Source organism: Apodemus sylvaticus, chromosome 2 (assembly GCF_947179515.1).
Source record: "Apodemus sylvaticus chromosome 2, mApoSyl1.1, whole genome shotgun sequence".
Lineage (NCBI taxonomy): Eukaryota > Metazoa > Chordata > Mammalia > Rodentia > Muridae > Apodemus > Apodemus sylvaticus.
This window is the reverse complement of record NC_067473.1, coordinates 93,939,516-94,011,604: the sequence shown is the minus strand read 5'-3', so window position 1 is coordinate 94,011,604 and position 72,089 is coordinate 93,939,516. Positions and strand designations below refer to the sequence as shown.

Here is a 72,089-nt window from a genome sequence, read left to right as displayed (position 1 = left end):
ATCTTCTAAGGTACCTTCTACACCTGAGATTCTCTCTACTTTCCCTTGTATTTATTATGTTGTTGATGCTTGCATCTGTAGATCCTGACCCCTTTCCTAGGTTTTCCATTCCCAGGATTGCCTCCATTTGTGTTTCTTTATTGTTTCTACTTCCATTTTTAAATCTTGGACTACTTTGTGCAGTTCCTTCACCTGTTTGCTTGCTATCCTGTGTTTCTTTAAGGTATTTATTTGTTTTCTCTTTTAGGGCTTCTACCTATTTACCTGTGTTTCTGTATTTCTTTCAGTGAGTTATTTATATCCTCCTTAAAGACCTCTATTGTCTTCATGAGATGGAATTTTAGGTCAGCATACTCTTTTTCAGGTGTGTTTGGATATCTATGGCTTATTTTGGTAGGAGAACTAGGTTCTGATGATGCCAAAGTATATTGTCATTTGTTGCTTATGGACTTGTGCTTGCCTATCTCCATTTGGTTATCTCTGGTGTTATCTGACCTGGGTGTCTCTGTCTGGAGCCTGCCTCCTATGTCCCTCGGTTGCAGCAGGTCTCCTGGGAGACCTGTGGCCCTGAGTAGAGCAGGTTTCCTGGGAGGCTTTCAGACTGTGGGGTCTTGAGAGAGGCATACATGGAGATGATCCATTGCCCTGGCTTCAATGGATCTTCTGGGAGGCCTTCAGACTGTGGGGCCTGTTGTCCTGGTTGGAGCAGAACTTCTGGCAGGACTTCAAACTGTGGAAGTCTTCAGAGGGGCAAACATGCTGCCTTGTTGTGCTAGGTACAGTAGATCTCCTGGCAGGCCTTCACATTGTGGGATCTGTTGTCCTGGATGCAGCAGATCTCCTGGGAGGCCTTAGACTATTGGGTCTTCAGAGAAGCAGCCAAGCTGATGATCTGTCTCTGGAGAAAGCACAGACTCAAAGGGAGGTTCAGTTCAAGCAGAAGGGATGGGTCTCTACTCCACTGGGCTCCTAGTGGAGTAGACCTCCTAAGGAGGTCCCAGATGCTGAAGTTATTTGGAAGGGCTCTTTACCTGTTGAGCTGGATGCAGCAGATATCCTGGATGGCCTTTAGATTGTGGGGTCTTCAGGGAGGTAGAAAAGTTGATGATCTGCCCTGATTGAATACGCAGGCCAAATGAGCAGGACGTATTTCTTAACTTAGAAAAATATACTTCCTGTCTCCTGCTTGGGACCATCTTCTGCCACAGCACGCCATATCCAAGTGGCACAGGAAGGTAGGTAACCACCAGCAGTGCAGAGAGGCCAATCAGCACAGGTGAGACCTGCCTTGCAGCTCAGAGGATCACATCCAGAAACTTCTGTTGGAAGCCCTCTGGTTTCTGTCTCCAACTTGTGACCATCCTCTGCCACAACTGTCATACCCAAGTAGCATAGGGACATAGCTAAGCACCCAGGAGTGGAGAGAGGCCTAACCACACAGAGGATCACAACTGGAAACTGCTGGCAGACACCCTCTGGTTTCTCTCTCCAGCTTGGGACTAACCTCTGCCATAGCCTGTCATACCCAAGTAGTGCACGAAGGTAGCTAAGCACTCTGGAGTGTAGAGAGGATAGTCATCAGAAGTGGGACCACCCCTACTGCTCAAAGGAAGCAGCAGGAAACCCTAAAGACACAAGAGCCTAAGAACAGTCTGGGACAGGAGTCTTCTGATTACTGCCCTCACCCAGAACTGATTGGGGAAACAGAACTACATACCCAAAAACAACCACAAGAGAGCAGGTCTCCAAGGAGTACTTACATACATGTGAACACAGAGAGAATGGGTCTCCCAGAAGTACAGATACAGAGGCTTGAGAGACAAGCCACCATCACAGATCACAACAACAGCTAACACCAGAGATAACCAGATGGAAAAAGGCAAATACAAGAACAATACCAACAGAAAATAAGGCAACATGGCACAATCTGAACCAAATTCTCCTACAACGGCAAGTCCTGGATACCCCCCCCCCCCAACCTACCAGAAAAACAAGATCTGGATTTAAAATCACATTTCATGATGCTGATAGAGAATTTCAAGAAGGACATTGTCCCTTCCTCCACAGCATTGAGCTGGCTGGCAGCCCCCACTTTTCCGCTGGTGTGTTATCTCCAGCCCTTGTTCCACCTTGACGACCAAGGCTGCCTCAGGGCACAGTCTCACCTGGAGACCAGCAGAGACCCACTAGACTTGAAGCAGGCAACCCGCTGAGAAGTGGAGCCAAGGAGTTCTTGGCCTGCTCGGTGGGGGGTGGGGGGGCAGGGTTGTTTTCTAAAGACTATATATTTTGGCTAAATAATAGTAAAATCAGTCTCTATCGGCAACTGTCGTCTTGACTCAATTCTCTTTCGTCCCCTTCCTGTTTATCCCCAGAATTCTCTTTCAGGTATCCAGTTCACATGTGGCTGCTGGCGGTTACAGGACATAAGTAGCTCCCTTAAAGAAATAAAGGATAACATAAGTCAAAAGATAGAAGCCCTTAAAAAAACGAAACACAAATATCTTTTAAAGAAATACAGGAGTAGCCGGACAATAGTGGCACATGCCCTAAATCCCAGCACATGGGAAGCAGAGGCAGGTGGATTTCTGAGTTTGTGGCCAGCCTGGTCTACAAAATGAGTTCCAGGACAGCCAGGGCTACACAGAGAAACCCTGTCCCAAAAACAAACAAACAAACAAAAAATACAGGAGAACATGGGTCAACAAGCAGAAGCCCTTAAAGAGGAAACACAAAAATCCCTTAAAGTATTACAAGAAAACACAAACAATCAAGTGAAGAAACTTAACAAAACCATCCACGATCTAAAAACAGAATTAGAAACAACTAAGAAATCACAATGGGAGACAACATTGGAGATAGAAACACTTGGAAAGAAATCAGGAGTCAAGGATTCAAATATCAACAACAGAATACAAGAGATACAAGAAAAAGATCTCAGGTGCTAAAGATACTATAGAAAGCATTGACTCAACAGTCAAAGAAAATGCAAAATTCAAAAAGCTTGAAACCCAAAATATCCAGGATATCCAGGACACAAATAGAAGGCCAAACCTAAAGATTATGGGTGTAGAAGAGAGCAAAGATTTACAATTTAAAGGGACAGTAAGTATCTTCAACAAAATTTTAGAAGAAATCTTCCTTAGCCTAAAGAAAGAGATGCCCATGAACATACAAGAAGCCTACAGAACTCCAAACAGACTGGACCAGAACAGAAATTCCTCCTATCACATAATAATCAGAACACCAAATGTACTAAGCAAAGAAAGTATATTAAAAGCAGTAAGGAAAAAAAGGCAAAGTAACATATAAAGGAAGACCTATCAGAATTACACCAGGCTTCTCACAAACCAAATCTACACAATATGTTTCCCCAAATCCATCTATAAAGGATAATAGACAGAAAACACCAATATAAGGAAGGCAAATACACCCTAGAAAAGCAAGATAATAATCTTCTTTCAACAAACCCAAAAGAAGATAACTACACAAACATAAAAGTGACATCAAAAATAACAGGAAGCAATAATCACTATTCCTTAATATCTCTTAACATCAATGGACTCAATCCCCCCCCCAAAAAAAAACACATAGACTAACAGACTGGATGCATAAACAGAACCCAGCATCTTGCTGCATACAAGAAATGCACCCCAGTGTCAAAGACGAATACTACCTCAGAGTAAAAGGCTGGAAAAAATTTTCCAAGCAAATGGTGGCAGGACACAAGCTGGAGTAGCCATTGTAATAACGGATAAAATTGACTTTCAACGAAAACTAATTCAAAAAAGACACAGAAGGACACTCCATACTCATCAAAGGAAAAATATACAAGAAGAACTCTCAATTCTGAAAATCTATGCTCAAAATGTAAGGGCACCCTCATTCATAATAGAAACTTTATTAAAGTTCAAAGCACACATAGTACCTAACACAATAATTGTGGGTGACCTCAACACCTCACGATCATCAATGGACAGATCAGGGAAGAACAAACTAAACAGAGACACAGTCAAACTAGCAGAAATTTTGGACAAAATGGATTTAACAGATATCTATAGAATAGTTCATCCTAAATCAAAAGAATATACCTTCTTCCCAGCGCCTCATGGTACCTTCTCCAAAATTGACCATACAATTGGTCACAAAACAGACCTCAGCAGATATAAGAAGACTGAAATAATCCCATGCCTCCTATCAAATCACTTGGAGTAAATGGTCTTCAATAGGAACTAAAACAACAGAAAGCTCTCTTAAACGTGGAACAACAGAAATTGAGGAAATTCAAAAAATCATCAGATCCTATGACAAAAGCTTCTACTCAACACAACTAGAAAATCTGGACAATATGAACAATATTCTGGACAGATACCAAAGTCCAAAGTTAAATCAGCATCTGATAGACCATCTAACCAGTTCCATAACCCCTAAAGAAATCAAAGCAGTCATTGAAAGTCTCCCAACCAAAAAAAGCACAGGACCAGATGGTTTTAGTGCAGAATTCTATCAGACCTTCAAAGAAGACCTAATACCAATACTCTTCAAACTATTCCACAAAATAGGAACAGAAGGAACACTACCCAACTTGTTCTATGAAGCCACAATTTCACTGATACCAAAATCACACAAAGATCCAACAAAGAACGAGAACTTCAGACCAATTTCCTTTATTATCCATGCAAAAATACTCAATAAAATTCTTGTCACCCATATACATCAAAATGATCATTCATCACAAACAAGTAGGCTTCATCCCAGGGATTCAGGAATGGTCCAATATAAAGAAATTCATTGGCCATTTACACCAGGTGGAACTCCACAGTCAACTGTGCTTAGCCTGCCAGGAGAGAGAGATCTCACAGCAGTGCTTTCACTTCTAGGCACAGAGGTGAAATCTCCACCTTCTCTCGGAGGGTATCAGCTAGGAGCACACAGGACATAAGATCAGGGGAGCAGCTGGGATGGAATTCTCCCTGCCACCATTGGTGTTAGGAAGCCGGGGGACTCTGGGGCAGCTGGAAAGGACGTCGTCCCACCGCCATTTGCACCAGGGAGCAAGGAGACTCCCCAGCCTTCTGTACATAGCACACAATGAGAGAGTGGTCTCCCAGCAGTGCCTTCACTCCTGAGTGCAGAGGTGAGATCTCTACCTTCTCTCTAGAGGGGACCAGCTAGGAGCACAAACGACATAAGATCAGTGGATCAGTGGAGCAGCTGAGATGGAAGACATCCTGCTGCCATTTGCACGAGGGAGCCAGGAAACTCCACAGCCTTCTGTGCATAACCTGCCAGGAGAGAGAGAGATCTCCCAGCAGTGCTTCCACTTTTGAGTTCAGAGGAGTAGGGACACAGGATTACAGGCCCACAGGAGAAACAAACTCCAGCCAGAGACAACAATACCAACTAGCACCAGAGACAAGCAGATGGCAAAAGGCAAGCACAAGAACCCTAACAACAGAAACCAAAGCCACATGGCAACATCAGAACCCAGTTCTCCCACCACAGCAAGTCCCAGATACCCCAACACACGCAAAAGCAAGAATCGGATTTAAAATCATATCTCATGAAGCTGATAGAGGGCTTCAAGAAAAACTTAAATAACTCCCTTAAAGAAATACAGGAGAATATCAGGCAACAGGTAAAAGTCCTTAAAGAAGAAACACAAAAATCCCTTAAAGAAATACAGGAGATGATCTTCACTGTCTGATGGAGCAGAAAGCCAGCACCAGGTACTGAGATATCCCGAGTTTAAGATCTCTGGAGGTGCAAACCACCAGGGGTCTGCCTGCACCCAGGACCTGGGCAGATAGGTGGTTTGTCTGTGTGTCAGCCTATTGTGGGGCCTGTACCCTACGTGGAGATCAGCACAGGGAGTGTCCCCCCGCCACCATCTTCGCTGCCTGACAGAGTAGAAAGGCAGCGCCAGGTACTGAGATATCCCGAGTTTAAGATCTCTGGGGGCACAAACCACCAGGGGTCTGCCTACACCCAAGACATGGGCAGATAGGCGGATTGTCTGTGTGCCAGCCAGGGAGTGACTCCCTACCACCATCTTTGCTCCATGACAGAGCAGTCAGGGAGCTCTAGGTTCACTGAGACAACCCAAGTATAACATTGCTTGGGGCAAGACACAAGAGGGCTCCAATGGCACACAAGAAGAGGGCAACACATCAGCAATCTGTGCCAGGGGAAACCCAGTCATCCAGTGTTGCGGAAATAGCCTTACAAGATCACAGGAGGTTGAAACACCAGTTAGTGACAAGACCAACTAACACCGGTGAGAACTAGATGGCAAAAGGCAAGCGTAGGAAGGTTACTAACAGAAATCAAGGCAATATGGCAGCATCTGAACCGAATTCTCCAACAACAGCAAGACCTAGATACCCCAACACACCAGAAAGACAAGATTTGAATTTAAAATCACTGGTCATGATTCTGATAGAGGAACACTTGAAGGACATAAATAAATCTGTTAAAGAAATTCAGGAGAAAAGGTTTCAAAAGTTAGAAGCCGTTACAAGGGAAACACAAAAATCATTAAAAGAAATTCAGGAGAGTATGTCTCAAAAGATAGAAGCCACTAAGGAGGAAACACAAAAATCACTTGAAGAAATGCAGGAGAACTTTGGTCAACAGGCAGAAGTAATGAAAGAGGAAACACAAAAATCCCTTAAAGAATTACAAGAAAACACAAACAAGCAAGTGAAAGAGCTGAGCAAAACCATCCAGGATCTAAAAACAAAAGTAGAAACAACTAAGAAATCGCAAAGGGAGACAACTTTGGAGATAGAAAACCTTGGGAAGAAATCAGGAGCCATAGATACAAATATCAACAACAGAATAAAAGGGATAGAAGAAAGAATCTCAGATGCCAAAGATACCATAGAAACCAAGGACTCAAAAGTCCATGCAAAATGCAAAAAGCTTGTAACCCAAAACATCCAAGAAATTCAGGACACAATGAGAAGACCAAACCTAAGGATTATAGGTATAGATGAGAGTGAACATTTACAACTTAAAGGGACAACAAACATCTTCAACAAAATTATGGAAGAAAACTTCCCTAACCAAAAGAGAGAAATGCCCACAAATATACAAGAAGCCTACAGAACTCCAAACAGACTGGACCAGAGCAGAAATACCTCCGTCACATAATAATCAAAACCCCAAATGTACTAAATGAAAAAAGAATATTAAAGGCAGTAAGAGAAAAAGGCCAAGTAACATATAAAGGAAGACCTATCATAATTACACCAAACTTCTCACCAGAGACCATGAAACCTAGAAGATCCTGGCCAGATCTCATGCAGACTCTAAGAGAACACAAATGCCAGCCAAGACTACTATACCAAGCAAAACTCTCAATCACAATAGATGGAGAAACCAAGATATTCCATGACAAAAGCAAATTTACACAATATCTTTCTACAAACCCAGCTCTACAAAGAATAATGGGGGGAAAACTCCAATACAAGGAGGGAAACGACACCCTGGAAAAAGCAAAATAGTAACCTTCATTCATCAAACCCAAAAGTACATAACCACTCAAATATAAAAATAACATCAAAAATGACAGGAAGCGATAATCACTATTTCTTAATATCTCTTAACATCAATGGACTCAATTCCCCAAAAAACGACATAGACAAAAAGACTGGATAAGTAAACAGGATCCTACATTTTGCTGCATACAGGAAGCACAACTCAGTGTCAAAGACAAACACTACCTCAAAGTAAAAAGCTGGAAAACAAGTTTACAAGCATATGGTCTTAGGGGAAAAAAAATCAAGTAGCCATTCTAATATCAGATAAAATTGACTTTCATCCTAAAGTGATCAAAAGAGACACAGAAAGACACTTCTTGCTGGTCAAAGGAAAAATCCACCAAGAAGAACTCTCAATTATGAACATCTATGTTCCAAATGCAAGGGCACCCTCATTCATAAAAGAAACTTTACTAAAGCTCAAAGCACACATTGCACCTAACACAATAATTGTGGGTGACTTCAACACCCCACTATCCTCCAATGAACTGATCAGGAAAACAGAAACTAAACAGGGACACAGTGAAACTAATTGAAGCTTTGGACCAATTAGATTTAACAGATAAATATACAACATTTCATCCTAAAGCAAAAGAATATACCTTTTTCTCAGCACCTCATGGTACCTTCTCCAAAATCAATCATATAATTGGTCACAAGACAGCCTCAACAATTATAAGAAGATGGAAATAATCCCATGCCTCCTATCAGATCACTATGGAGTAAAAGTGGTCTTCAATAGAAACAAAAACACCAGAAAGCCCACATACACATGGAAACTGAACAATACTCTACTCAATGATACCTTGGTCAAGGAAAAAATAAAGAAAGAAATCAAAGACTTTTTAGAATTTAATGAAAATGAAGGCACAACATACCCAAATTTATGGGACGCAATGAAAGCAGTGCTAAGAGGAAAACTCATAGCCCTGAGTGCCTCCAAAAAATAAAAATGTAGAGAGTATACACTAGAAGCTTAACGGCACAACTGAAAGTCCTGGAACACAAAGAAGCTAATTCACCCAGGAACCAGGAGAAGAAGACAGGAAATCATCAAGGCTGATGGCTAAAAACTCAGGACTGAAATCAATCAAGTAGAAACAAAGAGAACCATGCAAAGAATCAACAAAACCAGGAGCTGTTTCTTTAAAAAAAAAAATCAACAAGATAGATTAGCCAGACTAACCAAAAGGCACAGAGACAGTATCCAAATCAACAAAAATAGAAATGAAAAGGGAGAAATAACAACAGAAACTGGGGAAATTCAAAAAATTAACAGATCCTACTACAAAAGACTGTACTCAACACAACTGGAGAATCTGGAGGAAATGGACAATTTCCTAGACAGATACAAAATACCAAAATTAAATCAGGACCAAATATATCATCTAAATAGTCCCATAACCCCTAAAGAAATAGTAAGGGTCATAGAGAGCCTTCCAACCAAAAAAAGCACTGGACCAGATGATTTTAGAGGAGAATTCTATCAGACCTTCAATGAAGACTTAACACCAATACTCTTCAAACTTTTCCACAAAATAGAAACAGAAGGAACACTCCCCAACTTGTTCTATGAAACCACAATTACACTGATACCAAAACCACACAAAGATCGAACAAAGAAAGAGAATTTCAGGCCAGTTTCCCTTATGAATATCGATGCAAAAATACTAAATAAATTCTTGCCAACCAAATCCAACAACACATCGAAAGGATCATCCACCATGATCAAGTAGGCTTCATCCCAGGGATGCAGGGATGGTTCAATATAAGGAAATCCATCAATGCTATCCACTACATAAACAAACTCAAAGAAAAAAAACCACATAATCATTTCATTAGATGCTGAAAAAGCATTTGACAAAATTCAGCATCCTTTCATGCTAAAAGTCTTGGAAAGAACAGGAATTCAAGGCCCATACCTAAACATAGTAAAAGCAATAAACAGCAAACTAAATGGAGAGAAACTTGAAGCAATCCCACTAAAATCAGGGACTAGACAGGGCTGCCCCCTTTCTCCTTATCTTTTCAATATTGTACTTGAGATACTACCTCGGGCAATTCGACAACATAAGGAGGTCAAAGGGATACAATTGGAAAGGAAGAAGTCAAACTATCACTATTTCCAGATCATATGATAGTACACTCAAGCAACCCAAAAAACTCTACCAGAGAATTCCTACAGCTGATAACTTCACCAATGTGACTGGTTACAAAATCAACTCAAGCAAATCAGTAACCTTTCTATACTCAAAGGATAAGCAGACTGAGAAAGAAATTAGGGAAATGCCACCCTTCACAATAGCCACAAACATCATAAAGTATCTTGGTGTGACTCTAATCAAACAAGTGAAAGATCTTCATGAAAGAACTTCAGGTCTCTGAAGAAGGAAATCCAAGAAGACCTCAGAAAATGGAAAAATCTTGCATGCTCGTGGATTGGCAGGATTAATATAGTTAAAATGGCCATCTTGCCAAAAGCAATCTATAGATCCACCGCAATCCCCCATCAAAATCCCAACTCAGTTCTTCATAGAGTTAGAGAGAGCAATTCTCAAATTCATCTGGAATAACAAAAAACCCAGGATAGCTAAAACTATTCTCAACAGTAAAAGAACTTCTGGAGGAATCAGTATTCCAGATATCAAATATTACTACAGAGCAACAGTGATAAAAACTGCATGGCATTGGTACAATGACAGGCAAGTGGATCAATAGACTAAGACTGAAGACCCAGAAAAGAACGCACACACCTAGGGTCACTTGATTTTCGACAAAGGAGCTGAAAACATCCAGTGGAGAAATGATAGCCTTTTCAACAAATGGTGCTGGTTCAATTGGAGGTCAGCATGCACAAGAATTCGAATTGATCAGTTTTTTTTTTCAAGTTCAAGTTTTATTAGTGAGTCAGTTTCTTTTTTTAATTTTTTTTATTCGATATAATTTATTTACATTTCAAATGATTTCCCCTTTTCTAGCCCCCCATGCCCCGAAAGTCCCGTAAGCCCCCTTCTCTTCCTCTGTCCTCCCACCCACCCCTTCCCACTTTCCCGTTCTGGTTTTGCCGAATACTGTTTCACTGAGTGTATCCAGAACCAGGGGCCACTCCTCCTTTCTTCTTGTACCTCATTTGATGTGTGGATTATGTTTTGGGTATTCCAGTTTTCTAGGTTAATAACCACTAATTAGTGAGTGCATACCATGATTCACCTTTTGAGTCTGGGTTACCTCACTTAATATGATGTTCTCTAGCTCCATCCATTTGCCTAAGAATTTCATGAATTCATTGTTTCTAATGGCTGAATAGTACTCCATTGTGTAAATATACCACATTTTTTGCATCCACTCTTCTATTGAGGGATACCTGGGTTCTTTCCAGCATCTGGCAATTATAAATAGGGCTGCTATGAACATAGTAGAGCATGTATCCTTATTACATGGTGGGGAATCCTCTGGGTATATGCCCAAGAGTGGTATAGCAGGATCTTCTGGAAGTGAGGTGCCCAGTTCTCGGAGGAACCGCCAGACTGATTTCCAGAGTGGTTGTACCAATTTGCAACCCCACCAGCAGTGGAGGAGTATTCCTCTTTCTCCACACCCTCTCCAACACCTGCTGTCTCCTGAATTTTTAATCTTAGCCATTCTGACTGGTATAAGATGAAATCTTAGGGTTGTTTTGATTTGCATTTCCCTAATGACTAATGAAGTTGAGCATTTTTTAAGATGCTTCTCCTCCATCCGAAGTTCTTCAGGTGAGAATTCTTTGTTTAACTCTGTACCCCATTTTTTAATAGGGTTGTTTGGTTTTCTGGACTCTAACTTCTTGAGTTCTTTATATATATTGGATATTAGCCCTCTATCTGATGTAGGATTGGTGAAGATCTTTTCCCAATTTGTTGGTTGCCTATTGTCCTCTTGATGGTATCCTTTGCCTTACAGAAACTTTGTAATTTTATGAGGTCCCATTTGTCAATTCTTGCTCTTAGAGCATACGCTATTGGTGTTCTGTTCAGAAACTTTCTCCCTGTACTGATGTCCTCAAGGGCCTTCCCCAGTTTCTTTTCTATTAGCTTCAGAGTGTCTGGCTTTTTTTTTTATTTGATATAATTTATTTACATTTCAAATGATTTCCCCTTTTCTAGCCCCCCACTCCCCGAAAGTCCCGTAAGCCCCCTTCTCTTCCCCTGTCTTCCCACCCACCCCTTCCCACTTCCCCGTTCTGGTTTTGCTGAATACTGTTTCACTGAGTCTTTCCAGAACCAGGGGCCACTCCTCCTTTCTTCTTGTACCTCATTTGATGTGTGGATTATGTTTTGGGTATTCCAGTTTTCTAGGTTAATATCCACTTATTAGTGAGTGCATACCATGATTCACCTTTTGAGTCTGGGTTACCTCACTTAGTATGATGTTCTCTAGCTCCATCCATTTGCCTAAGAATTTCATGAATTCATTGTTTCTAATGGCTGAATAGTACTCCATTGTGTAGATATACCACATTTTTTGCATCCACTCTTCTGTTGAGGGATACCTGGGTTCTTTCCAGCATCTGGCAATTATAAATAGGGCTGCTATGAACATAGTAGAACATGTATCCTTATTCATGGTGGGGAATCCTCTGGGTATATGCCCAAGAGTGGTATAGCAGGATCTTCTGGAAGTGAGGTGCCCAGTTCTCGGAGGAACCGCCAGACTGATTTCCAGAGTGGTTGTACCAATTTCCAACCCCACCAGCAGTGGAGGAGTGTTCCTCTTTCTCCACACCCTCTCCAACACCTGCTGTCTCCTGAATTTTTAATCTTAGCCATTCTGACTGGTGTAAGATGAAATCTTAGGGTTGTTCTGATTTGCATTTCCCTAATGACTAATGAAGTTGAGCATTTTTTAAGATGCTTCTCTGCCATCCGAAGTTCTTCAGGTGAGAATTCTTTGTTTAACTCTGTACCCCATTTTTTAATAGGGTTGTTTGGTTTTCTGGACTCTAACTTCTTGAGTTCTTTATATATATTGGATATTAGCCCTCTATCTGATGTAGGATTGGTGAAGATCTTTTCCCAATTTGTTGGTTGCCTATTGTCCTCTTGATGGTGTCCTTTGCCTTACAGAAACTTTGTAATTTTATGAGGTCCCATTTGTCAATTCTTGCTCTTAGAGCATACGCTATTGGTGTTCTGTTCAGAAACTTTCTCCCTGTACCGATGTCCTCAAGAGTCTTCCCCAGTTTCTTTTCTATTAGCTTCAGAGTGTCTGGCTTTATGTGGAGGTCCTTGATCCATCTGGATTTAAGCTTAGCACAAGGAGACAAGGATGGATCGAATTGGTCAGTTTTTATCTCCTTGAACTAAGCTCAACTCCAAGTGGATCAAGGACCTCCACATAAAACCTGAAACACTGAAACTAATAGAAAAGAAACTGGGGAAGACCCTTGATAACATGGGCACAGGGGAAAAGTTCCTGAACAGAACACCAATAGCTTATGCTCTAAGATCAAGAATTGACAAATGGTACCTCATAAAATTACAAAGTTTCTGTAAGGCAAAGGACACTGTCAAAAGGACAAAACAGCAACCAACAGATTGGGAAAGTATCTTCAGCAACCTTAAATCTAGCAGAGGGCTAATATCCAATATATACAAAGAACTCAAGAAATTAGACACCAAGAACCAAATAATCCTATTAAAAAATGGGGTACAGAGCTAAACAAAGAATTTTCATTTGAAGAACTTTTGATGGCTGAGAAGCACCTTAAGAAATATTCAACATCATTAATCATTAGGGAAATGCAAATCAAAACAACCCTGAGATTTCACCTCACACCAGTCAGAATGGATAAGATCAAAAACTGAGGTGATAGCAGATGCTGGCAAGGATGTGGAGAAAGAGGAATACTCCTCCACTGCTGGTGGAATTGCAAACAGTACAACCACTTTGGAAATCAGTCTGGTGGTTCTCAGAAAACTGGACATGACACTTCCAGAGAAACCTGCTATACCTCTCCTAGGCATATACCCAGAGGATTCCCCGGCATGCAATAAGGACACATGCTCCACTATATTCATAGCAGCCTTATTTATAATAGCCAGATGCTGCAAAGAACCCAGATATCCCTCAATGGAGGAATGGATACAGAAAATGTGTTATATTTACACAATGGAATATTACTCAGCAATTAAAAACAATGAATTCATGAAATACTTAGGCAAAAGGTTGGAACTGGAAAATATCATCCAAAGTGAGGTAACCCAATCACAAAAGAATACACATGGATTGCAATCACTGATATGTTGATATTAATTAGCCCAGAAGCTCTAAATTCTCAAGACACAATGAGCATAACAATTGATACCCAAGAAGCAGGAAAGAGAAGGCCCTGGTTCTGAAAAGAGTTTATCCAGCATTGTAGGGGAGTACCAGAACAGGGAAATGGGAGGGGGTGATTGGGAAATGGGAGGAGGGAACAGGGCTTTTGAGACTGATGGGGATGGGGGAACTGGGAAAGGGGAAAGCATTCGGAATGTAAACAAAGGATATAGAAAATAAAAGAAAAAAAAAAGAAAAGAAATACAGGAGATCATGGGTCAACAAGCAGAAGCCATTAAAGAAACACAAAAAACCCTTAAAGGATCACAGGAAAACACAAACAATCAAGTGAAGGAACTGAACAAAACCATCCAGGATCTAAAAGTGGAAGCAGAAGCAATAAAGAAATCAGAAAGTGAGACATCTCTGGTGATAGAAGACCTTGGAAAGAATACAGGAGTCATAGATAGAAGGTGCTGAAAATACCATAGAAAACATTGACTCAACATTCAAAGAAAATACAAAATGCACAAAGCTGGTAACCTAAAACATCCAGGAACTCCAGGACACAATGAGAAGACCAAACCTAAGGATTATAGGTATAGAAGAGAGCAAGGATTTGCATCTTAAAGGCCCAGTAAATATCTTCAACAAAATTGTACAAGAAAACTTCCCTAACCTAGAGAAAGAGATACCCATGAACATAAAAGAAACCTTCAGAACTCCAAACAGACTGGACCAGAACAGAAAGACCTGCTGGCACATAATAATCAAAATACCAATTTCACTAAACAAAGAAAGAACATTAAAAGCAATAAGGGGAAAAGGGCAAGTAACTTATAAAGGCAGACCTATCAGAACTACAGCAGACTTCTCACCAGAGATGATGAAAGCTAGAAGATACTGGGAAGACCTCATACAGACCCTAAGAGAACACAAATGCCAGCCTAGGCTACTATAGTCAGCAAAACTCTCAATCATCATAGATGGAGAAACCAAGATATTCCATGATAAAACCAAATTTATATGGTATCTGTCTGCAAATCCAGCCCTACAAAGGATAATTGATGTAAAATGCCAACACAAGGAGGGAAACTACACCCTAGAAAAAGCAGGAAAGTAATCTTTATCCAACAAACTCAAAAGAAGATACCCACACAAACATAAAAATAACATCAAAAATAACAGGAAGCAACAATCACTATTCTTTTTTTTAACAATCACTATTTTTAAAAATCTCTTAGTAACAATGGACTCAATTCCCCAATAAAAGGACATAGACTGACAAAATATTTCTCATGTAAATCTTCAATTTTATCAGAAAATGTTTCTAACTCCCTTTTTAATTAATTTAGTAATATTTTTATGTCTGCCATTTTATCTGCATTTGTGTCATGATAATCTTCAATTTTAACATATCTTTCTATATATTTCCTCTATTTTATCAGAAATGTTTTCTATGTATATCTTTGATTTTATCACAAATGTTTCTAATTCCACCTTTAATTAATTTAGAGAGAGCTTTTATACCTACCATTTTATATGTAAAATTTTCCATGAAATAGTCAACTTTTAACGTGTTTGTCTATATATTTCTTGAATTTTACCAGAAATATTTTCCATGTAAATCTTCAATTTTACCTGAAAATGTTTATAATGCCACCTTCAATCAACTTAGAATTATCTTTATGGCTATGATTTTATCTGTATAATTTCCATGATAATCTTTAATTTTAACATGTTTTTCTATATATTTCTTCAATTTTATCAGAAATATTTCCATGTAAATTTTCAAGTTTATCAGAAAATGTTTATAATTCCACTTTCAATCACCTTAGGAATATTTTTATGCCTACCATTATTATATCTATATAAAATTTTCCACATTAATCTTCAATTCTAACAAGTTTTTCTACATTTTTCTACAATTTTATCAGAAATATTCCCCATGTAAATCTTCAATTCTATCATAAAATGTTTCTATTCTATATTTCAATTAATTTAGCAATGTTTTACATGTCTACCACTTTACTCTTTAATTTTCCATGAAAATTTTCAATTTTAATGTGTTTATCTGAAATATTTACCATGTAAATCTTTAATTTTATCATAAAGTGTTTTGCTTTCCTTTTCAATAAAAAAGGAAATAATAATAAAAATTTTTAAAAAGGAAATAATAAGAAATCCATCAATGTAATCCACTATATAAACAAACTCAAAGAAAAAAAAACACATGGTTATTTCATTAGATGCTGAAAAGGCATTTGACAAAATTCAACATCCTTTCACACAAATGGTCATAGGAAGATCAGAAATTCAAGGTCCAAACCTAAACATAGTAAAAGCAATATACAGCAAACTAGTAGCCAACTTTAAACTAAATGGAGAAAAATTTGAAGCAATCCCACTAAAATTGGGGATTACACAAGCTGTCCTCTCTCTCCATATTTATTCAATTTAGTACTTGAAGTTCTACCTAGAGCAATTAGACAAGAAAAGGAGGTGAAAGCGATACAAATTGGAAAGGAAGAAGTCAAACTATTTCTATTTCCAGATCATATGATAATATAGTTAAGCTACCCAAAATACCTCTCCAGAAAACTCCTACAGCTGATAAACAACTTCAGCAAAGTGGCCAGATATAAAATTAACTCAAGCAAATCAGTAACCTTCCTATACTCAAAGGATAAACAGGATGAGAATAAAATTAGGGAAACAACACCCTTTACAATAGACACAAACACTATAAAGTATCTTGGTGTGACTCTAATCAAACAAGTGAAAGATCTGTATGACAAGAACTTCAAGTCTCTGAAGAAAAGAAATCAAGGAAGACTTCAGAAGATGGAAAGATCTTCCATGCTCCTGGATTGGCAAGATTAATATAGTAAAAATGGCCATCTTGACAAAAGCAATCTACAGATTCAATGCAATACTCAATCAAAATCCAAACTCAGTTCTTCATAGAGTTAGAAAGAGCAATTCTCAAATTCATCTGGAATAACAAAAAACCCAGGATAGTGAAAACTATTACCAAGAGTAAAAGGTCTTCTGGGGGAGTAAGTATCCCAGACCTCATGCAGCATTACAGAGCAATAGTGTAAAATACTACATGGTATTGGTACAGTGACAGGCAGGTAGATCAATGGAATAGAATTGAAGACCCAGAAATGAACCCGCACACCTATGGTCGCTTGATCTTTGACAAAGGAGCTAAATGCATCCAGTGGGAAAAGATAGCCTTTTCAACAAATGTTGCTGGTTCAACTGGTCTCTAGCATGCAGAAGAATGCAAATCGATCCATTCTTATCTCCTTGTACTAAGCTCAAATCCAAATTGATCAAGGACCTCCAGATAAAGACACACTGTACCTAATAGAAAAGAAACTGGGGAAGAGCTTTGAACACATGGACACAGGGGAAATTTTCTTGAACAACACACAATACCTTATGTCCTAAGATCAAGAACTGACAAATGGGACCTCATAAAATTAAAAAGTTTCTTTAAGGCAAAGGACACAGTCAATAGAACAGAGTGGCAACCAACATATTGGGAAAACATCTTACCAATCCTACATCCAATAGTGGGCTAATATGCAATATGTACAAAGAACTCAAGAAGTTAGACTCCACAGAACCAAATAACCCTATTAAAAATGGGGTACACCACTAAAAAAAAGAATTTTCAATTGAAGAATATCAAATGGTTGAGAAGCACCTAAAGAAATGTTCAACATCCTTAGTTATCAGGGAAATGCAAATCAAAACAACCCTGAGATTGCACCTCACACCAGGCAGAATGGCTAAAAAACTCAGGAGATAGCAGGTGCTGACAAGGATGTGGAGAATGAGGAACACTCCTCCACTGCTGGTGGGATTGCAAGCTGGTACAACCACTCTGGAAATCAGTCTGGAAATTCCTCAGAAAACTGGGCATAATACTACTGGAGGACCCTGATATACGATTCCTGGGCATATATTCAAAGGATTCTCCAGCATGTAATAAGAACACATACTCCACTATGTTCATAGCAGCCCTATTTATAATAGTCAGAAGCTGGGAGCTGGAGGGATGGCTCAGTGGTTAAGAGCACTGGCCGTTCTTCCGAAGGTTCTGAGTTCAAATCCCAGCAACCACATGGTGGCTCACAACTATCCGTAATGAGACCTGACACCCTCTTCTAGAGTGTCTGAAGACAGCTACAGTGTACTTACATATAATAAATAAATAAATCTTTTAAAAAATAGTCAGAAGCTGGAAAGAACCCAGATGTCCCTCAGTGGAGGAATGGATACAGAAAATGTGGTATATGTACACAATGGGATACTATTCAGCCATTAAAAACAATGAATTCATAAAATTTTTAGACAAATGGATGGAACTAGAAAATATCATCCTCTTTGAGGTAACCAAATCACAAAAAAACACACATGGTATGCACTCACTGATAAGTCAATATTAGCCCAGAAGCTTGGAATACCCAAGACACAATTCACATATCAAATCATGCCCAAGAAGAGGAAGAACAAAGTAATGATACTTGGGTCCTTTGTAGAAAGGGGAACAAAATACCCACAGAAGGAGATACAGAGACAAAGGGTGGAGCAGAGTCTGAGGGAAAGACTCCAGAGACTACCCTATCCAGGGATCCATCCCATATTCAGTTACAAAACCCAGACACTATTATGGATGACCACAAGTTCTTGCTGACTGGAGCCAGATATAGCTGTCATTTTGGAGGCTTTGCTGGTACATGGGAAATACAGAGGGGTACACTCTCAGCCAGCCATTGAACTGAACACAGGGTCCCCAATGGAAGAGCTAGAAAAAGGACCCAAGGAACTGCAGAGGTTTGCAGCGCCACAGGAGGAACAACAATATGATTCACCTAGCACTCCCAGAACTCCCAGGGACAAAACCATCAACCAAAGAGAACACATGGAGCTACCCATGGCTCCAGACACATAGACAGCAGACGATGGTCTTCTTAGACACCAAAGGGAAGAGAGGTCCTTGGTCCTGGAAAGACTTGATGCCATAGTATAGAGGAATACCAGGACAGGGAAGTGGAGGGGGGTTGACTGGGGAAGGGGAGATGGCTTATCAGATTTTGGGGGGAGGGGGAACCAGGAAATGGGACAACATTTGAAATGTAAATAAAGAATATATCTAAGCTGGGCATGGTAATCCCAGTACTTGGGAGGCAAAGGCAGGCGGATTTCTGAGTTCAAGGCCAGCCTGGTCTACAGAGTGAATTCCAGGACAGACAGTACTACACAGAGAAACCATGACTCAAAAAACAAAACAAAACAAAACGATATATTTAATTTTAAAAAAAGACTAAAAGAAAAATTAAAAAAAAAAAGAAAGAGGAAGAGGAATTTGCAAATTCATTTGAAATAACAAAAACACCAGGACAGTAAAAACTATTCTCAACAATAAAAGAATTTCTGGGGAATAATTTTCCCTGACGTCAACCTGTATTACAGAGCAATAGTGGAAATAAAAACTGTATGGTGTTGGTACAGGGACAGACAGGAAGATCAATGGAATAGAATTGAAGACCCAGAAAAGAACCTATACACCTATGGTCACTTGATATTTGACAAAGGAGCTAAAACCATCCAGTGGGGAAAAACACAGCATTTTCAACAAATGGTGCTGGTTCATGTGGAGGTCAGAATGTAAAAAATGCAAATCAAACCATTCTTATCTCCTTGTACAAAGCTCAAGTCCAAGTGGATCAAGGACCTCCACATAAAACCAGATACACAGAAATTAATGGAAGAGAAAGTGGGGAAGAGCTTTGAGCACATGGGCCCAGGGGAAATTTTCCTGAACAGAACAGCAATGGCTTATGCTCTAAGATCAAGACTCAACAAATAAGACCTCAAGACCAAGAATCAACAAATGGAACCTCATAAAAGTTCAAAGCTTCCTTAAGGTAAAGGATACTGTCAACAGGACAAAACTGCAACCAACAGATGGGGAAAAAAATCTTTACCAATCCTACATCCAATAGAGGGCTAATATCCATTGTATACAAAGAACACGAGAAGTTAGACTCCAGAGAAAATAATAACCCTATTTTTAAAAAAATGGGGGAAATAACTACACAGAGAATTCTCAACTGAGGAATATCAAATGAAGAGTAGATATAGGAAATGTGGTACATTTACACAATGGAATAGTACTCAGCTATGAAACATGATGAGTTCATTAAATTTGCAGGCAAATAGAAAGGTCTTGAAAATAAGATCCTGAGGAGTCAGTGTACTCTGGTGAATCCAGCGGGCCCCTGTGGGAGCCTTCAGGTGTCTACTTTGGGGATCTGAACAGGCTGGACCACAGCACTTGGTCTCCAGGAAGTGCGGGAGACCTGGTGTGCAACTGGAAGCAGACTGGGAGCGCAGAGCTTGCTCCTGTGGCACAGAGCTTAGGTTCCAGTCCTGAGGCCCCTGGTAGGATCCCTCAGAACTCTCCGCTTCTGGATCCAGATCAGCCTGGGCAGCAACGCCACATCTCCAGGTCCTACAAGAGGCAAGAGGGGCTTCCATGAGGCGGGCTGCGAGTCAGTGTACTCTGGTGAATCCAGCAGGCCCCAGCGGGAGCCTTCAGGTGTCTACTTTGGAATCTGAACAGCCTGGGCAACAGCACCTTGTCTTCAGGCAGTGCAGGAGGTAAGCTGTGCACCAGAGGCCACCTGGGAAGAGGCAGCTTGCACTGGTGAGTCCAGCATTGACAACACCAACTAACACCAGTGAGAACTAGATGGCAAAAGGCAAATGCAGGAACGTCACTAACAGAAATCAAGGCAATATGGCAACATCTGAACCCAATTCTCCTTTAACAGCATGTCCTGGATACCCCATCACACCAGTAAAACAAGATTTGGATTTAAAATCACTGGTCATGATGCTGGTACAGGAACACATGAAAGACATACTTAAAGAAATTCAGGAGAAAATGGATCAAAAGTTAGCAGCCCTTGCAAGGGAAACACAAAAATCATTGAAAGAAATTCAGGAGAATACAAAAGCCAATAAGGAAGAAACGCAAAAAACACTTAAAGAAATACAGGAGAACTTTGGTCAACAGGCTGAGGTCATGAAAGACGAAACACAAAAATCTCTTAAAGAATTACAGGAAAGCACAAACAAGCAAGTGAAGGAGCTAAGCAAAACCATCCAGGATCTAAAGTCAGAAGTAGAACAACTAAGAAAACTCAAAGGGAGACAGCTTGGGAGTTAGAAAGCCTTGGGAAGAAATCAGGGGACATAGATGCAAATATCAACAACAGAATACAAGAGATAGAAAAAAAGAATCTCAGATGCTGAAGATACCATAGAAACCATGGACTCAACAGTTAAAGAAAATGCAAAATGCAAAAATCTTGTAACCCAAAATATCCAGGAAATCCAGGACATAATGAGAAGACCAAACCTAAGGATTATAGGCATATAATATCCTATAGAGTGAAGATTTACAACTTAAAGGGCCAGCAAATATCTTCAATAAAATTATGGAAGAAAACTTCCCTAACCTAAAGAGAGAGATGCCCATGAATATACAAGAAGTCTACAGAATTCCGAATAGACTGGGCCAGAACAGAAATACCTCCCATCACATAATAATCAAAACATGAAATGCACTAAACAAAGAAAGAATATTAAAGACAGTAAGAGAAAAAGGTCAAGTAACATATAAAGGAAGACCTATCAGAATCACAGCAGACTTTTCATCTGAGACTATGAAGATCCTGGGCAGATCTCATGCAGTCTCTAAGAGAACACAAATGCCAGCCAAAACTACTAAAACCAGCAAAACTCTCAATCACCATAGATGGAGAAACTAAGATATCCCATGACAAAACCAAGTTTACCCAATATCTATCCACAAACCCAGCCTTACAAAGGATAATAGGAGGAAAACACCAATACAAGGAGGGAAACTTCACCCTGGAAAAAGCAAGATAGTAACCTTTCATCAAACCCAAAAGAAGTTTACCAATCAAATTTAAAAAAAAATAATGTCAAAAATGACTGGAAGTAACAATCACTATTCCTTAATATGTCTTAACATCAATGGACTCAATACCCCAATAAAAAGACATAGACTAACTGACTGGATACGTAAACAGGACCCTACATTTTACTGCATACAGGAAACACACCTCAGGGTCAAAGGCAAATACTACCTTAGAGTAAAAGGCTGGAAGACAATTTTACAAGCAAATGGTCTCAGGAAACAAGCTAGACTAGCCATTCTAATATCAGATAAAATTGACTTTCAACCCAAAGTCATCAAAAGAGACTCTGAGGGACACTTCTTGCTGGTCAAAGGAAAAATACAACAAGAAGAACTCTCAAACCTGAACATCTATGCTCCAAATGCAAGGGCACCCTCATTCATAAAAGAAAAGCTCAAAGCACATATTGCACCTAACACTATAATTGTGGGTGACTTCAACACTGCACATTCCTCAATGGACCGATCAGAAAAACAGAAACTGAACAGGGACACAATGAAACTAATTGAAGCTTTGGACCAATTAGATTTAACAGATATATATAGAACATTCTATCCTAAAGCAAAAGAATATACCTTTTCCTTGGCACCTCATAGTACCTTCTCCAAAATAGACCATATAATTGGTCACAAGACAGACCTCAACAAATATAAGAAGATCAAACTAATCCCATGCCTCCTACCAGATCACTATGGAGTAAAAGTGGTCTTCAATAGCAACAAAAACAACAGAAAACACACATACATGTGGAAACTGAACAATATTCTACTCAATGATACTTTGGTCAAGGAAGAAATAAAGAAAGAAATTAAAAACTTTTTAGAACATAATGAAAATGAAGACACAACATACCCAAATCTATGGGACACAATAAAAGAAGTGCTAAGAGGAAAACTCATAGCCCTGAGGGCCTCCAAAAAGAAAATGGAGAGAGCATACACTAACAGCTTAATGACACACCTGAAAGCCCTGGAACAAAAAGAAGCTATTTCACCCAGGAGGAGTAGAAGGCAGGAAATCATCAAACTCAGGGCCGAAATCAATCAGGTAGAAACAAAGAGAACCATACAAAGAATCAACAAAACCAGGAGCTGGTTCCTCAAGAAAATCAACAAGATAGATAAACCCTTAGCCAGACTAACCAAAGGGCACAGAAACAGTATCCAGATTAACAAACTTAGAAATGAAAAGGGAGATATAACAACAGAAACTGAGGAAATGCAAAAAATCATGAGATCCTACTACAAAATCCTATACTCAACACAACTGGAGAATCTGGAGGAAATGGACAGTTTCCTAGACAGATATCCGACACCAAAACAAAATCAGGATCAAATAGATCAACTAAACAATCCCATAACACCTGAAGAAATAAAAAGGGTCATAGAAAGTCTCCCAACCAAAAAAGGCACGGGCTTCAGTGCAGAGTTCTATCAGACCTTCATAGAAGACCTAACACCAATACTCTTCAAACTATTCCACAAAATAGAGACGGGGGAACTCTACCCAACTCGTTCTATGAAGCCACAATTACGCTGATACCAAAACCACACAAAGATCCAACAAAGAAAGAGAACTTCAGGCCAATTTTTCTTATGAATATTGATGCAAAAATACTTAATAAAATTCTTGCCAACCGAATCCAAGAACACATCAAAACGATCATCCACCATAATCAAGTAGGCTTCATCCCAGGGCTGCAGGGATGGTTCAATATAAGGAAATCCATCAATGCTATCCACTACATACACAAACTCAAAAAAACACCATATGATCATCTTGTTAGATGCAGAAAAAGCATTTGACAAAATCCAGCATCCTTTCATGCTAAAAGTATTAGAAAGAACAGGAATTCAAGGCCCATACTTAAACATCGTTAAAGCAATATACAGCAAACCGGTAGCCAATATCAAACTAAATGGAGAGAAACTTGAAGCAATCCCACTAAAATCAGGGACTAGACAAGGCTGTCCTCTCTCTCCATATCTTTTCAATATAGTACTTGAAGTTCTAGCTAGAGCAATTAGACAACATAAGGAGGTCAGGGGGATACAATTTGGAAAGGAAGAAGTCAAATTATCACTATTTGCAGATGACATGACAGTCTACTTAAGTGACCCTAAAACCGACACCAGAGACCTCCTACAGCTGATAAACAACTTCAGCAAAGTGGCTGGTTATAAAATCAACTCAACCAAATCACTTGCCTTCCTATTCTCAAAGGATAAGCAGTCTGAGAAAGAAGTTAGGGAAATGACACCCTTCACAATAGCCACAAACAATATAAAGTATCTTGGTGTGACTCTAACCAAACAAGTGAAAGATCTATGTGACAAGAACTTCAGGTCTCTGAAGAAGGAAATCAAAGAAGCCCTCAGAAAATGGAAAAAACTGCCATGCTCGTGGATTGACAGGATTAATATAGTTAAAATGGCCATCTTGCCAAAAGCGATCTACAGATTCAATGCAATCCCCATCAAAATCCCAACTCAGTTCTTCACAGAGTTAGAAAAAGCAATTCTCAAATTAATCTGGAGTAACAAAAAACCCAGAATAGCTAAAACTATTCTCAACAACAAAAGAAATTCTGGGGGAATCAGTATCCCTGACTTCAAGCAATACTACAGAGCAATAGTGTTAAAAACTGCATGGTATTAGCACAGTGACAGACAAGTGGACCAATGGAATAAAATTGAAGATCCAGAAATGAATCCACACACCTATGGTCACTTGATCTTCGACAAAGGAGCCAAAAACATCCAGTGGAAAGAAGATAGCCTTTTCAACAAATGGTGCTGGATCAATTGGAGGTCAGCATGCAGAAGAATGTGAATTGATCCATTCTTATCTCCATGTACTAAACTTCACTCCAAGTGGATCAAGGACCTCCATGTAAAACCAGACACACTGAAACTAATAGAAAAGAAACTGGGGAAGACCCTTGAGGACATGGGCACAGGGGAAAAGTTTCTGAACAGATCACCATTAGCTTATGCTCTAAGATCAAGAATTGACAAATGGGACCTCATAAAATTACAAAGTTTCTGTAAGGCAAAGAACACTGTTAAAAGGACAAAACGGCAACCATCAAAGTGGGAAAGGATATTCACCAACCCCACATCTGATAGAGGGCTAATATCCATTATATAGAAAGAACTCAAGAAGTTAGACCCCAGGGAACCAAATAACCCTATTAAAAAATGGGTTTTTTTTAAGATCTAAACAAAGAATTTTCACCTGAAGAAATTCGGATGGCCGAGAGGCACCTTAAGAAGTGCTCAACATCATTAGTCATTAGGGAAATGCAGATCAAAACAACCCTGAGATTTCTTTCACCTTACACCAGTCAGAATGGCTAAGGTCAAAAACTCAGGAGACAGCAGGTGTTGGCAAGGATGTGGAGAAAGAGGAACACTCCTCCACTGCTGGTGGAGCTGTAAGATGATTGTGGAAATCAGTCCATTGTGGAAATCAGTCTGGAGGTTCCTCAGAAAACTGGACATGAGACTTCCAGAGGACCCTGCTATACCTCTCCTGGGCATATACCCAAAGGATTCCCCGACATGCAATAAAGACACATGCTCCATTATGTTCATAGTAGCTGTATTTATAATAGCCAGAAACTAGAAAGAACCAAGATGCCCCTCAAAGGAGGAATGGATACAGAAAATGTGGTATATTTACACAATGGAATACTACTCAGCAGTTAGAAACAATGAATTCACAAAATTTTTAGACAAATGGTTTGATCTGGAAAATATCATCCTAAGTGAGGTAACCCAATGACAAAAGAATACACATGGAATGCAATCTCTGATAAGTGGATATTAATTAGCCCAGAAGTCCTGAATACCCAAGGCACAAATTGCGTAACAAATGGCTCCCATGAAGAAGTATGGAGAGGGTCCTGATCCCGGAAAGGATTGATCTAGCATTGGAAGGGAATATAAGGACAGAGAAAAAGAAGGGAGGTGATTGGAGAAGGGATGGAGAGAAGAAGGTTTATGGGACATATGGGGAGGGGGGATCCGGGAAAGGGGAAATCATTTGGAATGTAAACAAAGAATATAGAAAATAAAAATATGAATAAAAACAAAAAAAAAAGAAAAAAAAGAAAAGAAAAGAAGATCCTGAGTGAGGTAACTCAGTCACAAAAGAACACACATGGTATTTACTCACTAATAAGTGGATATTAGGAGAAGAGTGTGGAATACCCACGATAGAACTCATGGACCGCATGAAGCTCAAGAGGACTACAGAAGACCAAAGAGTGAATGTTTCCATTATACTAAGAAGGGGGAACAGAACAATCAAGGGAAGGAGAGGGTAGGAGATATTTGTGAAGAATGGAAATGGATGAGGGGAAAAGAGAAGAAGAATCAGGTATGGTGGAGATGAAGGAGATGTACAGAGGATCAGGAAATTGAACAGAGGTGTGTAGCAATGGGGGATGGGATCTAGGTAGTAACCAGAAAGTCCCAGATGCCAGGAAAGCAAGAGCCTCCCAGGACCCCATGGGGATTACATTATCTGAAATACCACACATAGTGTAAGAAGAACCTGTCCAGATCATATCCAGAGGTTAAACATGGCCCCCTGTTTGAGGGATGGGGCAACACACCCATCTCCAAAATTTTATCCCAGAATTGCTCATGTCTAAAAGAAGTACAGGGACAAAGACTGGAGCAGAGACTGAAGGAAAGGCCATCTAGAGACTGCCCCACCTGTGAATCCATCCCACATACAGACACCAAACCTAGACACTATTGCTGATGCCAAGATGCACTTGTTGGCAGAAGCCTGATACAGCTGTCCCCTGAGACAATCTGCCATATCTTGACCAATAGAGATGTGGATGATCACAGCCAACCATCAGACTGAGCACAGGGACCCCAATAGAGCAGGTAGGGGAAGGAGTGAAGGAGCTGAAGGGGCCTATCTGCATCAATGGGAGGGGAGGCCCTTAGTCTGGTTAAGGCTTGATGCTGCAGTGTAGAGGAATACTAGGGCAGTGAGCTGGAAGAGGGTAGGTGGGTGGGAAAGCACCCACTTAGAAGCAGGGTAAGGAGGGATGGGATAGGTAGTTTGCAGAGGGGAAACCATCTGAAATGTAAATAAATAAAATATCCTATTAAAAAAGACATAGTCTGAAAATTTTGTTTAATGTCATACCTTACACATATAGAAAAAAGGGAAATAGGATAGGCAATATTTATATAAACAAAATACAGTTTAAGTCAAGAGCATAAAATGTGGAAAATAAAATAATTATATAATAAAGGAAATAGTTTAACAAAGGAGGATGTCTTAGGCTCCTGTCTCTTTCATGGGAGAGTATTGAGTACAAGATATGTAGGATCACAGTGGGTTTTCACTCAGCTTCACCATCATTGGTGGCTGCGGAGAGGGCACCTTTTCACTATTATCCTAAGCCAGATGTGATGTCCTATTTATTGCAGTTGGTGAGGCCAGAAAAGTATGACACTTGAAGTGTTGATAATGAGTTCATGCTCCAGTGCCCTCAGATGCAACCAATATCTCCATTTGTTTAGCAATTCTCACTCATGGAGCACTAAATTATTTGACAGCTGTACCATTTCAACGAAGGATGTTTCTGTTATGCTCTGTATCTTTCTGGGCAGAACAAAAATATGTTATATGCTGTAATAAACTCCCAAATCTTCAGACTCCACTCTGCTGATCTTGAGGGTGAAATTTGTACCTGACCCACTGCCAGTAAACCTGTCTGGGATCCCTGAAAATTTGTTGGAAACCTTGTAGATCAGGAGCTATAGAATTTGACCTGGCTTCTGCAGCTATCGATACAAATAGGTGTATACATTACTAGGTAGGAGACTCTGATTAGACCTGCAAAAGATAAAGGTTTGACCTCTAAGACTGACAACAGGGATAATGAGTTTGGTTTATAACAACATCACCAGCGGAAGCTGAAATTATGAGAGAGAAGTGAAAAATTATGGACAAACTTCCTGATCAATCTTTGCAGTTGTTTTCTAGATGAGATGTTTCCTTTCACATATAATTCTTTATATACTATAATTCCCCCTTTTAATGGGACAAGTTAAATGAATGGCCTAAGTAGCTCGTAAACATAAATTATATAATCCTGTTCCATCCATATCATATTCTTCATTATAGCACAGGTTATCTCTCATCTGGAATGCCCATTGCACAGACATAACTGTCACATGCCCCATCCTAGAGAATGAGACCTGTCTTCTTCAACATAGACAAAACACAGGTGGTGAACAAATGGGCCCCAGGGCTCATCCTCCCTATACATTCTTTTTCTTCACATCCCTTTGTTCTCATAAAGAACTCAAGAAACTAGAGATCAACAAACCAAGTAATCCAAATAAAAATGGGGTTCAGATATAAACACTTAAATAAACATTCAAAATCCTTACTGATCATGGCAATGCTAATCCAAACTACTTTGAAGTTCCATCTTACACCAACCAGATGGCTAAGATCAATAACATAAGTACCACTCATGCTGGTGAGAATGTGTAACTAGGAAAGCACACTTCTCTATTACTGGTGGGAGTACAAACTTATACAGCCACTATGGAAATCAATATGGAGGTTTCTCAGAAAATGAGCAATAGACTTACCTGAAGGCCCAGCTATACATATCAGTGATGGACATACATGAAAGGATGCTCCATCCTATCATGAGGACACTTGCTCACCTATGTGCATGGTAGCATTATTCCTAACAGGAACAAAGTGGAAACATCATAGATGTTCCTCAATTGAAGAAAGGATAAAGAAATTGTGGCACACTCACACAATAGAGTATTATTCAGGTATTTAAAAAAAGTGGCATCAGGAAATTTTTAAGCAAATAGATGGAACACACCCCATCCTTGGGAGGCTGTATGGAAATCTAGCACACAAGAAGCTTCCTGGAACCTATAAGGGTGACCCAAGCAAGGACTCCGAGCAATGGAGTATATGGAGCTTGAACCCCCATCTTCTGTAACCACACAGGGCTGTAAGTGGTAAACCTGAGACACCAACCTCCACAAAATATTTGACCAAAAACCTGTCCTGAATACAAAATATGCTGAGGCAATGGTGACTCAGAACTTGTAAGAGTGACTAACTTATGACTGGTCTCTCCTGAGGTCAATGACACAGGAGGGATCCCATAGCCAATAATATCTGGGAAGTCAGGAAATGGAAGTTGGATAGCCCAGAGATTGAACACAGAACCATACACTCCTGGTCAAAAAGAAAAGTGTAAATAAAATGAGTCCTAATGGTATTCTGCTAAACTCATAGATCTGTGCATAGCCTACTGTCACTAAAGAGATGTCTTATGGTAGAGGATAGGAGCACCTACAGAGATGCACAGTCAAACATGCAGAACTTGGGGAACCCAGCAGAAGAGGAAGAGAAAGGATGGAGGAAGCCAGGGTGGCAAGGAATCCAGAGAACATGGTCATGTAAGAGAACAGAATCCTAAGCAGAGCTTCATAGGAGCTCACAGAGATGGAGAAGCAATCAGAGCATGAATGGGTGTCTGCACTAGATTCTTTGCATATATGTTATGCTTGTTTATCTTACAGTTTTATAGGACTCCTGACAGTGGTAGTCTGGATGTGTCTGACTCCTTTGCCTACACTTAGGACCTTGTTCCTCTTACTGAATTGCCTCATCTAGCTTTGATATGAAGGACTGTGCCTAGTGGCATTGCATTATGCAGTGCCATTTTTGGTTGATATCCCTGGGGGGGGGGGGGGGTACTGCTCTTTTCTGAGAAGAAATGGAGGAGCAGTGGATCCAGAAGACAGGATCGGTGAAGAACCTGGGGAGAGTGGAGGGAGTAGAAACTGTAGTTTGGGGTATACTGTATGAGAGAATAGCAAAGAAAGAAAGCTAGCAATAAAAAGCAAATATAATATTAAAATATTTAATATTAAAAAATAAACACAAACAAAAATTTGGACTGAATTTTTCTAGTCCCTAAATGGAATCTTCTGCATTTGGGGGTAGTAAGATAATTACTCTTATTTTTTTAATCAGTTGAGCTGTTGCTGAGTCTGGTAAGTCAAGAGATTGCTGCCATATAGCACTGTGTTCACTATAGAAAATTTTCTCCCACAGTCTGAAACACACACATATACTACCAGTCCAAACGATTTGAGCTGTAAGTTCAAATAATATATCTACACTGGAAAAAATACATCTACACTGGAATGTGTATCTTAGTGAACCTACAAATCTGCCTTAGAGTCTCAAAGCTTCCAGATCTTGCCCAGAAGCACAGTATCATGTAGAAAAAGAGATATTGCAGAAGGCAAGTAATTTGCTGTACTTGGGTTACCATCTCTGCAGACAGCACACAACAGGGATGAGCAGTAGAAGCTAAGGTGTTCATTGGACTAAGACTACTGTTCCCTGCACTTATTCTCCAATGTTGTTAATCCTTTCCCACAGCAAATAATGTCCCAACCTCTGTGTGATCCATAACCTGATTTTCCTCCTGACACTATTTCTCAGCATCTCACCATCTAGCCTTCTTACTGCCTAGGAGTATATCTGTGGACTTTGCTTCTGGTTCCCTGATTTGTTTTTGTTTCTTGTTTCTAGGTCTACAGACTAGCCTCTGACATATTGCATGATAGAAGAGGCTTCTCCTCAAGTGCAATTCTGCCAAGCAAGAAGAATCACTGAAACATTAAATGCTATCAATAGTGTTCAGCATTGTAAACACTGTGGGCTTTTTCTGTGGGTGGGAATGACAGATCTCTGGTTTATCCTGTGGTGCTCCCATCACTGAGTCCCACCTATAGAGCTCTTGCTTGAGTCACTGGTTGTTTCACACTTTCTATTCTGTGTTCTTTCAGCTTCTGCTTGCAAATCTGCTTTCTTAGTTTTTAAGGTTGTTTCATTTAATTTTACAGGTAAGAATGTTCTTACTTGCATTTATGCATGATGACATACATGCCTGTGCCCAGAAGAATGCATCATCTGATTCCATAAAACTGGAGCTATAAATGGTTGTGAGCCACAAACTACATGCTAAGAACTAAACCCAGGTGCTCTGAAAGATCAGCCAGTGTTCTTAACTGTGCTGTCATCTCTCTAGCCCTTCTTGTCACCTCTTCCAAGATCTCCAATATTCTTTTGAATTTAACTGTCCTTGGTCATCCAAGGAGTCACAAGTCAGAAACCTCTAAATATCTACCTTTCCCCAGAAGTCTTCTTAATCTCCTTTTGCTACAAATTTTAGTTCTATGAAACTGAAAGTCATTGTTTTGGGGTATTCTGTAGTTCTCAAGTATCTTTGATCCCAATGTGTGACGAAGTTCAGAGGTCTCATCATTTTAATGATTTTACTTTAATTAGCAAATCCCCAGGCTTTCAGTCATGGGCTTTCTCAAGTATTTCCTTCTTTATGCTGTGAAACTTTGTCTTAAGAAAGGGAGATGGGGCATTATTCCCCTGTCTTACACACTCTTCACTCAACTTTTTTATTTGAAACATTTCACTGTTTGCCAATGGCTTGTATTACTTAAAATTGACTACTGTCAGGCTGGAGAGATGGCTTAGCGGGTAAGAGCACTGACTATTCTTCCAAAGGTCATGAGTTCAAATCCCAGCATACACATGGTGGCTCACAACCATCCATAAAGAGATCTGACTCCCTCTTCTGGCATCTGAAGACAGCTACAGTGTACTTACATATAATAAATAAATAAATATTTTTAAAAAATTGACTGTCACTCTGATGCATGCAGAGAATTGTTTCCTCAAACAATTATCTTAGATTTTGTCATATATCACAGTTAAAGTAAATTCTATAGTACAATGTGTTATAAAATAAGTACGTTTATGAATCACAGATATGATGAATTTGAATGATCCTGGTTTTTCGTGGTGTCACGTCAGAAATCTCTAAATGTCTCTCCCCCAGAATTCACATTAGTCCCCTTAAAGAATTTAAGAAGTCATAATGCTGTAGTTAAAGGATATAAAATAGAAAAAAATAACATCATGAGCAAAAGAGAGTAGAAAATCTTGGGCTGTTTTCCAAGTATTAATGGTCTGTTTTACTTTATGGTGGATAGATAGAGGGTCACATAGATAGAGATTATTTTTATATCATCTTCCTGTCCATATATCTGTTGGTCTAGTCACCAAATGTGCACTGAAAGTCCTAAAATTTGAGGATTGCTAGCTTTATAAATATTTGTGTTTTCTCCAGGTTTACCAAGTTTTTTCTGTTATATACATCTATATATTTCTATCATGAAGGCTATATCACACTTTCTTTAAAAAATAAAAATTTTCTGAGGAATGAAGACAGTGAATATTCCCTGAGATGGAAACACTGGAAGTAGAACAGGTTCGTGCTTTGATCTTCTTGCTGATATGGTTTAAGGACAACAGTGATTGCATACAGGAGACAGAGACAAAAAAATTACAGAGGAGCAAGTGTCAACACTAAAACTTCTGACACTATAGAGAAATTTTCTTTTTTAATTAAAAATAATAAAACAAAGTTGTTTGGTTGGGGTGTAAGTAGAGACAGGGATATAGTAGAAAGGAATAAAATAAATTTAATTTTGGTGTCTCTTCCTCATGTTCCTCATCCACTTCTTTCCCCTCTGATTCTCTACATTCACCACATTGTTTCCCTCTTGGGAGGCATTATCATCTAGTTGAATGTATCTCCCAAGACAACAGCCACTTTAACATTGTACATTGTATTCATATAGTTCATCCTTTTGAAAATTAAGGAAAATTTATATTATTATCTCTATAGTATCTTAAATCACTTCTATGGGAGTCATTAACTCTTCATCATAAATCTTTAAGAAGAAAGCATAGTCAGAAAAATATCTTACTGTCATGTGTTCAGACACACACACATACAAACACACACACACACATATATATATACATAAAGCTCAGACAAATATAATATTCAAGGAAAAAATGTTGGACATTTGTGCCTCAGGTTATATAAAAGACCAAAATGTCTACTATTGCCATTTATATCTAAAACAATAGCACAATACAACAAATGTAGTAAGATATGAGCAGTGAAATGCATGAAATAAAATATTTGCTGATACTGCTACTATACAAATTCATAAATCAAGGAACCTCAACATAGTTAATTGAAAGTAATTTCAATAAAACCTCTACATGCACTTAGAATAGAAGAATAGCCCCTGTACATTAAAAAGCATGCAAGATAATACTGAACATATCTCTGTTCATACTGTGAACTGCTTTTTTAAAAACTGAAGGTACATATTTTTTGCATGTCCCTAAGAATATTATGTACATGTCTAGTACCAACAAAGGACAGAAGATGGTGATAGATCCAATATCAATGAAATTAAAAATAGATGTGTGGTGGTGAAGAGCACTGACTGATCTTGCAGAGGTCCTGGGTTCAATTCCCAGCACCCATATCATGACTGACAACCATTTTGAATGGTAAGAGATTCCCTCTTCAGGTGACACTGTCTGTGTGTGTGTGTGTATGTGTGTGTGCGTGTGTGTGTGTGTGCATGAGGGTGTGATTGTGTGTGCATGCATGTGGGATTGAGTGTGTGTGCATGTGTGGTAAACACAGAGCACTCATATATATATATATATATATATATATACATACACAAGAAACTGTTGGTCACCATACAGGGACTAAGAATCAAACTCATGCTCCTTTTAATATAGACAAAAGCTCTTAAGCACTGGGCTTTCTCTCCAATCCCAAAAATTAGATTTAAATGTATATCATCTCCAGTTCCCTAATAAACTCAACATAATGCAAATAATATTCCTAAAGAGTTTTGAAAGTTGGTAAACTCAGTCTGGAATTGATGTACATAGACAAAGGACAGCATAACTAGGACAACTGAAACCCTAGAAAAGTAGCATTATATCTTTTGACTTTATTCTTCTCTGATGTATAAAATTAGAGTTATCAAGACTGCTGTGAACTACTACATCAGAGAGGCATTATAGTGTGTGTCTTTTGTGTCATACAAGTATCAGTAGGAGGCAGTGAAGAGAGGGGCTATGTATGTGCTCAGCTCACTGCCCTGACCTATGAACATCAGAATGAGTAGTAGCCTAATATTCCCTGAAAGAAGTAAGCCTAAGACAGTTGCACTAGCACAAGGCAAGAGCAGACAGTCTTCCAGGAAGGGGATCCAGAGACTAGAATAAAACGTCCTATGACCAAGGCCATGGGCATGAGTGAGCCTGAGACAGACAATACTTTCAAGGAGCCACTAAGGTGGACAAGGTGGGGAATGACCCCAAGGTAACCACCAGGCAAGAACCATGAGGCCCAGACAGGGAGCTGGCCTGATAAAACAAACAGTCTGAGACCATAATGCATGAGCAGAGCAGAGCACACCAAGACCACACCTGACATGACCCCAGACCCTCAGAGAGTCCTATGATACCTGAGAAGCACTTTGAGTGGGTGATTCATGAGGAGAAGCAGATGGAGCAGCCAAGTCTCTCACTTCTGCTTCCATGGGGTTTATGTTATGACTTGTATCACTGTGGGAGGGTATTCATCATACTGTAGACAGTAATAGATTCCCATATCTTCAGACTCCACATTGCTGATGGTGAGAGAAAAATCTGACCCAGATCCACTGCCGCTGAACCTTGTTGGGACCCCATCTTCCCGGCTGGTTGCATCATAGATCATGAGCTTAGGAGATTTCCCTGGTTTTTGCTGGTACCAGTTTAAATAAATGCTAATATCCTGACTTGACTTGCAAGTGATACTGACTCTCTCTCCCAGAGAGGCAGACATGGATGGAGACTGGGTCATCTGGATGTCACATCTGGCTCCTAGGAGTGGAGATATAATGAATATCCACATAGGTAAGCATGATAAAAGAGGACAACCCCCAAATGTCAGTCAACACTAATCACTTTGTAACAGTGAAAATCCCATTTTAGTTCATTTTACCTGGAAACCAGAGCAACAAGAACCCAAGAAACTGAGCAGGAGTCCTCATGTCCATGCTGAGTCCTGACTGCAATGACTATGCCACAGTACACATGTGACTGGTTTATGAAGAAGTCCCCAAGGTGGTGCAGTGAGGGCATGCAAATCATTAAGAACCAGTTAGCACTGGACACAGGTGCAATGATTACACATCTCAACACTTAGCACAAGCTCAGTGTCCCCAGATGCCTAAGGTCAAACCACTTGTATGTCTCCAGAGAATTTCTTTGCAAAGATTAAAATTATAGCTGATAACTCTAACATTTGTAGTCTCTATTTTGAACAGCATATTTCAAAGGCATACTAGGCTATTCAACATAGAAGAAACTATAAGACTTTTAACTTACTCAAATAATTCTATTTGGTTAAAAAATTACTAAGTGTTCCCCTTGTGAATTGTTTGGGGTAGACATTTCTTGAAATTAAAAGGATAATTTGTCATTACCATTTTACTGATTTAAAACATGAGATTTTACAGCATTAACTTTGCTACTACAGTTCAAAGTGAAGAAATACATTGCATATGCACATATGACACCTTGATCTGACCAATCTGTGTTACCTGAATTTCGGACTCAATGTGAAGATCTGGGTACATTCCTATTCAGAGACTGACTGGGTACAACTTTTGCTCAGTTTGGGATGCACCATATTTTCCTCTTTTCTACCATTTGCTGCTATTTCCCATATTTTCTCAGCATAGAGGATGACTAGTGATGATAAAATTGAGTACTATGACAAAAAACACTGCTATTTTCATATTTTGTTCTCGAGCAGTAATTGGAGGCTTTATCCTCATTCATGCAGCAGCTTTGCTGTCTACATGTAGGTCCCAGTCTCCAAACAAGCTATGATGCATAAATGTTTGCACATACTTTTTTGAAAAGCGGGTTCTTTTATTGAAAAAAAGTAAAAACATTTTATGATAAAATTAAAGATTTACATGGAAAATATTTCTGATAAAATAGCAGAGATATATAGAAAACACTTTAAAATTGACAATTTTCATGGAAAATAAAAGAGTAAAACGGTAGACATAAAAAACATGACTAAATTAATTTTAAAAGGTGATAGAAACATTTTATGATAGAATTGAAGATTTATGAGGAAAGTATCTTATAAAATTGTAGAAAATGTAGAAAAACATGTTAAAATGGAAGATTATCATGGAAATTTTCATATAGATATAATAATGGTAGATGGCAGCATATCAGCAATCTGTGCCAGAGGAAACCCAGTCATCCAGTGTTGCAGAAATAGCCTTACAGGCTCACAAGAGGTTAAAGCCTGGTCACTGACAACAAGACCAACTAACTCCAGTGATAACTAGATGGCAAAGGAAAATGTAGGAACGTTGTTGTCACAGGTTGGTCAGGGACAACAAGACCAACTAACTCCAGTAAGAACTAGATGGCAAAGGAAAATGTAGGAACGTTACTAAAAGAAATCAAGGCAATATGGCAGCATCAGAAGCCAATTCTCCAAAAACACAAGTCCTGGATACACCAACACACCAGAAAAACAAGATTTGGATTTAAAATCACTGGTCATGATGCTGTTAGAGGAACACATGAAGGACGTAAAAAATCTCTTAAAGAAATTCAGGAGAAAATGGATCAAAAGTTAGAAGCCCTAACAAGGGAAACACAAAAATCATTTAAAGAAATTCAGGAGAATATGGATCAAAACATAGAAGCCAATAAGGAGGAAATGCACAAATCACTTAAAGAAATACAGGAGAACTTTAGTCAAGAGGCAGAAGTCATGAAAGAGAAAACACAAAAATCTCTTAAAGAATTACAGGAAAACACAAACAAAAAAGACATAGAAGGAGCTGAGCAAAACCATACAGAATCTAAAAACAGAAGAAGAAACAAATAAGAAATCGCAAAGGAAGACAACTTTGGAGATAGAAAACCTTGGGAAGAAATCAGGGACCATAAATGCAAATATCAACAACAGAATACAAGAGATAGAAGAAAGAATCTCAGATGCGGAAGATACCATAGAAACCATGGACTCGAGAGTCAAAGAAAATGCAAAATGCAAAAAGCTTGTATCCCAAAACATCCAAGAAATCCAGGACACAATGAGAAGACCAAACCTAAGGATTATAGGTATAGATGAGAGTGAAGATTTACAACTTAAAGGGCCAGCAAATATCTTCAACAAAATTATGGAAGAAAACTTCCCTAACCTAAAAAGAGAGATGCCCGTGTATATAAAAGAAGCCTACAGAACTCCAAACAGACTGGACCAGAACAGAAATACCTCCCGTCACATAATAATCAAAACCCCAAATGTACTAAACAAAGAAAGAATATTAAAAGCAGTAAAAGAAAAAGGACAAGTAACATATAAAGGAAGACCTATCAGAATTACACCAGACTTCTCACCAGAGACCATGAAACCTAGAAGATCCTGGGCAGAACTCATGCAGACTCTAAGGGTACACAAATGCCAGCCAAGAGTACTATATCCAGCAAAACTCCCAATCACTATAGATGGAGAAACCAAGATATTCCATGACAAAACCAAATTTACACAATATCTTTCCACAAATCCAGCCCTACAAAGGATAATAGGGGAGAAACACCAATAAAAGGAGGGAAACTACACACTGGGAAAAGCAAGATAGTAACCTTCTTTCATCAAACCCAGAAGAAGATAACCACTCAAATATAAAATTAACATCAAAAAAGATAGGAAGCAATAATCACTATTCCTTAATATCTCTTAACATCAATGGACTCAATTCCCCAATAAAAAGACATAGTCTAACAGACTGGATAAGGAAACAGGATCCTACATTTTGCTGAATACAGGAAACACAACTCAGTGTCAAAGACAAAAACTACCTTAGAGTAAAAGTCTGGAAGACAATTCTACAAGCAAATGGTTTCAGGAAACAAGCCAGAGTAACCATTCTAATATCAGATAAAATTGACTTTCAACCTAAAGTCATCAAAAGAAACACAAAAGGACACTTCTTGCTGGTCAAAGGAAAAATTCACCAAGAAGAACTCTCAATTCTGAACATATATGCTCCAAATGCAAGGGCACCCTCATTCATAAAAGAAACTTTACTAAAGCTCAAAGCACACATTGCATCTAACACAATAATTGTGGGTGATTTCGACACCCTACTCTCCTCAATAGAAGACAGAAACTAAACAGGGACACAGTGAAACTAATTGAAGCTTTGGTCCAATTGGATTTAACAGATATATATATAGAGAACATTTCATCCCAAAGAAAAAGAATATACCTTTTTCTCAGTACCTCATGGTACCTTCTCCAAAATTGATCATATAGTTGGTCACAAGATAGACCTCAACAAATATAAGACGATCAAAATAATCCAATGCCTCCTATCAGATCACTATGAAGTAAAAGTGGTCTTCAATAACAACAAAAACACCAGAAAGCCCACATACACATGGAAACTGAACAATACTCTACTCAATGATACCTTGGTCAAGGAAGATACAAAGAAAGAAATCACAGAAGCCACATCAGAACTCTGCCTCCCGCCAGTCAGTTACGAGGGCTCCATATTGGTTCTCGGTCGCCAGAGAAATCAGACTGAGGTACGCAAATATAACCCGAGACCAACATCGCGGGGGTCTAAGCCCGACGGGCATTGGCCTGCACCCAGGCCCTGGGCTGATGGGGAGCCACCGGGGTGCAAACCCGGCCAGGAGGTCCCCCCCCCCCCGGCCGGCACGCGCACCACCGCCATTTTGCCTAAGGGAAGCCAGAGAGACCTAGCAGGCCAAACCAAACCGGCTAACAAGCATAGCCAGAGGCGGACATAGCAGGGGTCTCAGACGGTCAGGCCCTGGACTGCCCCCAGGCCCTGGGCTGCTCGGTGGGCCATCTGTGTGCCGACCCGGCCAGGAGGTTGTTTATCCGGGCCAGTTTGCGCACCACCGCCATTTTGCCTACGGGAAGCCAGAGAGACCTAGCAGGCAAAACCAAACCAGCTAACAGGCATAGCCCGAGGCAGACATAGCAGGGGTCTCAGACGTCAGGCCCTGGACTGCCCCCAGGCCCTGGGCTGCTCGGTGGGCCATCTGTGTTCTGACCCAGCCAGGAGGATGTTAGCCCAGCAGACTCTCCCAGCACTCTCAGGGAGCGCGCACGCCACCATCCTAGCCACCTGACAGACCCAATTAACACTCACAGCTGAGGGGAACTTTGCTCCGACATTGGCCTGCCAGGCTTTTGCCTAGACTCAGGGCCTGAGCAGCTAGGCTAGCCTTGTGTGCACCAACCCGGTTGGGAGTTCTGCTGCCCAGCAGAGAGATCAGCATGCAGAAAATGTCCCTGCAGCATACAGCCTCAGCACTCCCTGAAGGAGCAAAAGGGCACCTTCTGGCTCACAGACACAATCTGGGGCAAAGAACACTAGGGCTGCAAGGGCACCCAAGAGGAGGAAAGCACATCAGCAATCTGCAACAGGGGAAACCCTGCCCTCCAGTGTTGCAGAAATAGCCCTAGAGCCTCTCAGGAGTCTGAAACACCAGCCGGAGACAAGACCAATTAGCTCCAGAGAACAAGATGGCAAAGGGCAAACGCAGGAACGCTACTAACAGAAATCTAGGCAATATGGCAGCATCTGAACCAAACTCTCCAACATCAGCAAGTCCTGGTTATGCCAACACACCAGAGAAACAAGATTTGGATTTAAAATCACTGTTCATGATGCTGCTAGAAGAACACAAAAAGGACATAAATGAATCTCTTAAAGCAATACAGGGGAACATGAATAAGCTAGAAACATGTTTAATGGAAACACAAAAAAACACTTAAAGAAATGCAGGAGAATAAGGCCCAAGAGATAGAAGCCAATAAAGAAGAAAGGCAAAAAAAACTTAAAGAAATGCAGGAGAACTTGAGTCAACAGGCAGAAGTCATGAAAGAGGAAACACAAAAATCTCTTAAAGAAATACAGGAAAACACAGACAAACAAATGATGGAACTGAGCAAAACCATCCTGGACCTAAAAACAGAAGTAGAAACAACTAAGAAATCACAAAGGGAGACAACTTTGGAGATAGAAAACCTTGAGAAGAAATCAGGGGCCATAGATGCAAATATAAACAACAGAATACAAGAGATGAAAGAAAGAATCTCAGATGCCGAAGATACCATAGAAACCATTGACTCAACTGTCAAAGAAAATGAAAAATGCAAAAAGCTTGTATCCCAGAACATCCAGGAAATGCAGGATACAATGAGAAGACCAAAACTAAGGATTATAGGTATAGATGAGAGTGAAGATTTACAACAGAAGGGGCCAGCAAATATCTTCAACAAAATTATGGAAGAAAACTTTCCTAACTTAAAGAGAGAGATGCCTATGAATATACAAGAAGCCTACAGAACTCCAAACAGACTGGACCTGAGCAGAAATACCTCTCGTCACATAATAATCAAAACCCCAAATGCACTAAACAAAGAAAGAATATTAAAGGCAGTAAGAGAGAAAGGCCAAGTAACATATAAAGGAAGACCTATCAGAATCACACCAGACTTCTCACCAGAGACCATGAAAGCTAGAAGATCCTGGGCAGAACTCATGCAGACTCTAAGAGAACACAAATGTCAGCCAAGACTACTATACCCAGCAAAACTCTCATTCACCATAGATGGAGAAACCAAGATATTCCATGACAAAACCAAATTTACACAATATTTTTCCACAAACCCAGCTCTGCAAAGAATAATAGGAGGAAAACTCCAATACACGGAGGGAAACTACACCCTGGAAAAAGCAAGATAGTTACCTTCCTTCATCAAACCCAAAAGAAGATAACCACTCAAATATAAAAATAACATCAAAAATGATAGGAAGTAATAATCACTATTCCCTAATATCTCTTAACATCAATGGTCTCAATTCCCCAATAAAAAGACACAGACTAACAGACTGGATAAGGAAACAGGACCCTACAATTTGCTGTATACAGGAGACACACCTCAGTGTCAAAGATAAAAACTACCTTAGAGTAAAAGGCTGGAAGACAATCTTACAAGTCAATGGTCACAGGAAACGAGCAGGAGTAGCCATTCTAATATCAGATAAAATTGACTTTCAACCTAAAGTCATCAAAAGAGACACAGAAGGACATTTCTTGCTGGTCAAAGGAAAAATCCACCAAGAAGAACTTTCAATTCTGAACATCTATGCGCCAAATGCAAGGGCACCCTCATTCGTAAAAGAAACTTTACTAAAGCTCAAAGCATACATTGCACCTAACACAATAATTGGGGGGGACTTCAACACTCCACTTTCCTCAATGGACCGATCGGGAAAACAGAAACTAAACAGGGACACAGTAAAACTAATTGAAGCTTTGGAGCAATTGGAATTGACTGATATTTATAGAACATTTCACCCTAAAGCAAAAGAATATACCTTTTTCTCAGCACCTCATGGTACCTTCTCCAAAATCGACCATATAATTGGACACAAGGCAGACCTCAACAAATATAAGAAGATCGAACTAATCCCATGCCTCCTATCAGATCACTATGGAGTAAAAGTGATCTTCAATAGCAACAAAAACAACAGAAAACCTACATACACGTGGAAACTGAATAATATTCTACTCAATGATACCTTGGTCAAGGAAGAAATAAAGAAAGAAATTAAAGACTTTTTAGAACACAATGAAAATGAAAACACAACATACCCAAACCTATGGGACACAATGAAAGCAGTGCTAAGAGGAATACTCATAGCCCTGAGTGCCTCCAAAAAGAAAATGGAGAGAGCATACATTACCAGCTTAATGACACACCTGAAAGTCCTGGAACAAAAAGAAGCTATTTCACCCAGGAGGAGTAGAAGGCAGGAAATCATCAAACTCAGGGCCGAAGTCAATGAAGTAGAAACAAAGAGAACCATACAAAAAATCAACAAAACCAGGAGCTGGTTCTTTGAGAAAATCAACAAGATAGATAAACCCTTAGCCAGACTGACCAAAGGGCACAGAGAAAGTATCCAAATTAACAAACTTAGAAATGAAAAGGGAGATATAACAACGGAAACTGAGGAAATCCAAAAAATCATCAGATCCTACTACAAGAGACTGTACTCAACACAACTGGAGAATCTGGAGGAAATGGACAATTTCCTTGACAGATACCAAATACCAAAATTAAATCAGGACCAACTAGACCATCTAAACAGTTCCATAATGCCTAAAGAAATAGAAGGAGTCATAGAAAGTCGTCCAACCAAAAAAAGCACAGGATCAGATGGTTCCAGTGCAGAATTCTATCAGACCTTCAAAGAAGAGTTAACACCAATACTCTTCAAACTATTCCACAAAATAGAAACAGAAGGAACACTACCCAACTCCTTCTACGAAGCCACAATTACACTGATACCAAAGCCACACAAAGATCCAACAAAGAAAGAGAACTTCAGACCAATTTCCCTTATGAACATCGATGCAAAAATACTCAATAAAATTCTTGCCAACCGAATCCAAGAACACATCAAAATGATCATCCACCATGATCAAGTAGGCTTTATCCCGGGAATGCAGGGTTGGTTCAATATACGGAAAAACATCAATGCAATCCACTACATAAACAAACTCAAAGAACAAAACCACATGGTCATTTCATTGGATGCTGAAAAAGCATTTGACAAAATTCAGCATCCTTTCATGCTTAAAGTTTTGGAGAAAACAAGAATTCAAGGCCCATACCTAAACATAGTAAAAGCAATATACAGCAAACCGGTAGCCAGCATCAAACTAAATGGAGAGAAACTTGAAGCAATCCCACTGAAATCAGGGACCAGACAAGGCTGCCCCCTTTCTCCTTATCTTTTCAATATTGTACTTGAGGTACTAGCTCAGGCAATTTGACAACATAAGGAGGTCAAAGGGATAAAAATTGGAAAGGAAGAAGTCAAACTATCATTATTTGCAGACGACATGATAGTCTACCTAAGTGACCCAAAAAACTCCACTAGAGAGCTCCTACAGCTGATAAACAACTTCAGCAAAGTGGCTGGTTATAAAATCAACTCAAGCAAATCAGTGGCCTTCCTATACTCAAAGGATAAGCAGGCTGAGAAAGAAATTAGGGAAATGACCCCCTTCACAATAGCCACAAACAGTATAAAGTATCTTGGGGTGACTCTTACCAAACATGTGAAAGATGTGTATGACAAGAACTTCAAGACTCTGAAGAAGGAAATGGAAGAAGACCTCTAAAAATGGGAAAACCTCCCATGCTCATGGATCGGTAGAGTCAATATAGTTAAAATGGCCATTTTGCCAAAAGCAATATACAGATTCAATGCAATACCCATCAAAATCCCAACTCAATTCTTCACAGAGTTAGAAAGAGCAATTATCAAATTCATCTGGAACAACAAAAAACCCAGGATAGCTAAAACTATTCTCAGCAACAAAGGAAAATCTGGGGGAATCAGTATCCCTGACCTCAAGCAATACTACAGAGCAATAGTGTTAAAAACTGCATGGTATTGGTACAGTGACAGGCAGGAGGATCAATGGAACAGGACTGAAGATCCAGAAATGAACCCACACACCTATGGCCACTTGATCCTCGACAAAGAGGCTGAAAACATCCAATGGAAAAAAGATAGCCTTTTCAACAAATGGTGCTAGTTCAACTGGAGGGCAGCATGCAGAAGAATGCGAATTGATCCATTCTTGTCTCCTTGTACTAAGCTCAAATCCAAATGGATCAAGGACCTCCACATAAAGCCAGACATTCTGAAGCTAATTGAAAAGAAACTGGGGAAGACCCTTGAGGACATCGGTACAGGGAGAAAGTTTCTGAACAGAACACCAATAGCGTATGCTCTAAGAGCAAGAATTGACAAATGGGACCTCATAAAATTACAAAGTTTCTGTAAGGCAAAGGACACCATCAAGAGGACAAATCGGCAACCAACACATTGGAAAAAGATCTTCACCAATCCTACATCAGATAGAGGGCTAATATCCAATATATATAAAGAACTCAAGAGGTTAGACTCCAGAAAACCAAACAACCCTATTAAAAAATGGGGTACAGAGTTAAACAAAGAATTCTCACCTGAAGAACTTCGGATGGCGGAGAAGCATCTTAAAAAATGCTCAACTTCATTAGTCATTAGGGAAATGCAAAGCAAAACAACCCTGAGATTTCACCTTACACCAGTGAGAATGGCTAAGATTAAAAATTCAGGAGACAGCAGGTGTTGGAGAGGGTGTGGAGAAAGAGGAACACTCCTCCACTGCTGGTGGGGTTGCAAATTGGTACAACCACTCTGGAAAGCAATCTGGCGGTTCCTCCGAAAACTGGGCACCTCACTTCCAGAAGATCCTGCTATACCACTCCTGGGCATATACCCAGAGGATTCCTCACCATGTAATAAGGATACATGCTCTTCTATGTTCATAGCAGCCCTATTTATAATTGCCAGATGCTGGAAAGAACCCAGGTATCCCTCAACAGAAGAGTTGATGCAAAAAATGTGGTATATCTACACAATGGAGTACTATTCAGCCATTAGAAACAATGAATTCATGAAATTCTTAGGCAAATGGATGGAGCTAGAGAACATCATACTAAGTGAGGTAACCCAGACTCAAAAGGTGAATCATGGTATGCACTCACTAATAAGTGGATATTAACCTAGAAAACTGGAATACTCAAAACATAATCCACACATCAAATGAGATACAAGAAGAAAGGAGGAGTGCCCCCTGGTTCTGGAAAGACTCAGTGAAGCAGTATTTGACAAAACCAGAACGGGGAAGTGGGAAGGGGTGGGTGGGAGGACAGGGGAAGAGAAGGGGGCTTACGGGACTTTCGGGGAGTGGGGGGCTAGAAAAGGGGAAATCATTTGAAATGTAAATAAATTATATCGAATAAAAAAAATTTAAACATTAAAAAAAAGAAAGAAATCAAAGACTTTTTAGAATTTAATGAAAATGAAGGCAAAACATACCCAAATTTATGGGACACAATGAAAGCAGTGCTAAGAGGAAAACTTATAGCCCTGAGTGCCTCCAAAAAGAAAATGGAGAGAGCATACACTAGAAGCTTAGCAGCACAACTGAAAGATCTGAAAAAAAAAGAGAAGCTAATTCACGCAGGAGGAGAAGAAGACAGGAAATCATCAAACTCAGGGATGAAATCAATCAAGTAGAAACAAAGAGAACCATACAAAGAATCAACAAAACCAGGAGCTGGTTCTTTGAGAAAATAACAAAATAGATAAACCCTTAGCCAGACTAACCAAAGGGCACAGAGACAGTATCCAAATCAGCAAACTTAGAAATGAAAAGGGAGATATAACAACAGAAACTGAGGAAATTCAAAAAATGATCAGATCCTACTACAATAGCCTATACTCAATACAACTGGAGAATCTGGAGGGAATGGACAATTTCTTAGATACCAAATACCAAAATTAAATCAGGATCAAATAGATGATCTGAACAGTCCCATAACCTCTAAAAAAAAATAGAAGGGGTCATAGAAAGCCTTCAAAACAAAAAAAGCACAGGACTGGCAGAATTCTATCAGACCTTCGAAGAAAACTTAACAGCAATACTCTTCAAACTATTCCACAAAATAGAAACAAAAGGAACACTGCCCAACTCCTTCTACAAAGCCACAATTATGCTGATACCAAAACCACACAAAGATCCAACAAAGAAAGAGAACTTCAGGCCAATTTCCTTTATGAATATCGATGCAAAAATACTCAAAAAAATTCTTGCCCACTGAATCCAAAAACACATCAAAATGATCATCCACCATGATCAAGTGGGCTTCATCCCAGGGATGCAGGGATGGTTCAAAATACGGAAATCCATCAATGCTATCCACTACATAAACAAACTAGAAGAAAAAAATCACAAAGTCAGTTCATTAGATGCTGAAAAAGCATTTGACAAAATTTAGCATCCTTTCATGCTAAAAGTCTTGGAAAGAACAGGAATTCAAGGCCCATACCTAAACCTACAGCAAACTGGTAGCCAAGATACCAGTTTCCCTCTTCTTGATATCCAAGAAGAGGGAAAGAGAGGGTCCTGGTTCCGAAAAGAGTTGATCCAGCATTTTAGGGGAGTACCAGGGCAGGGAAATGGGAGGGGGTAATTGGGAAATGAGCGGAGGGAAGAGGGCTTATGAGACCGATGGGGGAACCTGGAAAAGTGGAAGCATTCAGAATGTAAACAAAGAATATAGAAAATATAAATAAATAGATAAATAAATAAATAAATAAATAAATAAATAAATAAATAAATAAATAAATTACAAAATTTAGCATCCTTTCATGCTAAAAGTCTTGGAAAGAACAGGAATTCAAGGCCCATACCTAAACCTACAGCAAACTGGTAGCCAAGATACCAGTTTCCCTCTTCTTGATACCCAAGAAGAGGGAAAGAGAGGGTCCTGGTTCCGAAAAGAGTTGATCCAGCATTTTAGGGGAGTACCAGGGCAAGGAAATGGGAGGGGGTAATTGGGAAATGAGCGGAGGGAAGAGGGCTTATGAGACCGATGGGGGAACCTGGAAAAGTGGAAGCATTCAGAATGTAAACAAAGAATATAGAAAATATAAATAAATAGATAAATAAATAAATAAATAAATAAATAAATTACAAAAAAAGATATTAAGGAATAATGATTGCTTTTACTTTTGATGTTATTTTTATATTTATGTGGTTACCTTCTTTTGCGTTTGTTGGAAAATTACTTTCTTGTTCTTTCTAGGGTGTAGTTTTCCTTGTTGTGATGGCATTTTCCATCTATTATCCTTTGTAGGGCTGGATTTGTGGAAAGAAATTGTGTAAATTTGGTTTTATCATGAAATATCTTGGTTTCTTCATCTATGGTGATTGAGAGTTTTGCTGGGTATAGTAGTCTGGGCTAGCATTTGTGTTCTCTTAGGGTCTGTATGAGATCTGCCAAGAATATTCTAGCTTTCATTCTGTCTGGTGAGAAGTCTGATATAATTCTGATAGGCCTCCCTTTATAAGTTACCTGCTCTGTTTCCCTCACTGCTTTTAATATTGTGTCTTTATTTAGTGCATTTGGTGTTTAGATTATTATGTGACAGGAGGACTTTCTGTTGTGGTCCAGGCTGTTTGGAGTTCCGTAGGCTTCTTGTATGTTCATGGGCATCTCTTTCTTTAGGTTAGGGAAGTTTTCTTCTTCTTCTTCTTCTTCTTCTTCTTCTTCTTCTTCTTCTTCTTCTTCTTCTTCTTCTTCTTCTTTTGTTTGTTTGTTTGGTTGGTTGGTTGGTTTGGTTTGTTTTTTTTTTTTTGAAGGGGGGTGTTTTTTGAGACAGGTTTTCTCTGTATAGCCCTGGCTGCCCTGGAACTCCCTGTGTAGACCAGGCTGTCCTCAAACTCAGAAATCCACTTACCTGTGCCTCCCAAATGCTGGGATTAAAGGTGTGTGCCACCACTGCCTGGCTGGGAAATTTTCTTCTATAATTTTGTTGAAGATATTTACTAGCTCTTTAAGTTGAAAATCTCTCTTCTATTCCTGTAATACTTAGGTTTGGTCTTCTCATTATGTCCTGGATTTCCTGTATATTTTGGGTTATAAGCTTTATGCATTTTGCATTTTCTTTGACTATAGAGTCAATGTTTTCTATGGAATCTTCAGTATCTGAGATTCTTTCTTCTATATCTTGTATTCTGTTGTTGATGCTTGTATCTATGACTCCTGATTTCTTTCTAAACTTTTCTGTCTCCAGACTTGTCTCCCTTTGTGATTTCTTCATTGTTTCTACTTCCGATTTGAGATCCTGGATGGTTTTGTTTAGTTCCTTCACTTGATTGACTGTGTTTTCCTGTTATTCTTTAAGGGATTTTTGTGTTTTCTCTTTAAGGGCTTCTGCCTGTTGACCCATGTTCTTCTGGGTTTCTGTAAGGGAATTATTTAAGTCCTTCTTAAAGGGCTCTATCAGCATCATGAGATACAATTTTAAATCCAACTCTTGCTTTTCCAGTGTGTTGGGAGAACTGAATTTTGATGTTGCCATGTAACCTTGGTTTCTGTTGGTAGGGTTCTTATGCTTACCTTTCACCATCTGGTTATCTCTGTTGTTAGTTGGTCTCTGACTGGAGCTTGTTCCTGATGTGGGCCTATAAGCCTGTGTCCATACTCCAGGGAGACCAACTCTCTTCTGGCAGAGTCTGTGCACAAAAGGCTGTGGAGCCCTGTGGCTCTCTGGTGCAAATGGCAGCCTGAAGATCTCTGACACATCTGCTCCAGTGATCATCTGCCCAGTACTTAAGGTGGAGATCTCACCTCTGCACTCAGAAGTGAAAGTGCTGCTGGGAGAAAACTCTCTTCTGGCAGGCCATGCATAGAAGGCTATGGAGCCGCCCGTATCCCTGGTGCAAATGGCCAGGTTTGTACATCCTTATAACACAAATATTGGATACCACGGATCAGACATCTATGTGTTTATTATGACCACCCAAACTTATTAGGCATGAAGAGACATATGATGTATTCAATACTCCATCTGGAATCCAGGGAGTCCTTGGGTCTTTCAGAAACTAACAATACAAGGCCCCACAATGTTGCAGCATAAGTCTGAACATACTGATTATCTTAGGGCCTGGGCTTGAGTGACAGGTGAGAACAAACACATAGTCATAAGGCAGCTTCTTCAGTATACAGAGCACCATCCCCACCAGGAGTACCATGCAGCATCTTTGAGATGGACTGATAGAAATACTGCCTCTTCCCTACATGCTCTTTCTGCTGATACCTAACACCTGTGTCTGTGTCTCTTTGATTTGTGAGACTTGGAAGACATTTCTGAGTTCTCATATGATAGCCCCAGAATCTGACGAAGATTTGCTCAGGACACTTTCAGTGACTGTTAATAGGAGGACGACAGTTCCTTTCATCTTAAAACAAGTGAATAATTCACATGCAGAGCATCTGGGATCTGAATACTTACCACAACTTCCTTTAATTATATGTTCAAATATGAAGGGAATTTCAGAAACACTCAATGTTCCATTATCAATAGATCTTAGATTGCATTAAGTGCTAAATGATTTTGTTTTGGATTATACCTTCCTTTGAAAGTGTGCATTGATAGCTTTACAGTTAGCATTGCTGCCTTCCAAAAACATTTGACAACATCTTTAGAGACTCTAACTCAAACATATTGAATAAATACCTGGACATGTTGAGATTTGTGTGTCTCCATATTCTCTTTATTAATAAATATGAACTTTTTTTCTTAGACTTCAAGGTCATGTTTTAAGAACAGGATACAAGCTAATAGTTCTGGAGTAATGGCGCTCAATGAACCTTCCCATAATTATCCAGGTCTAAGCTCTAGAACTTTTAAAATGAAATTGACATGTCAAAAGGACTTGTCAGGTGTAGGTATGAGTTTAAGATGGCATGTATACTCTAAATTATATGGGTGAGATCAATATAAGCACATGTGTTTTTCTAGTAGGGAGAGAAGGAGTTGAGCTATACAGAGTGTTTGTTACAATGGACAAGAGAACTGTGGGGGATAATGCCCATTGTTCAAGTTAAGGTGGTAGTTTCTTGGAAGAATAAATGTCAGCATTAAACTCTGATACCTGGAGTCTAGAGGATGCCCACAGAACTCCTCTTCATTGAGCTTGATTCACGAGATGGCTAACATCCTGAACAGTAAGGAAATTATATTTTAATCAATTATGAAGCTATGGCATTTAGCCACAGAAAACAATGTCTTTGATTTCTCTAAGCCTGTAGCTTTCCTTAATACTCCAGCATTTCTAGAATTGTTATCAAGTGGGGATAATGTGAAAAGAACTTTAACATGAGAGAGTTTCAGAATTATTCATGGCTATGAAACAATGATTGCCAGCAGTGATTAACTTTGAGGAGAAACTTGAAAAATAAAGGAGGACCTGGTTCTACTCTCACAAAGAATCTCAAGTGTTTACCGATCATGGCTCTGATGTACTGTTTCTGGGCCTGTGTTGACTCAGAGCATGGTGGTAGAGGTTACATGAGATAGAGTAGCTTTGTTAAAGAATGAAAGGATGAAAACAATCTGGAGTGACCATGAAAGAAAATAGAAAAGTTCTAGAAACAAAAACAAAAATCAAAAAATACCTTCTCTTCAGACACACAGCAGTTACATTTTGTTTCTAACTAGATACAGTCTCTTATTTTCTTCTACTTCTTAATGTTTCCGAATTGTATAATCTACTAAAGATTAAGTTTTCAACACAACCACTTGGGAAGACACTATATATTCAAACTATAACATTAATTCTCTAGAGCACAAATGTTTATCTTTGTGTGAAATTAAAAAATGCACTGAGACAAATTATGGCTCTGTCAATTCTTACAGCTCTTGCATTTTGTAAAAGTGAAGTCAAAAGGCACCTGGGAAACTGAAAAATGATTTTAACTATAAGATCATACAAAATCTATACAAAAAGAAGCTGATTATTTTTCTAAGTGTCTGTAATAATGTACTGAGGAATATATTCTGTGTAAATACAACCCGTTCTATAAAGAGAGATGATGTCTCAAAAAGGAAGGAAAGAAGAAACGCAGAACGTGAGCTATGCACTTCCAACAGACAATGGATCCTGGTGAACGTTTTCACTTCTAAAAGAACACATTAAAAAACCTCAAGCAACAAGTGAATGGACACAAGACCATAACCAACAAGTCTAAATGTTAAGTCAGGAGACGCTATGTCTACCCTGGAGAGCATGAAATAGTGGACAGGAAATCACACAAGCTTGGGCCATCCTAAAACTAAAACTTTGTCCTCTCTATTCACATGTTTCTGTCTTGGGTTGGCTTCATTGTCACCCTACACTTTTCAGCAATGACATTGCATGTTCTTTTTTTTTTTTTTTTTTTTTTTTTTTATTCAGGATGTTCTTTTTTTAATTTTTTTTATTCGATATAATTTATTTACATTTCAAATGATTTCCCCTTTTCTAGCCCCCCACTCCCCGAAAGTCCCGTAAGCCCCCTTCTCTTCCCCTGTCCTCCCACCCACCCCTTCCCACTTCCCCGTTCTGGTTTTGTCGAATACTGCTTCACTGAATCTTTCCAGAACCAGGGGCCACTCCTCCTTTCTTCTTGTATCTCATTTGATGTGTGGATTATGTTTTGGGTATTCCAGTTTTCTAGGTTAATATCCACTTATTAGTGAGTGCATACCATGATTCACCTTTTGAGTCTGGGTTACCTCACTTAGTAGGATGTTCTCTAGCTCCATCCATTTGCCTAAGAATTTCATGAATTCATTGTTTCTAATGGCTGAATAGTACTCCATTGTGTAGATATACCACATTTTTTGCATCTACTCGTCTGTTGAGGGATACCTGGGTTCTTTCCAGCATCTGGCAATTATAAATAGGGCTGCTATGAACATAGTAGAGCATGTATCCTTATTACATGGTGCGGAATCCTCTGGGTATATGCACAGGAGTGGTATAGCAGGATCTTCTGGAAGTGAGGTGCCCAGTTTTCGCAGGAACCGCCAGATTGCTTTCCAGAGTGGTTGTACCAATTTGCAACCCCACCAGCAGTGGAGGAGTGTTCCTCTTTCTCCACACCCTCTCCAACACCTGCTGTCTCCTGAATTTTTAATCTTAGCCATTCTGACTGGTGTAAGATGAAATCTCAGGGTTGTTTTGATTTGCATGTCCCTAATGACTAATGAAGTTGAGCATTTTTTAAGATGCTTCTCCGCCATCCGAAGTTCTTCAGGTGAGAATTCTTTGTTTAACTCTGTGCCCCATTTTTTAATAGGGTTGTTTGGTTTTCTGGAGTCTAACTTCTTGAGTTCTTTATATATATTGGCTATTAGCCCTCTATCTGATGTAGGATTGGTGAAGATCTTTTCCCAATGTGTTGGTTGCCGATTTGTCCTCTTGATGGTGTCCTTTGCCTTACAGAAACTTTGTAATTTTATGAGGTCCCATTTGTCAATTCTTGCTCTTAGAGCATACGCTATTGGTGTTCTGTTCAGAAACTTTCTCCCTGTACCGATGTCCTCAAGGGTCTTCCCCAATTTCTTTTCTATTAGCTTCAGAGTGTCTGGCTTTATGTGGAGGTCCTTGATCCATTTGGATTTGAGCTTAGTACAAGGAGACAAGAATGGATCAATTCGCATTCTTCTGCATGCTGCCCTCCAGTTGAACCAGCACCATTTGTTGAAAAGGCTATCTTTTTTCCATTGGATGTTTTTAGCCTCTTTGTCGAGGATCAAGTGGCCATAGGTGTGTGAGTTCATTTCTGGATCTTCAATCCTGTTCCATTGATCCTCCTGCCTGTCACTGTACCAATACCATGCAGTTTTTAACACTATTGCTCTGCGATCATCCACCATGATCAAGTAGGCTTTATCCCGGGAATGCAGGGTTGGTTCAATATACGGAAATCCATCAATGCAATCCACTACATAAACAAACTCAAAGAACAAAACCACATGGTCATTTCATTGGATGCTGAAAAAGCATTTGACAAAATTCAGCATCCTTTCATGCTTAAAGTCTTGGAGAGAACAGGAATTCAAGGCCCATACCTAAACATAGTAAAAGCAATATACAGCAAACCGGTAGCCAGCATCAAACTAAATGGAGAGAAACTTGAAGCAATCCCACTGAAATCAGGGACTAGACAAGGCTGCCCCCTTTCTCCTTATCTTTTCAATATTGTACTTGAGGTACTAGCTTGGGCAATTTGACAACATAAGGAGGTCAAAGGGATACAAATTGGAAAGGAAGAAGTCAAACTATCATTATTTGCAGACGACATGATAGTCTACCTAACTGACCCAAAAAACTCCACTAGAGAGCTCCTACAGCTGATAAACAACTTCAGCAAAGTGGCAGGTTATAAAATCAACACAAGCAAATCAGTGGCCTTCCTATACTCAAAGGATAAGCAGGCTGAGAAAGAAATTATGGAAATGACCCCCTTCACAATAGCCACAAACAGTATAAAGTATCTTGGGGTGACTCTTACCAAACATGTGAAAGATCTGTATGACAAGAACTTCAAGACTCTGAAGAAGGAAATGGAAGAAGACCTCAAAAAATGGGAAAACCTCCCATGCTCATGGATTGGTAGAATCAATATAGTTAAAATGGCCATTTTGCCAAAAGCAATATACAGATTCAATGCAATACCCATCAAAATCCCAACTCAATTCTTCACAGAGTTAGAAAGAGCAATTATCAAATTCATCTGGAACAACAAAAAACCCAGGATAGCTAAAACTATTCTCAGCAACAAAAGAAAATCTGGGGGAATCAGTATCCCTGACCTCAAGCAATACGACATTGCATGTTCTTGACATCACTTTCTCTCTAAGAAATCCATTGTATCCTTTACTTCATCATTATAAAACTATCTATCTGCTTTAGAAAATACCCACAAGGAATTCAAGGATGCCATATGCATAAATACACACATGCACATACATAGACATATGCATATACCTACATATACATATAGCCTCAGAAACATTACAATGAGTTCTTGGAGGAGGTCTTCATAACTAAAATATTGTTGCATTCTCTTTTTGCAAAACCAGCATCAAGTGGCAGTGACTCTGTAGTTGTGCAAAGGTTCCTCCCTATGACAGAGAGGAAGGTAGAAAGTGCATGAACCAGAGAATGAGGACAAAATGAGCCCTCAGGTCTAAGACCACAGGGTCATACATTCCTATTCAGTCATCTTCATTCAGAATCCAGACTCCATAAACAACATCACCTATGGGAGATTCCAACCACAAGGCTTGGATGCACTGCAGATTTAAAAGTTAAATCGTTTCCCCTGTGCCCATGTCCTCCAGGGTCTTCCCCAGTTTCTTTTCGATTAGTTTCAGTGTGTCAGGTTTTATGTGGAGGTCCTTGATCCATTTGGAGTTGAGCTTGGTACAAGGAGATAAGAATGGATCGATGCACATTCTTCTGCATGCTGACCTCCAATTGAACCAGCACCATTTGTTGAAAAGACTATCTTTTTTCCACTGGATGCTTTAAGCTCAATAACTTATGCTCTAAGATCAAGAATTGACAAATGGGACCTCATAAAACTACAAAGTTTCTGTAAGGCAAAGGACACCGTCAAAAGGTCAAAACGTCAACCAACAGACTGGGAAAGGATCTTCACCAACCCTAAATCCGACAGAAGGCTAATATCTAATATATACAAAGAACTCAAGAAAGTAGAATCCAGAGAACCAAATAACCCCATTAAAAAGTGGGGTACGGAGATAAACAAAGAATTTTCACATGAAGAACTTCAGAGAGCTGAGAAACACCTTAAGAAATGTTCAACATCATTAATCATTAGGGAAATGCAAATCAAAAAAACCCTGAGATTTCCCCTCACACCAGTCAGAATGGCTAAGGTCAAAAACTCAGGAGACAGCAGGTGTTGGCGAGGATGTGGAGAAAGAGGAACACTCCTCCACTGTTGGTGGGATTGCAAGATGGTACAACCACTATGGAAATCAGTCTGGCGTTTCCTCAGAAAACTGGGCATGTCACTTCCTGAGGACCCTGTTATACCACTACTGGGCATATATCCAGAGCATTCTTCAGCATGCAATAAGGACACATGCTCCACTATGTTCGTAGCAGCCCTATTTGTAGTAACCAGAAGCTGGAAAGAACCTAGGTGTCCTTCAACAGAGGAATGGATACAAAAAATGTGGTATATTTACACAATGGAGTACTACTCAGCCATTAGAAACAATGAATTCATGAAATTCTTAGACAAATGGATGGAGCTGCAGAACATCATACTAAGTGAAATAACCCAGTCTCAAAAGATCAATCATGGTATGCACTCACTGATAAGTGGATATTAGCCTAGAAACTTTGAATACCCAGGACATAATCCACAAATTAAATGATGTCCAAAAAGAATGGAGGAGTGGCCCCTGGTTCTGGAAAGACTCAGTGCAAGAGTATAGGGGAATTCCAGAACAGGGAAGTGGGAAGGGGTGGATGGAAGAACAGGGGGAAATAAGAGGACTTATGGGACTTGTGGGGAGTGGGGACCCAGAAAAGGGGAAATCATTTGAAATGTAAAAAATATATCAATAAAAAAGGGGGGGGGGAAGCACAAGAGCTATGCCTCCCTCTACTAGAGGAAATTCAATCAGAATCTTCTTTCACATTTTGAAGAAATCAAGAATGGAATGACTATAAAGCAATTTATGCTAAATAGAAGAGTAACGCTGAAAATGTGTATACCTTATATCCAAGTAATCTGCAGAAATAAAATCAGGATATTATTTAAAAAGCACACAGTGACGTTTCTATAAAAATTCCCTGAGCTCCATCTAATTTTCAGCTGTGGGTTTCTCTTTCCAATGGCAGCTGGGTGGAGCTTCCTGGAAGACAGCTGTGCTATGTTCCTGTCTGCAAGCATAACAGGATTCCATAATAGTGTCACGGATTGTTTCTTCACCATAGAATGTGTCTCAACTAGGGGCAGTCTTTGGTTGATCATACCTTTCATTTCTGCTCCATCTTTATTCCTGTATGTCTTGTAGACAGAACCCAACACAATTTTTTACAGACCTTGAAAGAGCAATTCTCAAATTCATGTGAAACAAACAAACAAATAAACCAGGACAGCTAAAACAGTCCCAAACAATTATAGAACTTCTATAGGTATTCCTGATCTCAAGCTGTACTAGAGGCAAATAGTAATAAAGGCTGCATGGTGTTGATATAGAAACAGAAAAGTTGATTAATGGAATAGAATTGGAAACCCTGTTAAAAAAAAAAGTCCCCCCACACACACACACACCTATGAACACTTGATATTTGACAAAGAAATCAAAACCATGTAGTGGGGGAAAAAAGCATCTCAAACAAATGGTGCTGGTCTGTACAGAGTCATATTGGGGTGGCATGCCACTTGGTAGGAACTCCACATTGATCAAGGTGAACTTCCTCTCCCAGTCGTTGTTGAGCAGGGATTCCTGTGCTATTCAGGATCCTGCTCTACCTAGGGTGGAGTGCTTAGAGTGAAGGTGAAGTTTATTGTTCCTCCAGGTCTACAAATTTCTGAATTAAGCAGGTGGCCCACCAAGCTGCCTGAGCAGTGGACCCAAGGACCACCAGATGACTTCCCCGGAACTCAGACCAGACTCTGGGGGGTGGGGCTTGCCCAAACTGTTAAATGGCCTGACCACCATTAAAGTTGGGGCCTCAATCTGTAAACTATCATCCTGGCCTCTTTCTTTTCACCATTTCCCCGATCCATCCCTCAGTTTCTGTTCCAGGAACCCAGTTCACAGTAGCTGCAGGCAGCTACAGAATGCAACACTGGTCTAACTTCATGCAGAAGAATGCAAATAGATCCCTGAAAAATATTTATTTATTACCCTGCAAAAACTCAGGACTCTGGGAAAAAAAAGGACCTCAACATAAAACCAGATACACTGAATTTAACAGAAGAGAAAGTCAGAAAGAGGCTTGAATGAATATACAAAAGACAATTTCTTGAACAGAACACCAATAGGTCAGGAACTTAGATCAACAATTTATAAATGGGATCTCATGAAACTGAAAAGCTTCTGTAGGGCAAAGAACACTGTCAGTAGTACAAAATGGTAGCCTATAGATTGGGGAAAGATCTTCACCAATGTTACATTCGATTGAAGGTTAATATCCAATATATATAACAAACCCAAGAAGTTAGACAGCAATAAACCAAATAACCCAATTAAAAATGAGGTAGAGAGCTAAATAGATAATTCTCAACAGAAGAATCTCAAATAGGCAAGAAGCACTTAAATGTTCAAATTCCTTAGTCATCATGAAAATGCAAATCAAAATGACTGTGAGAGTACACCTTACTACTATCAAAATGTCTAAGATCAAAAACTCAAGCTATATCACATGCTAGTTAGGATGTGGAACAAGGGAACACTCCTCCATTGCTGTGATTGCAACTTATATAGTCACTGGAAATCAATCTGGCAGTTTCTCAAAAAATTGGCAATAGTTCTACCTGAACACCTAGATATACTGCCCCTGAGCAGATGCCCAAATAATTTTCCACCATACCACAAGGATACATGTTCCACTATGTTCATAGCAATTTTAGGTGTAATAGCCAGAAACTAGAAACAACCCTGATGCCCCTCCACTGAAGAAACAATACAGAAAATATGGTTCATTTATATTATTGAGTACTACCCAGCTATTCAAAACAAGGACAAAATGAATTTTGCAGGTAAATACATAGAACTAGAAAATATCATCCTAAGTGAGGTAAACTAACCTCAAATGTGAACACATAGTATGTACTCACTTATAAGTTGATATTAGCCATAAATGGCAGTATAACCACATTATGTTCCACACACCCAAAGAAGCTAAAGAAGGAAGGCCCAAGGGAGGATTCTTGAATCCCATTTAGAAGGAGAAATAAAATAATAATAGGAGGTACATGAAGGGAGGGAATTGGATGGAAGAGGGTATATGAAGATGGGAATGGGGGTTTAAGAATCAGGTGTGGCGAGAGACAAGAGAGATGGCCAGAGGGTCGGAAGAGTGAATGAAAATCTACAGCTGGTGGGCATAGAGGGGTGGGGGAATCTCTGGGATATGCCAGAAACCTGTGATGGGGGAGGATCCCAAGACTCAGTGGTGATGATTTTAGCTGAGACTCATAGCAATGGAGATATGGAACCTGTTTGTTCTATACCCAGACAGACCTCCAGTGGAGGGATAAGGACTTCAACCCACCCACAAAACTTTAAAGCCAAAACTTGTCATGTGTATAAGAAATGCAAGGACAAAGATGGAACAGAGACTGAGAGAATGGCCAACCAATAACCAACCCAAGTTCAGACCCATTCATGGACAAACACTAATCCCTAACACTATTAATGATATTCTGTTAGGCTTGCAATCAATAATATAGCATAATGGTCCTCTGGGAGACCAGAACTAACTGAAATAAATGCAGAGACTCACAGCCACACATTGGACAGAACTCGGGGATTCTTACAGAAGAGTTGGGAGAACAAGTGAGGGACCCAAATTAGATAGGAGCTCCTACAGGAAGACCAACAGAGTCAACAAGATGGACCCTTGGGTGCTCTCAGAGACTGAATCACCAACCAAAGAGCATATTCAGGCTAGAACTAGGCCAGCTACATCTATGTAGCAGATGTTCAGCTTGGCCTTCCTACAGGACTCCAACAACTGAAGCAAGGGCTGTTCCTAAAGCCGTTGCCTATCTGTGGAATCTATTCCTCTAATTGGGCTGCCTGACCCGGCATCAATGTAACAGGAAGTGCCTAGCCCTGCAAAGACTTGATGATTTGATGACTTGATAATGTGCCCACCAGTAGCTCAGTTGTTATGAGTTATTCAATAGCCACTTAAAATTAGGTTTAAGATGTACCCCACAGGAAGAAACATACGCCTATCACTGAGGTGTAGACAAAAGCAATGGTTTTAGAGCTCCCACAGCCCAGCAGCCAACTTACTGTTGTGGAAGCCCTGCAGTTGTATTTTGATGCTAATTCCACTCGTGGGAGGGGCTACAGACAAGGTGTTGCCTTGGGAACCTACTCCCAACCTTAACTTTTCAAAGAAAGGCTTGAGCCAATGATTGGGCAGGAGGAAAGAGGAGGAGCTGAGAGTTTGGAAGGGAGAAAAGGACAGACTGGGGACAAAGGAGGAACTACAGAGGATCATCCAGAAGGTAGGGAGTTATGGGGGATCAATGGAGAATCAACAGAGAGGCTGAAGAGAAGCTAGTGGCCTGGAGAAACCACGAGTTATATGGGATAATATAGATGGGAATAGAGTAGTGTAGTGGGAGATCTGTCCAATCTAGGCTTATAGCTTGTATTATTACTGATTGAGTTGAGATTTCTTTTACTGGGTAATTATGTTGAGAAAAAAAAAGTAGCAACAAAATGGTGCCCAACTTATTATTTAGAACCTAACAAACCTGAGATAAAAAGTTCACTGCCCCAAACCCCAAATATGGCTTGGGCAGTGATATAGATTGCAGCAATGTGGATTGAAAGCTGACTAGGTCTGAGAAGCCCCTCCCCGTGAATAAATTGGGAGACAACTGTACAAAGGGTTCCAGACCAGGTAATTCATTGATATAAGAGAGATATATAGCATCTTGATACTTAAAGATGAGAAAAACAATACATGTCTTTTTGGCTTTATGTGATGGTATTTTGAATGGTTTGACAGGGATGGATTTAGAGGAAAAAGTCTCTGGTGTTGCAATATTTATTCTCTTGATTTACTATGACATCTCAAAAGACAAAGCCCTAGACAAAAAAAAAATGGCTTGCTTTAGGAAAGAGATTACAAGTAACATTAGAACTAAAGGCTCAGGATTTCATAGGTCAAAATGAGCAACAGAAAGAGGAGAATGAGGGTTGGAGACAGGACCTGGAAGAGATGCTAGAAAAAAAAATTGACAATTCACAGATCAGACTGAACAGCAAGAAAATAGAGAGAGAATTTGGAAGCAAAGTCTAGAGGATAATTTTTAAAGCTAGCAAATCAAAATAAGGCAGATGCTGCAAGGTTAGAATTACAACATAAAGAAAAGCTAAGATTATGGAAGTGGGGCTTAGAACAGAAGATACAGGAACTTATAGAGCAGTATGAACAACAGAAAGAAAAATTTAAGACTTGGCAATGTGGCCTAGAGGAAACACTAGAATTGAAGACCCAAAAAATTATAAAACAGAATAAGAGACAGAAAGAGGAGAATGAAGGTGGGAGGCAGGAGTTAAAAAAGATGCTAGAACAAAGGATGCAGCAGTTCACAGATCAGACTGAGCAGCAGAGAGAAAGTAGCTAGACATGGAGAATAACCTTTTAAAATTAATCAATCAAAATAAAATGGACAACAGACTATCAGAATTGCAATATAATGAAAAGATCAAAATGTGGAGGCAGAACCTTGAACAGAAAATACAGGAACTCAAGAAACAGGAAGAGCGACAAAAGGAGAGATATGAAGTATGGACACAAACCTTAAGGGAGGAAATTAAATTTTCAATTAAAGAAAATACTCAGGTAGAGATAGAAGATAAAAGTAGAGAATGCCAACCAAAGGTTATTAGAAAACAAATTTTAGTCTATCCAGTCAATATACAACAAAGACATCCAGATGATGATCATCCACAGGGTTATCAGGAATTCGAATGGCAGGCAGTGGATGTGTTAGACCTGAGAAAATTTAAGGAAAGTATCACTAGTTTTGGAATGCATTCACCATTTGTAAAGCAAATCCTGACTTTTTGGGCTATTAAAAATAGAATAGTCCCCCAAGACTGAAAGAATATGGCAAGATCAATACTAGAACCTACTGCTAATTTACAATAGGTCGCATGGTGGAGAGACTAGGCATGGGAGATAGCACGACAAAATAGAGCCAGAGGTAGAGAGATTTCCACAGTCCAACTGCTTGGTGAGGGTCGCTTTGCTGAGGCAGAGGTGAAAGTTATATATGAGGAAGAAACTCTAGCCTTGTGTCGATTGTTAACTTTAAAGGCCTGGGACAACATTGTAGAATCAGGGGAAAGACTTGAAACATTTACTCAAGTCATACAAGGTCCACAAGAAACCTTCCCTGACTTTTTACAAAGACTAACCTCAGCTGTGGAAAGGAGTATATCAGATTCTGTAGCAAGGAAGGCAATAATTGAGTCTTTGGCTTTTGAGAATGCAAATACTGAATGCAAGGAAGTAATCAGACCACTGACAGCAAAGTCAGCATCAATAGACGAGTGAATTAGATATACAACTGATGTTGTATCTCGCTCACCTGATATGACTGTAAAAGGAGAAAATTAATTGTGGTGAATGGGGTTGTCTCAGAACTGACTGTAGATAAAAACAAAATAATATCAAAAGGGGGCCTGTGCCTCTTGGAACATGTCAAAGGTGTGGCAGAGGCCAGCATTGACAAGGGAATGTAGAGCAACAACAGATGTTCTGAAACCAGACAAGGCTGATGTAAGTTCTATAGACAATTCAGAAAGCCTCAAAGGGACCCAAAAACAAATAATTTTGCAAACTTCTATAGAGGATCAAAGACCAAATCTAATAATATTAGTAAGCAATATTGAAATCGAAGGAATGGTTGATTCTGGAGCAGATGTCACCATTATCTTTCCGAAATTTTGTCCTGTAAGTTGGCCACTTCAAGAAGTAGACATCCTATTTTCAAGGAGTTGGGACCTTATCCCAAATATAGCAAAGTACCAGATGGCCTAAATGTATGTAACCAGAAGGTCAGGTGGGAAAATAGAGGCTATATGTGGCTGATATAGCCATTAACCTATGGGGAAGAGATCTATTACAGCAGTGGAAAACCAAAATAAATATCCCCTCAGTCCCAGTATCTAGACATGAAACTAGTCAGGCTCCTAATAAAAATCTTAAATTAGTTAGGGAATGTTACCAAAGGCAGTTACAGACTTTCCAAGCTGTCCATACACAAGATACAGCAGAGGCTGACAATTTAGCTTTACCGCAAGGAGCCACTGCTGCCAAAACACCAATAGCCTTACCACTAAGGTGGTTGACTGACCAACCCATTTAGATTGATCAATGGTCTACGACAAAAGAAAAACTACAGGCATTAGAACAGCTAGTCCAAGAGCAGCTGGAGGCTCAGCATAAAGAGGATTCTACCAGACCTCAGAATTCTCCAGTATTTGACATTTAAAATAAAATCTGGCAAATGGAGGATATTGACAGAAATTACCTCACTCTGGGCACAAGGTGAACACTGGCAAAGAGCAAGCAGTAACTTCTTTTTTTTTTTTAAAGATTTATTTATTTATGAATAGGAGTATGTTGTAGTTGTTGTCAGACACACCAGAAGAGGTCGTCAGATCCCATTACAGATGATTGTAAGCCATCATGCAGTGGCTGGGATTTGAACTCAGGACCTCTGGAAGAGTAGTCAGTGCTCTTACCTGCTAAGCCATCCCTCCAACCCCCAAGCAGTAACTTCTTGGGAGAGATTAGCAACAAATACCCTAAAAGCAAGTGGCATCAGTTCACAAAAAAAAAACTTACTGGATTCTCACTCATAATATAAAGAGAACTCCAATATCTGGAGCCCCTACATTTTACACTGTTGCCAGTAAATCAGGAAAGGCAGGATATAAATCAGAAGATGTAAGTAAGTTAACTGAGAGTCCCTATAAGTCAGTTAAAAATATCTGAATTATATGCAATAATCATTGTGCTGTCAGATTTTTAAGAGTATTTCAATATAGTAACTGATTCTCAATATGCAGAAGGGGTTGTTTTAAATATAGAGACTGCTGAACTTATGAAGAATGATTCCAAATTTACTTCATTGCTTTTTCAGCTACAACAAATAATCAGAAATAGGAGTTATCCACTATATATAACACACATAAGATCCCATACAGGTCCCTCTGGCACAAGGTAATAATGAAATTGACCAACTACTGATAGGAAGTGTACTAAAGACTTCAGAATTCCATAAAAAAAAACTCCATGTTAAAGAGAGAATTCTCTATCACTTGACAACAATGCAAGGAAATTGTGAAGCAATGCCCTGTTTGTTTGTTATATAACCAGACTCCATTTCCTATGAGAAATAATCCTAGGGGTACCCAAAGAAATGGCATTTGGTAAATGGATGTCTTCCATTTTACAGAGTTTGCCAAACTGAAATATGTGCACCATACTATAAACACATATTCAAGATTTCAGTGGGCAACTCTATTACTGTCAGAAAAGGCAGATGCTGTAATTACACATTTGTTAGAAATTATGGCCATTGTGGGAATACCAACACAAATTAAAATGGACAATGGGCCGGCATATATCTCTAATATGATGAAGCAGTTTTTGAATATTAAATATAAAACATGTTAAAGGCATACCACACAATCCTACAGGACAAAAAATTGTGGAGAGATCCAATCAAACTCTTAAGGATATGCTTAATAGGCAAAAAGGATCAAAAAGAAACCCCAAGGATAGATTACATAGTGCTTTATTAACCTTTAATTTTTTTAAATGCCAATGAACAAAACACCACAGCTACTGAAAGACATTGGATTGTGGAAAGAACTATTGAACTAAACCAGCCTGTTTACATTAAGGATATTCTAACATCAGAATGGAGAATGGGAAATTTGTTACGCTGGGGGAGGAGCTATGCCTATATTTCCACAGGAAAAGAAAAGTTGTATGTTCCTTCCAAGTTGATGAAAATCAGACATGACAAAGGGAGACCTCCTGAAGACCTTGGCAACAAAAAAGAAAAGGGAGTCTAACATAATCAACAAAATAGGTGATGTATATGTGATGATGTTTATGTCTCTGTATATGGAAACAGTAGCCAAGGCTTAACAGTTCAGTAATGCTTTAGGTAGATAGATGGCCTTCAAAGGTGTCAGAAGTCCATATAATATGATGTTTATTGACATTTCTTTATTAAAGATCATTTGACTGGAGATCTGTCTGCTGCTGACTGCACCCCTTTCTTGAATTCAAAGAAGAAATTGAGCATCAATGGAGTTGCTTCAGTTGTGGCAAGACAGTTACCAGGCAAGAATTGCCTCATTTCATCTACATACAAATACTGTCCAAAAAAAGGACACACTGTGTGGAGTAGACTGATAATCTCTGCCAAGACAGAGTAATCAGCCCTTCAAAATTCTGCATTACCAAGGTCTGTCAGATGATCCTGGGCCAGAAGGCTGAAGACTGATGCTCCAACGTTTTGACGTGTAGGGCCTGTCCAGGTGTCTATAAATTGGCTAAATTTTAGAAGCTATATTTGGTGCTTCTTATACTTTCAGGTAATATTACTCATTCTTTGATTTCTAACAGGGTTGAAGACTAGTATTCTCATAGACAGTCAAAGCTGTTTAGCATTTAAAAAGATGATATAGATTTGAGAGGATGGTTTTCAGATGGGTTACAAACTAAAGCCAGGACATGAGTCAGGTGTAGAATTATAAGTCTTTTAAGTTCAGATAAATGACAGGAGTACTATTTAATTGATAAAAATTGATGGACCGGGTGTTAGGTCAATCCTGTATGTTATAAATTACAAAATGGTAATAATTGCACTCAATTGATGTCTGAGATAAAAGAGTCTTTTTATTGGACAGAAAGAGGGAAGTGTTATGCATAGCCCTAGGCTTGTATTTTGATGCTAATTCCACTCCTGGGAGGGGCTACAGATGAGGAGTTGCCTTATGAACCTTCTCCCCACCTTAACTTTTCAAATAAATGATTTGATAAATAAATAAATGATTAGGAAGGAGGAAGGAGAAGAAGCTGAGGGTTTGGAAAAGGAGAAAAGGATTGAGGGGAAGAGAGGAGGGGAGGGACAGAGCTATGGAGGATTGACTGGGAGGTGGGGGCATAACAAGGGATCAACAGAGAGGCTGGAGAGAAGCCTGTAGCCTGGAGAAACTGCAAGTTATATGGAATAAGATAGATGGGAATAGAGTAGTATAGTGGGAGATCTGCACAATGTAGGCTTATAGCTTGTATTGTTACTGATTAAGTTGAGATTTCTTTTACTGAGTAATTGGATTAAAAAAAATAGCAACGACTTACTATTATAATTTTGTTAAATAAAATCAGTGTCAAACTACCCTCAAATTTTATATCTCTCTATACATAGAATAGTACATCTCTTAGAGCTCATTAGAGAAGTGTAAGTAGTGGATGATAGCTAAAACAAAGATTCACCAAAGGTCAGGAAGAGTGAGTAAGTGTCAGTAGTGTGCTCAGCCACAAAAAGGGCACCTATTTCAAAGGCTCAGGGCCCATTACAGAAGAGGGGCAGAAAGATCGAAAGAGCCAGAGTTTGTTTGTTGTTCATTCATACTGAGTCTTTTGAGAACTGTTTATTTCATTACCCAATTATGTATTGGACTGTTAAGTTCCTTGTTGATTAGTTTTATAATACTTTTAGTAGTGTGTATATCAAGTAATACTTCCATGTTGAATGTATAGGCACCATGTGTTCTAAGGACCCAGAGACTCGCTATTTTGAATCTTTCAACATCTTCATCTTAAAAAGTCTCAGAGAATCTTCCATTGCTACACAACATAAAATCACATACTGTACACTAAGACTGGACTAGCAACTCATCCTCAATAATCCAACTGGAGGGTGAAATCCAAAAGAAGAGAATTGTATTCATTGTGACCACACTGAAAAATGGGGGAAAAATATATCCAGAGAACTATCAGACTTGTGCAGTCCTGAAATAACATTGAAGATTAAACACAGAGCAAAAGATATGCACATTGAAGCAGCGCTGTTTACAGTGTGATCCTGACTACCATTGAAGTAAGTGGGTACACTTGAACCTATAATGCTGCGAGACATGATTGACATCCCCTGCAGAACTCTCATGCAAAGTCCCAATTCCTAGGGATTCATTCTTTCCATAGCTGAAAGTTAGAGAAAACAATTGTCTCTTAAGGATGGCTTCACTTTGCCATGCTGACCACATCATGTTATATTCAGACAAGAAACATACCAGGCAGCTTTGTCACCTCAAGCAGAGAGGTTTTTGTTTAAGGCTGTATCACTGTGGGAGGACGTTCTAGACGTTGCAAACAGTAATATATACCCACATCCTCAGCTTCCACTCTACTTATTCTCAGAGTAAAATCTGTTCCTGACCCACTGCCACTGAACCTGTCTGGGACTCCTGAGGCAAGGTTGGACATCCGATATATGAGAAGCTGAGGAGACTGTCCTGGCCTCTGCAGATACCAATACAAATAAGTGATGCCATCACTATGCAGGAGACTCTTACTAGACCTGCAGGAGATGGAAACTGACTCTCCAAGAGTGACTGGATTGGAGAATGCAGCCTGGGTCATCACAATATCCCCAGTGGCTCCTGAAATAAAAGAAATGAAATGTTATACACAAACATGATACTATGTTAGTTTATCAATGTTCTACTTATTGAAGTCATGGCATTCATTCATTTCTAAAAATGTTCAACACAAAATAATTAAGTAGAGAGAGCACAGAGACTCTCTAGAAATCACCTAAACCTTCTCCTTTGGAACTTGTTAGAGCTGCCACAAAGGCACAAGTTTCTATCCATTTACCCTCTAAACCCTACAAACCCATTCATGGAGAAAAATAGGAAATCGCACACATGGACAGAACATACATCTGCTTCATCAGGTCCCCACAAATCCCCATCCCTCCACATTCTCCTTGATCTTTGTTTTTCTCCTCACCAGGGATCCAGAGCACAAGCAGCCCCAGGAGCTGAGCTGGGCACCTCATTCTGAGAACTTGATATGAAGCCTTGAGTAGTCAAGGCAGAAAGAGAGGCTAGCTTTTGTCTTAGACCTGCAGGAGAGATCCTCCCTAGGGAGCAATATGCAAATCCCCTGTTTGGTACAGCTGTGTGAAAAGTAGCCAGCAGGAGGAAGACCTACCCTTAGCAATGAAGTATCTTCTCTATAGAAAATAGATACAGTCTCTGCTGCCTACAGCAGGAAGCAGTTGGACTCCACTGTGAAAGGCTGGGTGAGCATAAATGGAGACACACAATCTACAAGAACCAGGGCATACTCAGAGAGCACCACAGAACCAAGGCTATCATTTTCAACACTTTGTATTAGCTAATACTTTTCAGCATACCATGTTCCTATATAATCCTACCTGATTTTTTGTTTTAGTTTTGTCAGAGGGGGGAACTGAATGAGGAAAGAGAAAAGTATTCCTCATATCTCCATGAGGAATGACTCTGTGATGGACATTTACCACAAGAATGTTGATACACTGAAGACTAGAAAAGAGCAACAAAGTTATAAAAACACATATGTAGTTCCCAATGATCAGTTATTATTTAGTTAAATGTTCTATCTCTTAGGTACAGTACACAAACAGGTAGACACAGCAAGCCATGAGTTAATTCAGAGTGAGAAGATCCAAATATTGTTTGTTCCATATTAGAACTCAAGAAATTGGAACAAAATTTCTGCAACTCAAGCCCTGAGGTTTCAGCTGAAGAATATGTCTTCCAATCTATATATCAGTTCCTTTCAGAAATATGGACACTTGACATTAGAATGGATACTCCAGGTTTTTTCTTGGTTCCATTTGCTTAGAATATCTTTTTCCAGCCCTTTGCTCTGAAGTAATGTTCATCTTTTTTTTTTTGCTAAGATGTGTTTCTTATATGCGACAGAATGATGGATTCTATTTACACATCCACTCTGTTAGCCTGTGCCATTTTATTGAGGAATTGAGACCATTGATGTTGACAGATATTAATGGTCCTTGATAGTTCCTGTTATTTTGTTGTTGGTGCTGGTACTGTGTGTGTGTGTGTGTGTGTGTGTGCGCGTGCGTGTATGTGTGTGTGTTTCTCTTCTTTTGGTGTGGAATTATCTATTTCTGTGTTGTCTTAGGTCTAGTTATCATCTGTATGATGCCCAATCTGGGCCTTGTCAAGCATATCTGGGAGCCATTTTTGGTCTCCTGGGAGCCCAGGCATAGTGGCATGTCAGTGGACCCTTCATGGCAGTTTTCACTGGATGAACCATTAGCATCTTGGCAAGCTGGCTTCAGGGGCTTTATTTTTTAACCCTCGGGAAATGTGGGTCTAGATTTCAAATAGACAGTTCCCATCATATTTCTGGCACCATACTGCTCCATTTGAATGAGCTTCTATGAAAAGAGACTCTTTTATGTACATAATCTCTAGTTTTGTCAACTCTTAAATCTTTAATGCTTTTGGGACAGAGTTTTGATAAAGGAATTACTGTAGATAACCTGTCAAAGACAAGCCTTGACAACGAAGGTAAACTGAGTCAGTGACTAGGTGCCACTGCAGATGGCAACTACCACCTGGACAAAAGGGAAAAAGGGAGAGATAATCTCTCTCACACACACACACAGAGAGAAGGCAAGAGAAATAAAGAGACTGTATATGTTTATGTGTGTAAGAAGTAAGACAAGTTCCAACAAGCAAGCTCCAAAGACTTTACACATATACATATATACATACATACACACATACAACATATATGCATATACACATACACGCACATTCATATATTTAAGTGGAGTAAACTTGAATGAGTTGGCTCCAACCATTTCCAGGACAGCAGGGACTACACAGAGAAACCCTGTCTCGAAAAACAAAAACAAAACAAACAAACAAAAAAAGCAGTCGGTCATTCCTCCTATAAATCCTCAGGGAACACATCTTGTTAACAAATTCTTATTAAATCGTTTAAGAAAGCTGAGGGCAAAAATGGGTCCAAGATATTAATCGCCACCTAAATCCTTAGTCTGCCCTCAGTTAGAGTCATGTCAGCCAATGCTTGTTAGACAACCATTGTTCTTGTTTCCTAACTTCAAAATCTCCCAACTCGACTATTAAGAGGATGTTTTTCTGAACTTCAAATTGTTCCCTAATGTTTTTTTTATTTCAATGTCACTAACAAGAAGATCTTAATGTAACTTCACTGACAATTATGTTTTTTTCAAATTCTTTGTAAGGGTGGTGGTCATTGCTGACAATCCACATTTCGAAGTTCTTTCCTAGGGTGAAGACTGAACCATTAACCTGCTCTAGCAGCAGTGCTTGAGGAAGATCAAGCACTGTTACTGTGAGTGACAATGACACTACCCTGTGAGGGGCTGGGAGCCCCTTAGAATCCTCACACAACCCAGAGATGAGGGAGGATGTGAAGACTGACAGAGCCATGAGCAGAGCTGTGTTCTACAACAGCATGGGGTCCTCAGGACACTCAGTCCTCTGGATCCGCCTCGCTGAGGGACAAGCATCATGACCATGCTAACGTCGGCCACATTCCATGAGTTCTAACGCTGTTTGTTGTTCCTCTCGAACTGGCCTCCACAGTAAGTGGGAATGTACTGTGTTTTTTGTCTGTTTCCTCCTTTGTTTTCTTTAGAGAAAGCTGCCATTGATATTGTACTTGTCCTATTTTTATGTCAGCTCCTTAATATCTGCAACTTAAATTCACTTTCTTGAGTGTTTCTGTTTACGTACACAGAAGCTTGAACTTGCCCTAATGCATCTAAGGTATCTTTATAACAACAGTTCACAGGTGAGAATCCAAGTTCAAATGTCAGCTTTTCCACAGAATGAAAATTTTTTCAAGTTTTTTTCCAGAAAAGAATAAAGATGTAACATTTTTAAGTTCATCTGTCCATTTTGTGGAAAACAATTAAATTTGAAATGAGCTTTGCATGTTTCTTGGAGGTTTCCCCATGGCCAGCTCTAACTTTCCCTGTTGCTGTCAGTGGATTAGATTCCACTTCCCTTTCCCTTCAGTCTCCCAGGCCTCCGGAGTGCAGTTTGCTCAGATGTCCAGGAGGGGGTGCCACAGTTCCTTTTGGGTGCTGCACTTTGACAGCTTGAACATGTTATATGCATAGTATGTGACCATTCTTACTAGAGCCATGCCATGCTTATATTCACATGCTATGTAGTTGTTTAGATTCCAGAAGACTGGGACTTGTTAGTTTCTGATGAAGATGAAAAACCAACAGGTGAAGAGTTTTTAGAGCTAGCTGGAATGCACAGATTAAATGACTGACTTGCTCATTGTGCCAGAACGAGTTCAGTTCCCTAACATAAGGCACAGGTGCATCAATAACAGTGGTCACAGCTACCAACAGATCGATAGAAACTTTTATGCAAATCTGTGAGCTGAACAACTGATTTTACTGTCTGTTTAAATATTGTCTTAGGGAAGCATTAAGAACCGTGGTTTAACACCATTCCAAACCATCAAGTCTCTCTAGCTGCTTGGAGGGAAAATGTCAGGGTGTGTAGGGCGAGGTTAGCATGAAGTTTTTCCTTTATTGTTTTCTACCTTATTGTACACAGGGTCTCTCACTGAACCTGGAGCTCAATAATTTGGTGAGACTGGGGAGTTTCACATGTGCATGAGTGCACACATTCTGATAGGTGCAAAAATAGTACACACACACACACACACACACACACGCACACGCACGCACGCACACACACATACACACACAAAAGAACAATACTGTTGATAACTTAGCTCTTTCTGTGTACTCAAGCCATATTTTATTTATAACTTTCCTGGAACTGGAGAGATAGCTCAGTGGTTTAAAGCACTTGCTGTGCCTGTAGAGGATTCCAAGTTTACTTCCCAGCACTGATATGACAGTTCACAAATGTCCCACACACACATTGTGCACATATATACATACATGCAGGCAAAACATTCCTACCCAATATCTATCCACAAACCCAGCCCTACAAAGGATAATAGGAGGAAAACACCAATACAAGGAGGGAAACTTTACCCTGGAAAAAGCAAGATAGTAAATAACCTTCTGTCATTAAACCCAAAAGAAGATAACCAATCAAATTTAAAAAATAACATCAAAAATGACAGGAAGTAATAATCACTATTCATTAATATCTCTTAACATCAATGGGCTCAATGCCCCAATAAAAAGATATAGACTAACCGACTGGATACGTAAACAGGACCCTACTTTTTGCTGCATACAGGAAACACACCTCAGAGTCAAAGACAAACACTACCATAGAATAAAAGGCTGGAAGACAATTTTACAAGCAAATGGTCTCAGGAAACAAGCTGGAGTAGCCATTTTAATATCAGATAAAATTGACTTTCAATTTCATCAAAAGAGACTCTGAGGGACACTTCTTGCTGGTCAAAGGAAAAATACAACAAGAAGAACTCTCAATCCTGAACATCTATGCTCCAAATGCAAGGGCACCCTCATTCATAAAAGAAACTTTATTAAAGCTCAAAGCACACATTGCACCTAACACAATAATTGTGGGTGACTTCAACACTGCACTTTCCTCAATGGACCCATCAGGAAAACAGAAACTAAACAGGGACACAATGAAACTAATTGAGGCTTTGGACCAATTAGATTTAACAGATATATAAAGAACATTCTTTCCTAAGGCAAAAGAATATACCTTTTTCTCAGCACCTCAAGTTACCTTCTCCAAAATAGACCACATAATTGGTCACAAAACAGACTTCAACAAATATAAGAAGATCGAACTAAACCCATGCCTCCTATCAGATCACTATGGAGTAAAAGTGGTCTTCAGTAGGAATAAAAACAACAGAAAACCCACATACATGTGGAAACTGAACAATATTCTACTCAATGATACCTGGGTCAAGGAAGAAATAAAGAAAGAAATTAAAGACTTTTTAGAACTTAATGAAAATGAAGACACAACATACCCAAATCTATGGGACACAATGAAAGCAGTGCTAAGAGGAAAACTCATAGCCCTGAGTGCCTCCAAAATGGAGAGAGCATACACTAACAGCTTAATGACACACCTGAAAGCCCCGGAACAAAAAGAAGTCATTTCACCCAGGAGGAGTAGAAGGCAGGAAATCATCATACTCAGGGCCAAAATCAATCAAGTAGAAACAAAGAGAACCATACAAAGAATCAACGAATCCAGGAGCTGGTTCTTTGAGAAAATCAACAAGATAGAAAAACCCAAACTAACTTAGCCAGACACCCAAAGGGCACAGAGACAGTATACAGATTAACAAACTTAGAAATGAAAAGGGAGATATAACAACAGAAACTGAGGAAATTCAAAAAATCATTAGATCCTATTTAAAAAAGCCTATACTCAACACAACTGGAGAATCTGGAGGAAATGGACAGTTTCCTAGACAGATATCTGGCATCAAAACTAAATCAGGATCAAATAGATCATGTAAACAGTCCCATAACACATGAAGAAATAAAAAAGGTCATAGAAAGTCTCCCAACCAAAAAAAGCACGGAACTAGATGGCTTCAGTGCAGAATTCTATCAGACCTTCATAGAAGGCCTAACACCAATACTCTTCAAACTATTCCACAAAATAGAAACAGAAGGAACTCTACCCAACTCGTTCTATGAAGCCACAATTATGCTGATACCAAAACCACACAAAGATCCAAAAAAGAAAGAAAACTTCAGGCCAATTTCCTTTATGAATATTGATGTAAAAATACTTAATAAAATTCTTGCCAACTGAATCCAAGAACACATCAAAATGATCATCCAGCATGATCCAGTAGGCTTCATCCCAGGAATGCAGGGATGGTTCAATATAAGGAAATC

The 72,089-nt window shown here is 39.4% G+C and overlaps 1 pseudogene and 2 gene segments (V, D, J or C); 1 reads left to right on the top strand and 2 right to left on the bottom strand.

The window, feature by feature from the left end:
• The first annotated feature begins 33,860 nt into the window (after positions 1 to 33,860).
• Positions 33,861 to 33,999, top strand: LOC127679600 (uncharacterized; annotated as a pseudogene).
• A 410-nt stretch (positions 34,000 to 34,409) lies between these two features.
• LOC127677949 (Ig kappa chain V-V region L6-like) lies at positions 34,410 to 34,954 on the bottom strand. The segment is given in 2 exon segments: positions 34,410 to 34,729; positions 34,851 to 34,954. Coding segments are annotated over 2 exon segments (375 nt in total).
• Positions 34,955 to 65,488: 30,534 nt separating this feature from the next.
• On the bottom strand, positions 65,489 to 66,301 carry LOC127678733 (Ig kappa chain V-II region 17S29.1-like). The segment is given in 2 exon segments: positions 65,489 to 65,835; positions 66,188 to 66,301. Coding segments are annotated over 2 exon segments (381 nt in total).
• Positions 66,302 to 72,089: the final 5,788 nt, after the last annotated feature.